The 72,089-nt window shown below is 39.6% G+C and overlaps 3 protein-coding genes, 1 non-coding gene and 1 pseudogene across 5 annotated transcripts in view; 1 reads left to right on the top strand and 4 right to left on the bottom strand.

Annotated features, from left to right (window-relative positions):
• Positions 1-3,580: 3,580 nt before the first annotated feature.
• Positions 3,581-17,821, bottom strand: MYNN (myoneurin). 2 transcript variants are annotated; one of them, XM_016203013.2, is made up of 8 exons: positions 17,589-17,821; positions 16,446-16,741; positions 12,665-13,458; positions 11,769-11,928; positions 9,841-10,019; positions 8,895-8,978; positions 7,799-7,885; positions 3,581-6,451 (listed from the first exon to the last, which is right to left on the bottom strand). In XM_016203013.2, exons 2-8 carry the CDS (start codon positions 16,709-16,711, stop codon positions 6,189-6,191), a joined length of 1,833 nt encoding a protein of 610 aa, XP_016058499.2. In that variant the 5' UTR covers positions 16,712-16,741; positions 17,589-17,821; the 3' UTR covers positions 3,581-6,188. The 2 variants fall into 2 exon arrangements, with proteins under 2 accessions (XP_016058499.2, XP_087674458.1); XM_087818332.1 differs by lacking the exon at positions 17,589-17,821 and having other exon boundaries at positions 16,446-17,273.
• Positions 17,822-19,512: 1,691 nt separating this feature from the next.
• Positions 19,513-19,585, bottom strand: TRNAV-AAC (transfer RNA valine (anticodon AAC)). Its single transcript has one exon. It is a non-coding gene; the product is annotated as a tRNA-Val (tRNA).
• Positions 19,586-21,460: 1,875 nt separating this feature from the next.
• ACTRT3 (actin related protein T3) lies at positions 21,461-23,259 on the top strand. The gene is made up of 2 exons (XM_016202992.2): positions 21,461-21,660; positions 22,203-23,259. The coding sequence occupies exons 1-2, from the start codon at positions 21,461-21,463 to the stop codon at positions 23,119-23,121; spliced, it is 1,119 nt and encodes a 372-aa protein (XP_016058478.2). The 3' UTR covers positions 23,122-23,259.
• A 6,747-nt stretch (positions 23,260-30,006) lies between these two features.
• Positions 30,007-30,177, bottom strand: LOC148092932 (U4 spliceosomal RNA; annotated as a pseudogene).
• Positions 30,178-63,865: 33,688 nt separating this feature from the next.
• Positions 63,866-72,089, bottom strand: part of LOC148092933 (uncharacterized) — a 22,535-nt gene continuing 14,311 nt past the window's right edge. The window contains exons 2-3 of the mRNA XM_087818334.1: positions 70,021-70,217; positions 63,866-65,110 (exon numbers count right to left, since the gene is read on the bottom strand). Of these exons, the coding sequence (XP_087674460.1) occupies positions 64,884-65,110; positions 70,021-70,217 (424 nt within the window). The 3' untranslated portion in view covers positions 63,866-64,883. The remainder of the gene's footprint in view (positions 65,111-70,020; positions 70,218-72,089) is intronic.

Genomic DNA, 72,089 nt, shown 5'->3' on the forward strand with positions numbered 1-72,089 from the left:
CACACTGGACAGCTTGAGACAGAGTGGAAGTCTCGAGTTCTCCACACCTAAGAGAACCAAGGTGAGGCCAGTGCAAGAACTACTGGGGCTCTGACCAGGCTAGGAAAAACCTGATCACATACTTTACAAGCTGTTGCCTAGTGTACCAAAGGCCATTAAGATGCCGGGAGAATGGAAGAGTTGAAGACACTGACCTTCTTGATGACACTGTCATGAAAACCCCCTCCTCCCCTTATCTGGACACCATTTTAGAGAGAAAAGACAAAGGGCAGAGATAAGCAATATTGTAAGAGTTTAAGTATTACTCCAAGATATTATAAATTATATCCCCTTTATATAAGGCTAGGTTTTAATGTGATTAGGACTAAAAGTTAATTTTTTCCAGATTTCCCACTGGTGGGAGCTCAAGAGGAAAGACATATAAGTTCTGTAGGAAAACTCCACTTCCTCTGCACCTGTGAATTGTAATGAGTAAAGCTGCAGCCATGTATGTGTTTTAAGTTTCCATTTTCCTCTTGGCAATGCTTTAAGATCCAGCTCATATACAGCCTCATATTAGTGCTGCAAATTATATTATGCTCATTTTAGTGTTTTAAATTTGAAAGCAAAACAAAGTGATTTATACATTTTTAGATATTTGATAATGATCTTGTTTGCACCACACGCCCTGCTTTTCAAACTAAATAGTATTCATTATGTCTTATCTCCTACTCAAACCACATGCACCTGGCTTCTACTCCCAATTACCCAACACAGTGTTGTCTTTCACTGGCATCCTATTTAACTTCTCTGTACCATGTGACCAGTACAAAGCCACTTTTGTCTTCGTGAAACTTGTACCACCCTGTTTTTTCCTGTTATCACTTTCCATCTCCTTTTCTGTCTTTGGCTCATTCTTTAAATGCATTTTCCCCTCATCTTTTTTCTTCTGTACCATCTCCCAGGGCTGCATTAATCAACTCTATCAAAATAGTCTTATGCTGCAAATCTGTCTCTAGTTTTAACCTCTCCTGGTTTCAGGCCCCATTTCCAACTCCTGCTAGATAGTTCCGCATGGTATCTCACCACCAATCAAATTCAGTACATGCACAAAGCCTTCTCGTTCATAAATGTTCTTGGCATCACAACCCTCAGTCACTGAGGATCAAAACTTAGATGTCTGAGTCAGGCTGTCTAACTGCAAGGAACAGAAACTGACTCAAGCCTGTTTAAGGAAGATTTACTGTATGGGTATATCGGGCAAAAATCCCTGGCATCCAAGGACCAGGAAATGAAGCATAGTTGTGCCACCTGGAAAATGGGACTGAAAAGCTAGAAACCCAAGCCACTCCTCTCACAGGGTCTCAGTTGCTTGGTTCTGCAAACATTTCATCCCTTTGCTTTGCTCTACAAAGTCAGCTTTCTTGCTTATTGTTTCCTTTAGCCCTTGGCTGGCTTCACCAACGCTGGGCCAGTTGTAAATGATCTTTTCATTTACGTGTATGTAATGGTCTCAGAATTTCATAGTTCAAATTTATGAGAAAGAACCTAACCAGCTCAGTCTGGCCGAAGAATTGTTCCTCCCTCTTAAGTTGTATGAAATCGTGTTACAAATGTGACTGTCTAACCCCTGCCCTTCAGTAGTCCACTGTGGTTTGGTGTGTGAGAACATGGGCTACAAACTGGGCTGTCTAATCCCATTCCTTCAGCACAGGCTAGGGGTAGAGGGCTATTGCAAGATGGTATAGGTACAGAGCTGGACGTGTTGGCCTTCTGTCTCCTCCCCATTGCATGCTCTCTCCAGCCTGCCTATCTCAGGCAGCGGTGTGCGAACAGCTCCCATCAACCATCTCGTTCACAGATCAGGGGAGCAAGGGCCTTTTCTGTCCCTTTGACTGCTCAGCGTTTCCTTTCTTGCCTTCCTCTCCTGTAGCATTCGACACTCTTGTTTTATTGCTATATTCAGGACTGTCTTTCCCGTTTGACTGCAAACTTAAGGGTGTAATTATCTTTGTAGCTTTATATATTCTGATTTTGATACTGTTGTAATTAGCCAGTTACTAATAACAGAAAAGGAGCAAAAGGGAGGCCAGGCATTATAGGTATGTCACCTGGGAAGCTTCACCAGGAAACTGCAATTTCACACTCCCCAGGGAGCCACCTTCCCATCCCCTGCAGATTGCTGGCGGAAGGGACTGGACAAAGCAGAGGGTGGACCCATGTGCAGTGAAGTTGGGGTGACCTATAGAAGGTACTTGTCAAATCTGGGAACAGAAATCATTGGCTAGAAAAGGTGGAGCCAATGCAAGCCTGGGAAAATTTTGGGATACATAATCCCCCAAAGGAGTGTGCTCTTTTGACTCTCTTGGCTTGTGGCTCTTGGCTCTCTGGTTCCTTTGGCTTTGCACCAGCCTGTGTTCCCTCCGCAGCCACATGGCCCACATGCAATAGACTGATGGGCTGAAGCTGGGAACACAAACTAAACTAGCCTGATGCAAGCCTGTACTATGCCTTAATATGGAATGGAGACTCTGGACACAGGCTTTTATTTTAGCCCTATTGAAGCCACAGCTACACTTCTTCCTTGGTGGGACAAAGGGAAATGGGACCTTGGAAACTCAGGGGTGTAATTCCACGAAAATAAAGCTTTCTACAGTATTTCATCTGCCTGTGCGAGTCTCAGAAAATTCCTTTTCTCGGGATATCTTGAGAATTCCACTCCCAAGAGCAACATGTGGGGACAAGAACCTCTCCCTGCTGGTAATTTCATTAATTTTCCAGCATTTCTACCCAGATTATTTTAATCCAAATATCTGTTCACATCAGTGTGTAATTTAATCTATTCTTCTTGAAACTGAATACCCTATTTCTGAATGGTTACTAGTTATATAATTATTTAATTCCCTTAACAAATCAACCAAATTTCTCTGAATGAAAGGGGGCAGGGGTTGCAGAAGACAGAAGAGTAAACCATATTACTGTCTCAAGAAATTAATGCCCCGCCCAGCCGGGTGTGGCTTAGGCACTGAGCATTGACCTAGGATCCAGGAGATAGCAGTTCAATTCCTGGTCAGGGGTACATGCCCAGGTTGTGGGCTTGATCCCTGGTTGGGGCATGAGAAGTGTGCAGGAGGCAGCTGATCAATGACTCTCTCGTCTCGTCATTGATGTTTCTCTCTCTCTCTCCCTTCCTCTCTGAAATCAATAGATATATTTTTAAAACCTTAATATTGTTCATAAATAATGAGTAAAAATGTAGAATTTATAGACAATGCAACAAAATACAATTTCTTTTTACTTGGTGGTATTTCTAGCTAAGGTCTACCAACTCAAAATCTCTGAGTAAAAGATAGAAAGTTGTATCAAGAGCTTCATTTATAAATGCCTCCCAAATGAACATAAAGAAATATTTAGGATAATAGTTCTCAATGTGCAGCATACATTAAAATAAACTGTGAGGCTTTGCCAGCACATATTATGTCCCGAAGACTGTCTGATTCAGTAGGCCTAGGTGGGGTGGGGCTTGGATAGCATTATTCTATAAATGTTTTTGATACGCATCAAATGTTAGAATATTTTTCTTGGATATTTAAAACACAAGTACACATATATTGTCTTTATATGAGTATGTTTCAACTACTCATTTGCACAATTTCTGTAGAATACATACAGAAAAATTATAAACTATTGTAGCAATATAACTGATAAACTTTTTAGAAAAAAAATAAAACAATTTTTAAAAGTTCTCTAACAAAATCCTCCTATGAAATTAAACATAAGACATGTGCCATTTAAAACAGCAAAAAATCATTGATATATAACCTATGGTTTCTCTTAAAAAGTCTAATCTCTAACAATACAGTAGGAAAAATCTAATACAAATATAAAACAAAATTCAGAAAATAATTTGTTTTCTAGTAAGATCTTCAGCATCCTAAACACTTTAAAAAAACTTAGTAATACTTAAATAAGAACAGACCTTTCTCAGACACTGCATTATATTTAAAACTGAGTGCAACTAAAATGATAATTATGAGTGTTAGAATGATAGCAGATACAACTAAAAAATATATATGTTATGATAAAGAACAGGATGGCATTATGAGAAGAACGACAAGACAGGATATTGTCTTCAATCTTTCTTTACCTGTCATTCTAGAAAAGCATCAAGCCATCCCAATTTAAAATAAATTTATTTAAGAAGCAGGTGTGATTAAAAAAAAAAAAAAAAAAAAAGCACAGTAAATCAACTATAACCACTCCAATCCAATAATACTAAAAATAAAAAATTTGAAGGCTAATCTATGCAAAGGCAAAAATACTAATTACCATATTAAAGGAAATTTGGTAACTAATGCCCTCATAGAATTATGACATCACTGTAGTGTTTTTAAAAAGAAATTTTGTTCATTAGATGCTTGGATTAATGAAGATGTGAATTAAACCACCTCTCCATTTCAGCAGACTTCTTAAAGAGGCTGAATCTTTTAATTTTCTTTAAAATCTTCACATTTCAATAAATCCCTATTGAATTTAAGCCAGAATAGACTAGTTGAACATTTTATAACTCTATCAATTGGATTTAAGCCCAGTACAATAAGTTAATACACATGCATAACGAGATTTCTAAGATAAATAATTAAATACTGTTTGATGGAAATATAAGGCAGTATTTCAAACTGTTCAATTAAGTCAATCCCACTGGTGGCAATTTATTATAAAAATGCTGAGTGTGCTGTGAAAAGGTGACAATTTCTACAGTTCACAAGAACGAAGTAGTTTTATTATGTCCTCTAGTTGGTTCCTATAACCAGGACCCCAGAGAAAATACAATTAAAGAAATCAATACCAATAGAAAATACATTAACTTTATTAAAGGTGTAGTTTAAAACCAAAAACAAGCCACAACTAATGCATGGCAGAAATAAAATATAATGTCACCATGGTGTTTGATCAGCAGTATAGGAATTGACTGTGAAACTGATAATTTAATGTCCAAAGATCAGGCAGTAAAATAAATCAGTATGTGGGAAAAGTAGGACGGGGAAGAGTGGTAGCAAATATCAGAATACTGAATTTTCTACGTTCATTAGTTAGGAAAAGGGCTACTGTGAAGTTACAAACAACCACCAAATGTTGTGGTTTGTTATAAAATTTTAAAACTCAAAACTTATAGAGCACTCAAATATAAAATGTTTAATAAACTGGCTTTCTGGTAACTCAAATGTTTACTTAAATTGAAGTTAATTTCTTAAATCTATGTAATATAATGTATCAATCAGAAGCCAAGAATTTATAGTATGCATTAAGTTTATATTTAGAAAATTCTTTTTAGAATTTAATATTTTAAAAAGTGCATAACAGGTATAAAAGAGGCTTATTAACATTTTTAAAAACTCAGTATATTTTCCTCATCTTCAGTAATCTAGAAACCTATTAAAACATAACCTGAATCAAATTTTGAACCTGTCCTGTAACAAGGTAAAAATACCAAATAGCTATTTAAATTTATTTTGATAATGTAGTCTCAGGTAACTCAAATAAAAAATACTGACCACTGGTTTTCTCCAGAAGACTGAGTTCTAAAATGAACAAAAATTTATGTACAATTTTTCCAGCTTTTCTTTTTGTTTCATTAGAAAAGTTACCTCCAATGGAATATATTAATAGAGAAATAGCATAATTCTTATGCAGTACCTAAATTTCCTTAGGCAGAAATAATGAAATTTTATTTTTTCCCTCATAGTTTATGTATTGGCCTATGGAGCTTAGTAACAGCAACATTCTTGGGCTGACACCATCATTGATTTTGCTTAAATGTTGAGGGAAGAAAAATTTAAATGCCACAGGTCAAAACTGAATCATATAAACTGACAGATTCCACTTCAATAAATGAAAGACAATTCTAAAACGCAAAATAAAAATGGAACTTAGGCAGCTCTAAAAGAAAATGAAACTTAACCACCCCAAATAGTGCTACTGTAGTACAATTAATTTCTTAAAAAGCTGCATGTATAATCTAGACATAAAAGCCAAAACTCAAAAAGGCATTGCAGGTATGGCGCAGCATCAGGTGCCTTTACTTCAGTGAAGGAAAAACGGCCACAACTCAAATGAATGGTAATTTACGATGAATATATATGCACCTTACTAGAGGTGCTTGTTAACTACCAGAGATGTCTTAGCGATTCCATATTCCTCTCACAAAGTCAGTATAATTGTTGTAAAAAAATCAATTGTGGTTCTGAATACCCATTCACAGTTGACCTCAACAATGTATCTGATGTGGGAGACTGATTATCTGTGACAGGCAGAAGCATGTGGTGGTCCTCAGTCCCAAGTGGAAGGGCTAGTGGCAAAGTCATATCAGAAGGCTTCACATCCAAAGTTTCTGACAAAGGGCTTTTTTGTATGGAATCTTGTTCACTTAAGGGATGATCCTCTATACTAGAATCTAGAATTTTATCTGTCCCTGAAATGGAAGGGGAAAAAAATTATACTATTTTTAAAAACAAAAACCCTTACCATTCCCAGAACTTGCATTCCAACCACCACACCTTTACTGAAGCTATTTCTCTTTTGCTGAACTGCGCTCATTATCTATACAAGCCCGATATGGGCTTCAAGACTAGGTTCGCACACCGACTCCACGACAAAAATGGACTTATTATTCTAGTCCAGGGTGAGTTCTTTCGTATCTATTTTATCACTCATTTGTCAATGTTTCATATATTGTCTTGTGACACATTTCAAATTTTCCTCCAGCTTTACCATGCGGCTGACAATCCAAAGTATTGACATGATTTCAATCTCACTATCTTCATTAGATAAAACTGTGTATTTGCTTTTATAAAATTATACCTCAGTTCTTGCAGAATACTCTTCAGTTCAACCAGCCAAGAATACAGCCTACACTTTCCTGTCCCAGTGACTCTCTTCGCAATATTGCCTGGAATGAACCCTTCCTTTCTATTTCCATCCTCTGAACTCTTCTCCGTCCTTCAAGTTCCCCAGGATTAAGCTTTTGCGATGCCTCAGAAGTACTTACTCTCTTCTTTAGCACTTCTGTGTGTCTAGTATAGCCTACATTTTGTCTTGTAATCATATTACTTAGATTTCTGGTCTCCCGCCTCAGATTATAAGTTCTCTGAAGATCTCCTTGTTCAACTTCATATACCCTGCAGTTATGTGTACTTTAGAGGTTTTTAATAACTTTTTGTTGAATTAATGACTCAATGTAGTCTTCAGATGTTACTAACTAAATCCTTATGTCTTTACTATCAAAGACTCACTATCATTTTTACACACTGAAGTCTGGTGGTTTGTTTTGTTTCTAATCATGACAGAAGAAAATGGTAAGCACAGTGAAACTTTTTCAAGGATTCATTTTAAGCAATGGACTTAAAATTTTGTATTCTGACTTTCTATTTTTATATATTATAACAGTTTGGGACTTCCCACTTCCTTTTATATATATCTGGATTAGTGTTCATGATAGCCCTCTCTTCATATAACTACACTAAACTAGGCAACGCAGATGCTAGAACAGGAAATAGTGATACACAAGTTTGCTTCTATAGTCCTTCATTTTTGAAACTGTTCATAAAACAGACTTTTAAAGGAGAAAATATTTCAATATTTATTAGAAGGTCAGTATGAAAGAAATTCAGAGTGAACTTATGTGCAAATTATAAAGCTACCTTCCAAATATGTATCTAGTTAAAAAAAAAATCCAAACTGTTATAATGTGCATCTCAACATTTTAAGAGGTAGTACCAATATGAGAGCACCAAATTTTTAAAAAACATAAAGCATTTACCAGAATGAACTTTTGTTTTGTGCTTCTTTAAATTTTTAATATCCGTGTAAGAATTTCCACATAATTCGCAGATAAACGGTCTTTCTCCTGAAAAATAAGTTAAAAGTTTAAAACCTCAATATTTTAGAAGCTAAGACAAAAATATCAATGTTTATGAACACAAGGCAAACATTATTACACTGTTTAAATTTAGTTTCAAATTAGCATTTTAATCACTTGGTTCTAATATAGTAAAATAAAAACTTCTATATACATAGGCACTCCTTTACCTTATGTAAAGCACCCCCATTTTAGGGAACATTGAGCATTTTCATTAACAGAAATTTTAAACTAAAAAACCCCCACAAACTCTCTCTTTTATGTCTATCAGACATTTAGTGAATGCAATTATAGGCCAGAACCTGGCTAAGAGACATAGTGGGGAGAAAAGCATAATTATGGTTTCTGCTCTTAGGTAGCTTACAAATTAGAAAACCCTTAAACAAAACCTGACAAAATAAAATGCTACAAAATTGTAATTCTTTTGAAATAAGAACTGTTCGATGTCTTAAGTTGCCAATAAATTTATTATGTTTCCCAGGTGCTCACACAATTCTAGACAAGAATTATGAAGGATAATTTTTAAAAAGAAAATGTTGGAACAGCACATTTCTGAAGTGGCCTTTTCCTTTGTTTGTTTTTACATTCAATTTTTCCTTCATATTACTTACATATAACTTTTACAATAAACATGCCAATACTAAAATTTATTCCTGAAACTTGCATACTGAAGTTTAATAATAAAATCTAATATTTTATTACTAATTCCTTTTCATTTCTTTGTATATCTTCGCAATTAAATCCAAATCATTTAAAAAACTATTGATTATCTGGCATATGTCTTAGTAACTCTACACAATTCTTAACCAAATTTAATTCATACTCCAAACAACCAAAAAAATTAAATAAGCATATAAAAAGGTGATATTTATGCATTAAAATATTACTGTAAAGTATAAGTAGATACCACATAGTCCATAATGGTTTAAAAGTCAAAGGTTTACATAAAAAGATATTAGAGAGAACAAAAAATAATACGTTCTCCCTAAACACAGACCTGTATGGGATCGAAAGTGTTTGTTGAGCTCTCCTGAGGAAATAAAACTTTTCCCACAAATACCACATATGTATGGTTTTTCACCTAGATGGAAAATAAAAGTGAAGTGGTGTACTATACCAATATAATATTTATCAATTACAATAATCTAAATAAGCTGTTCTAAAATATTATTTAAATTAAAACCTCTTTATATTGTATTAGAGGTATTTTCAGTGTGATCCAACTGAAATGAGTATTAGTAATTATATTATACCGTTCATGTAACCTGTTGCTTTTCATATAATAAAACTTTATTTCTGCAACTGTCCTTCCAGTAGACTAGAGCTGGGAAAGAAATTAGATTTTTATATAATTAAAAACATGTAAATTCATCAATCCATATTTCAATTCTTGCTATCTACTATATTATTAAAAAGGAATAAAATTTAGGAAAAAATCTATTAAAAATGTACCCAATAAAAAATGAAAACCTTTGAACAATAAAATTTCTTTCAAAACTGATACTTTGCATTTAAAGTATCTGTTTAATTTACATATATTAGAATGTCTATGTAAGAAAAGGCCTAAGAAGTTATAAAATCAACATTCTACCCAAACTCACCCCTACCCCTTAATTTCACTCTACAAGGGAAATGAAACATCAAGAGACTAAGGAGTTTTTCTAAGGTCATAAAATATGTCTCAAGTTTACATACTGTCAAAATCACCCGATTTTAATGGGTATGTTACATGATAAAAATTTTACCTACCGTGTATTATTCTAGAAAATTAAGTGTTTTTATGTCTAACATTTATCTAGAAATCATAAACATAAAAAGCTTCAAAAAGCACAAACACAACAGATATGTAACTACAAAGTCTATAATCTATTTTCTGTAAAGGCTCAGCTTCCCCTTTTATTTACAACTTTCCTTACTTTAAGCTGTCCACATCAAATTCTTACCTGTATGTTTTCGAGAATGAGTGATAAGAGAACTAGAGACAGCAAATGCTTTCCCACAAGTATCACACACGTAAGGCTTTTCTCCAGTATGCCTACGAACATGATAGGTCAGTGTGCTGGCTTGGGCAAATCTCTGTCCACATCTATCACAGACATATGGCTTCTCTCCACTATGCTTCCTATTAATAAATAAATATAAAGTAATATGCTAAAATAAGTAAAACAATTTGGAGGTCAATTTACATAGCAAGCACTTTTCATACAGTATTTTATTTCATCTTAACAGATCAATTATATGTATTTAAAACCAATAGTTTCAATGGTTTGGCAATTATTTTTACTTGTCCATTCACTCACTCTTCAAAACTCTTTCCTCAAACCTTCAGCATCCTCACTCTTAGCTGATTTCTTTGCTTCCTATTTCACTGAGAAAATTTTAAACAATGAAAATATCCACCATCACAACTCTGCACCTATAGGCATCTATGCCTATATAGTTTGCTTTCCTTCTTGTTAATGCTGAGGGTGACAGGTCATCCCATCCAAACCCAGATACTCCCATTTGTATACTGAAGCCAATACCCGCCTTGCGGCTCAGTGGCATCACTCCTGCGCTCTCCTCCACCTCCTCTCCCCACCCCTGCACTGCAGCCTGCGCATATACTGAGGTTGCCCATCTTAGAAAAGACCCTTGACCTCGCTTGCTGCTCCTCTTCTCTGCTCCCACTTACCAAGAATGTCTCCAAATGTTCTACTTTTCCTTTCCTCCATACTAATCTCTTTACTAGCCGCTACTAATAGTGCTTCTGACAGAAGCACTGCTGACCTCTCACTTTGCTAAATCCAAGTCAATTCTGTCTTCATCTCCCTATCAGAATTTGACAAAAGCTGAACACTCTCTTCTGGAATCATTTCTTCACTTGGATTCTGGGACAGCCCACTCTTCCGGTTTTTCTCCTGTTGACTGCTCCTTCCCAGTCACCTTTGCTGGTTCATGTCCATCTCCCAGACTAAGAGTATCTCATGACTTCAGTCCTTTGATCCCTTTCCTATCCACATTCATTCTCTTAGAGACCTCACCCAGTATTATGGTTTTAACTACTAGTTACATGGTGATGACTCCCAAATTTGTATCTTCAGATCAAACCAGTCCCCTGAATTCCAGACTTAGATAACAAGTTGTGTGTACTGTATGTATATCTCCATTCAGATATCTAATAGTCATCTAAAATTTAACATGTTCAGAGCTCCACTCCAGCAACTCCTTTACTCCTGCTTAAAATGCTCTATCCACAAATTTTCTCTATTTCATCTAATGGTAATTCCATCTTTTCAGGTGTCAGGTTCAAAATGTCAAAATCATCTTTGATCTTCCTTCTTTCCTTCCTCCCTCCCCTACTCTCAACTTTCCTTCCTTCCTTTCATACCCCACGTCCAATCTGCAGCAAATTCTGTTTGTTTTACATTTATAAATATATCCAGAATGTCAATGCTACTTTTCCACTGACACCACTCTAGCTGAACCAACATCACTCTCACTTGGGTTTTACCTAGAGCTTCCTAACTGGTAAATTTGCTTCTACTCTTGCAATCCTATCATCTTTTCATAGCGGCCAGAGTGATCCTCTTAAAAAGCAAGAAACATCACATCACTTATTTCTCAATCTCAAGAATAAAAGTTTTATAAAGGCCTATAAAACCATATACCACCTGGACACCTATTACCATTCTGATCCTATTTCCCTCCCTCACTTATTTTCCTCCAGCCACCACAGCTTCATTGTGGTTCCTTAATTGTGTTAAGAATATTATATGGGGGAACCACAATTAGAACTCAACTGTCCTGAATTCTAATATAGTAGTCAATTAATAAGACTATGGTGAATGACAGACTCAAAGATCAAATAACTTTTTTTGGTTTTTTTTACCTTGCATGAATCTTGAGATTGCTAGAAGTTGCAAACTGTAAATTGCATACATCACATTTATAGGGTTTTTCCTCACCATGATGCATTCGACTATGGAAGACTAGCTGACATTTCTGAGCAAATCCTTTATCACACAATTCACATTTGTATGGCTTCTCACCTAAAAGAAATAAATAAAATAAATATTTAGAAAGAAATATTTTGTTGCAGCTGCTTAAGTCATATAAGCTTTCAAGAGTCCATCAACAGTACTAGTTTCGGTATTAAGAAAATGTTAATTGCTAGACATAAAAGAGAAAATAGGATCTCTTCTTCCAGATTCATTGAAAACAGAGTTAAAAGAAATTAGTGTTTCCTAATTCATAATAGTGAAAGGTGGTCAATAAGAGAACTATATATTGCATCTTAAAAAGTACAAATTTAAGTGTACCATTAAAGGTAAACATTGAACCTGAGGAAAGAATATTGTGTAATGCTAATAAATGTTCAGAAGTTGACAAAAGTCTAGGAAGCAGGTGGTGAGATGTTTTGGCAAAATCTGAGAATTGGCTTGAGTTGTAATTACTTTTTTCTCTTTATCAGTTTTAGTATCTTTGTGTTAAACACTTAGTAAGCTAGACCCAAATTTATGCTTTTTTTAACTATGAGGGAAAATGGTATAAAGAGCTCAACTATTAGGACTACAGAGTATCAATTACAATAAGACAAATAGCCATTAATCACTTGCTCACAATTACAAAGAAATTTTCAACAGTTTAACATCCTAAATACTTTTATGAAGTATATATCAAATTTTGCTCAGAAACAGTAAACATTGTATATTAATACATTCTTTAGAAAAGTATTACTTCAGTCACAGTATACAAATAATTTTATCTCCCACAAATCAGTCTTACCTGTATGAGTTCTTACATGGGTTTTCAGCTGATTACACTGGGTAAATGCCTTTCCACACAAGTGGCAAACATAAGGTTTGACTCCTTTATGTATTCTCATGTGCCTTCTTAAGCTGCTGGCTTCTGAAAACACTTTCCCACATGTGTTACACATTGGCTTGGCCTTGGAATACCTCTGATCCAGCTCTTCCCCAGAGCTCTCCAGCTCATAAGAGTTCTTGACACTGGCTATATTAGACATAGAGTGTTCTTTCAGAGCACAATTTGGCTGTGATTTTCCACGTTTCCGTTTCACTGTAACAGTCTGCACAATATCTTGTGCTGGAAAAGTATTTTCCACGACTGATGTCAGCTCGAGTTCTGAATGATCATTTCTCTGTGCAACCTGTTCTATTACAGGTGTGGACAATTTATTTGCATCTAGGAATAATTCCACAGATGCATTCTCTAAAACGTCGCTGGGATATTGCACTGTTTTATTCGGCCCTGTTTTCTGGGAGTTGAAGGCCTTCTTCTTCTTTTTAGTTTGAGACGGCTTCTTTGCTAAAGCCCCTTGTTTAGGATTTGCCTGAACTAAATTTGCAGACACTTCTGATTTATCCCGACTGTTATAATCTCGTAAAGTAAGAAGACAAGTCTGTTGATTCAATTCAATGTTTCCAGTAATACTAGATATCTCTGTAGAAGAGGGATTAGCAATAAAAGCAAAATCTTCCATCTTTATTTTACATTTAGTGACCACCTCTTCCACTTTGAGATAGTCAGCAGCCTGATGAATTTCTTTAACATTCCAACTGTAAGGAAACAAGGCTAAATGACAACATTCTGATCAAAGAAAAACTGTTTTTGAAACAAAGCTGCACATATATTTCAATGTCTTTTAAAGACCTAATGAAATAGAATGATGAGAAAGACATAATTAAAAGAACAAATCTACAAAATGCATTCGCTCACTCACAGTAATATTTAGGCAAAAATCTCCAGCCGTACAGAACTGGAAAAGATGAAAAATTTTGGTTATTCTTAACTATCTATGTACCACTACAGAAAAATAAAATGTTAAAATTTCTACCTGTTTAAAAATTTTTTAATTGATTTTAGAGAGAGAGAGAGAGGGAGAGAGAAACATCGATTGGCTGCCTCCTGCACACTCTGTAATGGGGATTGAGCCCACAACCTGGGAATCAAATAGCAATCCCTTGGTGCACAAAACGATGCGCTCAACCAACTGAGCCACACCAGCCAGGGCAAAATTTCTACCTGTTTTAAAAAAATACCTGGAACATAAAAGTAGCTGTTGGCAACTTACTGCCTCCTCCCATACATCCTGAGGCCTCCTCAGATAGCAACCAACTTTTCTGGATTGACAATAGGAAGAGTCTAAAAAAAATTGTTTCCTATTATCTTCCTCTGTTCTCCTCCTCCTGTGAAGGACTTTAACAGTGCTTTTCAAATTTTCCTATGCAAGTGAATCACCAAGGGATCATGTTAATGCAGATTCAGATTCAGTAAGTCTGCGGTGGAGCCTGAGTGTGTGCAATTCTCACACACTCCCTGGTGATGCCAGTGCTGCTGGTCCATCATGCACACTTGGAGAAACAGGTTTTAGAATGTGCCCCTCTTGTAACCCTTCTACTGTGTGTGTGTGTGTGTGTGTGTGACATCACCCCAAGTTAGCTAGCAAGTTTATCCTATTAGAATTATATAGAAAAACTTAACAAATAAGTCACCTTGTTCAAATTCCAGTCAATATTTACCGAGCATCCACCATGTGTGGTACAAAGAGGGATATTAAGAAATATCAGCCCAGCTGGCATGGCTAAGTGGTTGAGCTTCAACCCATGAACCAGGAGATTACGGTTCGATTCCTGGGAAGGGCACATGCCTGGCTTGTGTGCTTGAACCCCAGCAGAGGACAGGCAGGAGGCAGCCGATTGATGACTCTCTCATCACTGATGTTTCCAGCTCGCACTCTCTCCCTTCCTCTCTCTGAAATCAATAAAGACATTAAAAAAGACAATAAAGACTTAAAAAAAAAAAGTTACACAGACTTCCCATTTTTGGTAAAGTCTTCTCTCACATTTGCTGCTGGGCTCAAACAACTAACTCCTCAGGAAAGATATGTACCAAAAAAGACTGAGCAAAACATCTGGCTTTTCTTTATATTGGTTCTTTGCATGAAAGTGCAAAGTCAGATGCTCTTCAGTGTGTTCAGATTAACTCAAGATTTTCCCCACTAAGTTAACTGAGAAAGGGAAAACACTAAATTGAAGAGCAACCAAAATGCACTGTTTTTGTGGTTATTGTATATTAAATATTCTGAATTTTTAATAAGAGGCACTTCTGTAGTCAACTACTCAGTACATTTAAATAATTTATCATGAGATTAACCTATGACACTGCTCTGTTCCTTTATTCAACTTATACAGAACTGACTCAAAGATTCCATTACACCAACATTTTAAAAACAATCCCAAAATAGCATGAATGTTTCTTTTTCAAAAGTATTAATGAACATCGTAATTCTAGCTTTTTTAAAAGAAGTGTATTTCCATGATAAGCTGCAACTTTGCTTAATGTTAATGTGTATATATCTATAAAGATCATCTGGAAAAGCACGAAAAAATATTTTTCGACATATTAAAAGTGGTTATCAGTGGGTGGCAGAACTTCAGATGTTTCATGGTTTTTTTCCTAATTTTTCTCCAAGAAATGTGGAATTAAATGGAAAGAAGGTAGAGGAGAGAAAACCAGGGAAATTAATGTTCATTGGGAGGTGGGCCTTCAAGTAAATCCTTAATCTTCACAGTAACACCAAGGTAGTTATTACCATCTCATTTTTACAGATGGAAAAACTGAGGCCCAGAGAGGTTGCATCTTGCTCAGAGACATAGTTACTGACAGGCAAGATCTAATCCTAAAGGCAATAATCTTTCTATGTTAGAAGATTATCATCTATTTATGTTCATACTTTCATAAGAGATGGAGGAAAGACAAGGGTAATTTGTATTCTCCTTCCTTTAATCCACTCCACCTTTTCTGCTATGAACTAATAAATGCATTGGTATTAAGCTAATTATATAGATCATTATATATGAGAGACACACAGTGCCTTCTTATCAAAGTACCAACTTCTTGTTAGTGCAGTGACAGTATTCAGCATATCAGAACCATTTGAGCACCTTGGACCCAACTTAAGCATTAGTGTTGATAACTTTACAGAGATAGCAGGAGTCATTGCCATTTATACTCCAATGAAGTTATTTTCCTGACTCAAGATTAGGAAGAGACACCGCACACTGCTATTTATACTTGGAAATGGGAGCACTATCAAATGAACACAAGTTCTTCCTTCTTTCTCCATCTACACTCCTTCACCCCAAACAACCTAAGAGGTAGCAGATAGAAAGCGAGGGAGAGAGAAGACCAGAGGAACATAAAAACCAAAAAGCAACCAGACCTCACTTAAAATTCATTGTGTTTTATCTTTAAGTTTACATAACTGAAATCACAGGCTTTGTTTCAGTAGGTAAATCAAATGTGTAAGAAACAAGACTTTAATCACATTAACATCTGTGCTTTTTGTGCTTAAAAAAAGTAGTCTGTTCATCAAACTATGGGATACTTACTTCTTTAAAAAAACAAACAGAAAACAATAACACTGTGCATATCAATATTTGAAGACTCTGAGTTCAGGGACTGAATGTAAAAAATACAAATCTACTTTTGCTCTTAAGACTATTGATTAGCTTTTAGAAGTGAAATAAAATGTGTACTTTACCTGTCAAGGTTTAAAGTTCCTGTGTATATAAACTCCAACAGTTTCTTAAATCCATCTGCCTTCACCTGACTCTGATCAAGAAAGACATTGTTCTCAGAAGTGCTTCTGTAGATGGCACCAAAATACTCACTAAATGAAGCAAGCACATTCCTATGAGCTTTAAACTGGAATTCCCCAATCACTATGGTGCAGTCACAAAGAAAACCTGCTTCCCGTTGTTTGTTCAGTCTCTCTAAAAGGTGCTCACAGTGATGTGAATACTGCATTTTGATATCAGAATGGAATTTACCCTTGTTCTAAAAAACAAAAAGAAACAGTAAATCAGTAATCCTAAGTTTTCATCAAACGTTTCACCCAAGCAATTGATAAGGGGAGAAGTGACATAGGACATAACATGAACAGGAATAAAGTTAGTTTTCATTTTATCCCCCCACCAGAAAATTCTTATCAAACAGATATGGTCAAAAACGCTGAAGGGATAAGCCCTTTCTAGCTTTGTTTCATCTTGGCCAACTAACACAATCCTTTGGACACATTAATAAATGACAATGAACGAAAACACTTCCACAAGCTGGAAAAAAAAGCACCACAAAATTTCTCGCTTTTGCATTAGCTGAACCTTCAGACTTTTAAGCTCAGTAGAAATACATAAGTTACGAAAAAAGTTAACCATTAAGAAATGATTCCTTGGGACAGAGGAGGAAAAGACACTGTACGAGTTCTTTAAAACTGCTTTCAAATCCCGGAAACCTGTTAGCTTCCGCGGTGCACACAGTGCTCCAAAAGGCGAGGCGCGTGCCCGGGGGGTGGAGAATGAGCGGGGCCCGGAGCTGTCAAAGCTTCCGTCCCTCCCCGGGAAGAGGCCCCCTCCTCACTTACCCCTTCTCCACTCCAGGTGGCATCGAGAGTAATGACCAAAGCCCGGCTCTCCCGGCTTTGGCCGCCCTGCCCTTCGCCCAGCTCCCACTCCTCCAAATTCCCACAGCAGAGGTAGCCAAGGCCAACACCGGGCTGCCTCGACCAGGCTTTCCACGTCAACAACTGCGTCCCGACTTGAGCTCGACCTCCAAGGTGCCTGCCCCTCAGCGACCCAGGGTCTGGAAAGAGCGGGGGTAGTAGGCTGGGAGTGAAGACAGAACTCACCTATAGCAACCCAACCGGGGACACTGTTTCTTCACTCTCTCTCCGCCATCTTGGGAGGACGTCACCACGCCACGCTCCGCCTCTCCCTTCTTCCTCCGCCGCAACGTCACATCCGGCTCCAGAGTTCCTTGGCAACGCGGGAGGCTCTAGGACCGCGGAGGTCCAATGCCGGTCTGGGCTGAACTGGCTGGCCCGCAAAGACCCGTTACACACACCCCCCCCTTACATGCTAGCCCCCTGTTCCCCAAATAGCGAGCGTCAAAGATAGGAGACCTCAGGGGTCGCTCACAGCGCCCCGCCTGTCTTCTTCATTCTTAGCATCTGGTCGGCCGACAGTCGGCGTCTCCCGCTCGGCCCACATTTGGGCCGAGGCTGGGCAGAGCTGCACCGCGGGCCTCTTTCCAGGAGCCAGACTGCGCACTGCATGCTGGGGCTTGTAGTTGCTGGTCTTCTCCCATCATCCTTCCCTTCCTCGGGAACCACTGCTGTGTGTGCTGGGCTCTGGGCCGTGGGGAATTTTTGAGCTGATACTGATCACCCCTTTCCAGTTTACATACCCGAAAGCTCTTGGGACCTCCTGGGTTTTGTTTGCATCAGCCAACTGTAGCCCAGTTTCCAGGACACCCTTACCTGGAGACAGAAGTGTGGTGCGTGAACGCGGAGCGAAGCCATGGGGCACACTGGGCATGCGCAACATTGGAGGAAGGTGGGCGTTATACCGGAAAAGGTTCTGAGTGTAGGCTAAAAATATTTTAATACAATTATTAAGCCAAGTTCAGATTTTGTATGGTGCAGGAAAGGGATGCCAGTTTGCATAATATACAAAAAGCGCAGAAACAGAAAGATAGGTCATGTTATGTTAGGGTGGATTCTGTCCTAGTATCCGCAGACGTCATAAATCTTAGAAAACCAAAACTTCAACATATTTTACTGTTAAAAGTTGTATCAGGACCATAGGAAATTTACTCAAAACTTTAAAGGATAGACTCAACTGAATTTCTTCGTTTCTCCTCTCCTAAGATTTTTCCAAACAGATTCTGTTTGCTGTTTTTGTAACTTAGTTCTCAGTAAGAATCATATTTGAGCGTAAAACCACAACCGTTATAAGGGAAAAAATTTAGGCTGGTTCTTTCTTGATTTTGTTACTGAACTCAAGAGGCTCGCTGCTTGGGGTGCTGTATTAAAAAATGAGAGGTGATTGTTTTAAGGTAGCTTTATTTACTCGCAGCAAGTAAAGAGAGGGGATTCCTCTCCAAAGGTCTTTCTCTCAGAAGGGAGGCTTAGCTGTTGCTTATATACACTGTGTGGTCCTGTACGCGCTGATTTCTTCTTTGCAGCGAAGCTCATCCTGTTTACAGCTGGTATGTAAAATACTGTGCTACATTTTAACATTTAGCAAGAATAACATTTAGTAAGAATGACCCAGATCTTGAGACCCTTGTCCTGTATCTTTATGAGTATACTTTTCTTTCCGATTTCACTTTTTTTCTGTCAGAACCCTTTTTGATTTATTAATTCAGAAATACTTATGAGTCTCTCCTTGATGCCAGGTATGACACTAAGTATATAGAATAAGAATAAAGCGTGATCTCTGGCGTTTAGAAAAATCTACAGTCTTAAGGAGAAAACTAATGGAAAACCAAATGACTAATAATATGAAGAGGCAAAAGGTCTAAGAGTTTTCACAATTATCTCCCCTTCTAGGCTGTACAGTACATATTTGTCCAGTATCAGGTTGTGAGTTGAACTAAAAAAATTTTAAAGTTTGGGCCTCTTATTGCACGTGGCATGCCATCAACAAAAACACCTGGCAAATAGAATAACGCAAAGTGAAAGTTTAATTTCCCAAGGTTACACACAAGACATTGTCTTTAAAAGAGCCCGGGAAATAATCAAAGAGCCAGAGAAATAATCAGCGAAAAGTTGTTTCCGCCCGGTTTCGAACCGGGGACCTTTCGCGTGTTAGGCGAACGTGATAACCACTACACTACGGAAACTCAGATGGCAAGGAGGGTTCACAGAGTCCTAGATATAGAGGTTGTAGGTTGCAGTTCACTTGTTCTTAAAGTTAACTAAACAAGATTAATGTAACCTTTAACAGAAAGAAGACAATAAAACCGGAAAAGAGAAAATAGACCATATGCCCACTTACACAGTTGCCACTATTTCAAAAATTGGAATTTGCGTGCACTTTTAAAACAGCGCCCCCCTCCTCCCCTGCACCCGCCAGTTGCCCTCCATTTGGGTACAACTTCTCCAAAGGGAAAGTGGTGTTTATTATGTATCCATTCCCAGCGCCGCGTTGCTGAGAGTGCCGGGGAGATCCCGGGCTCGGCTGGCCTGGATCGGCGCGCCCTCGTGGATCCCAGGGCCCCTGATCCCCCGCGGCGCGCAGCACCGAACCGCAACGCTGGGATCTAGCCCTCGAGAAAGCGACTCTTCCAAGCCCCTAGTGGAGGGACGAGTAATAGCAGGGAATTTCCTTCCCTGCTTCTGTAGACCACAGCTGCTAAATTGCGTATTTATTTTAAAATTCTCTAAACGGTATGCAAAATTGAGGTGGGAAATCACACACCAAGATGCACTTTTTGGCACGCAAGGCACTTAAATGTTTCTAAGCCTGAGTTTCATATGGCTGAAGGAATATCACTTTTCCTGCAAAAAGGCAGACACATCCTTAGACCTAAAAATCCAGGTTTTTTTCAGAATAAGAATTAGCTTCCATATTGCCCCGGGAGACAACCTGATGAGATTGCCTAAATAAATAAATAAATAAATAAATAAATAAATAAATAAATAAATAAATAAATAAATAAATAAATAAATAAATAAATAAATGTGAGATTCTACCATTTTGGTTTTGAGTACATTATGCTTACAAACCACATGAAAGAAACACAACCAACTATTGCCCAGTATATAGAAACAATAATAAAAGATTAAAAAAACCACTTTCTTTTTTTTCTTTCTTTTTTTGCTCCATCTCTCCACCCCAGCTCCCCTCCTGACAGCTGCCAGCCTGACTCTGTCTCAATTTTGCTTGTTAGTTCATTTTGTTCATCAGATTCCACTTATGAGTGAAATCATATGTTAAACCCCACTTTAAATTTTTATTTATTGATTTTAGGGGTGGGGAGGGGGAGAGAGAAACAGTGATTTGTTGTTCCGCTTATTTATGCATTTATTGGTTGATTTTTATATGTGCCCTGATGGGGAACCTAACCCGCAGCCTTGGAGTATCAGGTGAACGCTATAACCAACTAAGAGCTGCCCAGCCAGGGCTTGTTAAAACCCGCTTTAAATCGTAGCATTTCCCCCCCCTCTCTCTTTTCTGAAGTTGATTAGGTTTTAAAAGCTGGGACCGTGTGGCCCCAGCTGGGACAACTTTCCCAGTCTAATCTCTCCACCTTTTTCCAGTTTCAACAGTGTATTCCAGAGTTTTCCACAGGCCCCTGGAGGGCCGCTTATCAACCAGAATTCAATGGTTTTGGGAAATGAAACTTTTTTATAGCTCATTGAGGTATTAAAGAAAGCCACTTGTGACTGTATCTTCCGGGAGGAAAATCGGGTTTTCCCGATAACGGTACCCCGGGGTTCCAGGGATTGGAGAGAGAAACCGCGGCGAGCGCCCTGCGGGTCAGGAGAGTCTGCGGACCTGGGGATGGCGCTGCTCCCGGCGGTGTGGGCCTCGGGCGCCGCAGGGCCTTGGCGGGCCTCTGTGACGCGGCGTTCCAGGCCTTCGGCTCCCCCGCGTCCCTGGAACCCCGCCAGGCCGGCAGGGGGTGCGCTCGGCGCTTTCCGCTCTCCGGGCGCGGGCGGCAGCCAGGGCAGCGGGAGCCGCCGGGGCGGGAGGCGTCGGCCGCCTCGGCAGCATGAGCAGCTACCAGGTCCCGGTAGTGATCGACAACGGCTCGGGAGTGATCAAGGCGGGCCTGGCTGGGTCCCTGGGGCCCGACTTTATCTACCCGAACATTATCGGCCGTGCCAAAGGCCGGAGCAGCGCGGCCAAGGGCGCGCAGGAGCTGTGCGTGGGTGACCAAGCGCAGGACCAGAGAAGCTCCCTGTCCATCAGGTGTCGCCTTTTTCTAGCTGGCAGGACACGCGGGGCGGGGAAGGAGGGAGAGCCCAGATGAGGCCCGCAAGGGTGAGAGAAAAGGGCTGGAAGCCAGGAGAGTCTCAGCTAGCCGGCGTTATTGCAAATGCATGGGCCGCAAATCCCCAAGGATAACTAGCATTTAAGGGTATTACTTGCTCTCTGGACCTATACAAATGTACTCAGATATATAAAGTTATTCATAAAATGCAAGTTCATTTAAGAATGTTACTTAATTCATGGTACCTTTGCCATTTGGGATGCCTTAAATTAATTGATAGTAAAAGTGTACTATTATGTGAAGATACACCCCCCTCCCAACTTAGGGCCTTCCAAAGTGGGTGAGGGGAATGGAAAGGAAGAGAAATTGCAAAGGAAGGTAGTTCTACTTTTGCTGGTAGTTACCTTCTCTGAGGAGCTCTGGCAGTCACTGCCCATAAAGGGATACTGGTGATAACTATGGGGATTAACCCAGGTTTGAAGGGTAGAGACAGCCACTTATGATATTCTTCTTTTTACAGCTACCCAGTGGAGCGTGGTCTCATTACTTCCTGGGGGGACATGGAGATCATGTGGAAGCATATCTATGACCATAACCTAAAGCTAAAGTGCAGTGATCACCCAGTTTTGATTACTGAGCCAGCACTGAACCCACTAACCAACCGACAACAGATCACTGAAGTGTTTTTTGAGCATCTGGGTGTTCCAGCCTTCTATATGTCCATCCAGGGAGTGCTGGCTCTCTTTGCTGCTGGCTTTACAACTGGTTTTGTGATGAATTCAGGCGCTGGGGTTACTGAGTGTGTGCCCATTCTTGAAGGTTACTGCCTGCCTCATGGTGTCCAGCAGCTACATCTGGCTGGCCTTGACCTCACCAACTACCTCATGATGCTCTTGAAGGATGGGGGCATCATGCTGCTTAGTGCTGCAGACAGAAATATTGTCACAGACATTAAGGAAACCTCTTGTTATGTGGCAATGAACTATGAAGAGGAAATGGCCAAGAAAGTTGATAGTATAGAGAAAGTTTACCAACTACCCAATGGGCAGAAGGTCGAGCTCCATGACCAGCTCTTTAAATGTCCAGAGGCCCTTTTCTGTCCATCTCTCATGAACCTTGAGACTCCTGGCATTGATAAGATGTGCTTCAGCAGCATAATGAAATGTGATATAGATTTGAGGAGCTCCTTTTTCTCCAATATTATCCTTGCTGGGGGATCAACCTTGTTTCCTGGTTTAGAGAAGCGGCTAGTTAAAGATTTAGCAAATGTGGCGCCTGCCAATATGCCTGTGCAGGTTATAGCTCCCCCAGAAAGGAAAAATTCAGTGTGGATGGGAGGCTCTATTCTTGCATCCCTATCTGCCTTCCAGGATGTGTGGATCACTGCTGCAGAATTTAAAGAAGTCGGTCCCAACATAGTACACCAGAGATGCTTCTGAAGACAGATAAAATGCTTACAAGAAAATGTTTCGGTGTGTGAGACAGAAAACTTTGGATATTATGTTTCTGGGAGAACAGAAAATATTTCAATTATTGTAATGTTCATGTCTCTGTTGCATTTCTATAATGAGGGGAAATAATGGTGATGCAGTCAAAAATAGATGTGTGTTGAGTAGGACCAAATTAAATGCCAGAAGAAACATTATTCTTGACTTTGGAGATCTTACATTTCCCTTGAAGAGAGAACAATTTGTGGTGCAACATGCTATGTGCCAAATGAGTGATATAGATTTAAGTTCGATGAAGTTTAAGGAAAGGTTTTTATGAGAAAATATTTCATAGCAGAGGTATGCTATCATGGATGAGGTAGCACTAGGATGGGGGGGGGGGGGGGGAGAGGGAAAGAAGGCAGATATCCAGAAAAGCATAATGGAAATGAGCAAGGGGCTAGAGATGAAAATGAACAAAGCATATTCAAGGCATGTTCAGTAGAATGGTTTTGTTAAAATGAAGAAAGCTCATATGGAGCAGGCTAAAAGCAACACCAGGAAGGTAAAGAAAGACCAGGAACTGGAAGGCTTTGTGTTAAATGTCACACAAGCAAAGGGGAATAATTAAAGATTTAAAAGCAGAGGACACAGGGAATTAAGGTGAATGTGGCAACAATTTGGAGGATAAGTTGCACTGGGGAGGCCCTGTATATTTGATGATCAGTTAAAAGCTAGATATAAAATAGTTACTCAAGATTATAGGCAATAGGAGTTAAAAAGAAATTATGAAAAACAGACATGTCTTGGTGACTAATTAGATAGGTGTGAAGGGGAAAGAAAGGTCTGAAATGACCTGTGTAGCGGGAGGAATGATAGCAGTATTGACATAACTCAAAATATTTACTATCTGCTCTATGCAAATCACTGTACTAAATCAGGAGTCAGACCCTGTCCCAAGGATACCATCAGTCTAGTAGGAGAATCCATACCTGAATTATAATAATAAAAGGTAGAAAGTGATTTGGTGTCCTAAGAGAAGTATAAGATGCTCTGGGGTTTCATAGGAGGGAAAATGCCTTGAGGGCTCAAGGAAGACTTTCTGGTAGATTTAACTTTGAAACTGGGCTTGAAGGACAGCTGGAATTTAAACCTAATGGAGTGCCCTTCCCTCTGAATTTAGGGGCAGGATATGTGGGTTGGGGTCCAGGCCCTGCCACCTACCAGCTATGCTAATTAAGCAAATTGTTTAAACACCTTGAAGATCAAGTTCCCCACTGGCTCATTGTGAGGTTCAAATGAGATAATGTCCCTAAAGGAACTTTTTGCTCATAGCAATAGAGAACGTACAGGTCCAGTTCAGATGCTGCTTGCTTTATGGAGTCTAAATTGATTGTGTCCTCCAGCACATATCACATGTAAGTCTAACCATTTTATTTAAGCAGTCTTATCATTTGGTTTGCTTGTCTGTCTTCCTCACTAGATATGTTCTTAGAAGACAGGGATTAAGGACTTCCCCTTTTCCTCTGTCCCCTTCCCTAATGCTGTCTATGGTGGACTCCAAGTAGGTATATAGATATAGAAAATTGACCAGGAGTGTGTTCCTGGCAGAGGGAACATTAAGGCAAAGGCTCCAAGGTATAACAATGGTAGGCATGTACAAGTAGCAGTAACTCACTCAGTTTGGCTAGAGTCAAGCATTTATGAAGAGGTGCATTTCAATTTTTGGCATATGCCTCCCATTTTAGTAACTGTAAGCAAGACTAGATAGGATAAAGTGTAGAAACTGAGCACAATTTGAATCTAATGCTGCATTCAATAGATTCACTGGAGATTGATCGCAACTGCTCACTTTAGAATTCTTAAAGTGCTTTTTTTCACCAAAGAAAACAAAGCTAATCATACATTTACCTAATTTAAACTTCAACATCCCAGAAAGAGAAGTATTATTCTCATTTTACAAATTAAGAAATTGAGATTTAAACAGGTTAAGAAATTTAAGTTTAAAGCGATCCTGAAGTAGCTTGCCAGGTTAGGCGGGCACACAGTCCTTAATCCTGGTCTCTTAGGTAGTTAACCCAACAGCCAGTCTGGAATATTCTATAGAGTTCTAACATGAGGTCATAAATGATCCTTATCAGGTAATCTAGGAATAGGGAATAAAATGTGAAAAGTTCATTTATATTTTCCCTGCCCTTACAATCATTTGGAACTGACCCCCCCTAACATTTTACTTTTTTCTCAGATTGAGGCACCGGTAGCAACTCCAGCGAATTCACCCAACTGAACACAGTTCAACAATTAAGATCAACCAGTTACATTAAAAAAAACACAACTCAGCCAGTTGCATGGAAAACATCATTATATTGGCCATTGTAAACCCCCACTACGCCAGGCCGGTGTGGCTCAGAGGTTGGTTGTACCTGGTCCCCTGCCCCAGGAGATCACTGGTTCAGTCCAGGGTTTCAGGCTCGCTCCCCAGTAGGGGGCGTGCAGGAGGCAGCCAAAGGATGTCTCTCTTTCCCTTCCTCTCTGAAATCAACAGGAAATAAAAACATATTAAAATAAAAACAAAAAACCCACTACTATGTATAGTGGATAGTTCCTTTTCCCCCCCAGCCTAATCACGACACATTAACGCAAAATCAATGCCTGAAAGCCCTTCCTAACAAAAGGTAGATCCAGTCCTTACTGTTAAGCTTAAGACTGAAGTGGTTCTACTAAGACCCATCCTCTGCTCAAGATGCAGTGGAAAATTCATTCAACGGAGAAGGGAGCAGGGCAGGAAGTCGGAGGCGGCCCAGCGGCGCCCCGGCTAGACTCTGACGGCGCAGCCTGAGAATCAAAGTTCTCTGAATGTGACGATCAGAGCTGAGAATCACTGTTCGCGTGTCTCCTGCCCTGAATTTCTTCTGTGAACTCTCACTTTTTTAAAGTAGTCGAGTGCACCGCGCCTGGTCTGCAGCAGATGGAAAACAGCACTCTGATGCACAAGTTAATTTTCACCTTTAAAGTAAGTTTGAAGAAAAGACCCCAATCTTCCCCTAAAGGGACGTGGGGGGGGGGGGGGGGGGCGGCGCCTGATCTCAAGGCGGGAAAAGAGAACGTTTGAGAAAAAAAATTTTTCACGCGGCCGGCTCTCGCGAGAGCTGAGGCGAGCGGGCCTCGGCCAATCCGCGCGGGCGTAGGCCGGCCCTTTATAAGGCGAGGCGGCGCGCGGCGCGGCGGGTTGCGGAGGGTGGGCCTGGGCCGGGTGATGGCCGACTTCTTCTAACCCTAATTCTGTAGGGCGTAGGCGCTGTGCTTTTGCTCCCCGCACGCTGTTTTTCTCGCTGGCTTTCAGCGTGCGGAAAAGCCTCGGCCTACCGCCGTCCACCATCCAGTTTAGAAAAAAAAAAAAAAATGTCAGCGGCTGGCTATCTCACCCCTCCCGGGAGCCTGCGGTGCTCGCCCGCCTAGCCCCCGCGTCCCGCCTGGAGGCCGCGGCCGGCCTGGGGCTTCTTCGGAGGTGCCCGTTGCCGCCGCGAAGAGTTGGGCTCTGTCAGCCGCGGGTGTCTCGGGGGCCGAGGGCTTAGGCTCGACGCAGGGAGAGAAACGGAGCGGGTCCCCGCGCGCGGTGCACCTCCCTGAGCCGTGGGACTTGCATCCGGGGCTGAGCTCGGACACACGCAGCCGGCGGAGGGGCTGCGGGGGGAGGGGAGGCTTCGGCGGTGCGCGTCGGTCCTCCTTCGCCGTCCCTGTTGGGCCTGCAGACCTGCCTGCTGGACCAGGGTGCTTGCAGATGGCCCAAGGACGCGTGAAGGCACCTCCAAAGTTGGCCCAAGTGAATGGGCAGTGAGCTGAGCAGCCAGCCAGCCAGCCGGTCCTGAGTGGGGCGCTTCGGCCGAAGCCCCCCCTCTGGTTTTGTTGCTCTTTCTCGTAGCACCGCGCAGTTCCTGCTTGGGGATTTTGTTGAGGTTTTTGCTGCGCCCAAAGTAGATGTTGACCAGTCCCCTCAATGGGGTATGGAAGAGCAGTGATTGTGTGTGTGTTTATTAAACATTTCATAAGTATTTAACTAGAAGAGCTAGTATGTTTGTTCTCAAGACAATGAAAACTATGTTCTTTAGTGGACGTAGCTTTTCATCTTTGCTTCTGCCTCTGGATGCAAAATATTAAGTGGTGTCAGACAAAAGCTTACAAGGAAATGTATTACCCCCCCCCCCACCTCCATGCCGCAAAGAATTGGCTCTGGTTTCCTTTTAGAAAAGAAAATAACCTGATGACCCACTAAGTTAAAGGAAACAACCCACAGGCTCTTCTGCCCACTCATCACAAAAACCTCGCTCTAAGCTTATGTGTGGATTCATCCCAAGTCAGGGTCTTCATGTCCTTAAGGCAGCTATTCTGGGGGCGGTTGCTGAGAGCGCGCCAGTGGCCTGTATTAAAAAGGCGAATTACCCAGCCTGAATCCTGACATCCAAAGGAGGACCATGTCAGTAAGTTTATGAATGTGTAGGTCTGTAGCCTCTCAGCCTGTTACCTAAAACAGGTCCCTAAGTGTTATCTAATACAGTTCTTAGCTTTATACAGTTAAGAAATTGAGAAAACTGGAAGGTGCAGTTGCTGGTAACGTTCTCTAAGAAGGAAAAAGAATGTTCCCCAGTCAGCATGGTTTTGTGGAAAGAACTCAGTATAAGTAGCTAAATAAAGCTTTAGTTCTGATTTTCTAGATTTTTGAAAGTAACTCAGCTAGTGTCACTAAGCTTCCTTTTTCTCAGAAGGGGATCTTTTAAGATCTCTTTTAAGATTGCCCAGGTTCCCTGAACTACAAATAAATAGATGTCTTTTGTTCCTGCTCCATCTAGTGGTACTTTTGCTTCTTCACATTTACAAAGTTGGTGGTGCTGTTGGGCCTGAGGCAAAGGATGACCATCTACTGGGAATACGTTTCTCTTTGTCATTTAAAAAAAGAAAAGACTGATTTAATCAATACAAAAATGAGCCCACAGCTGTTGTCTAGTTCTTATATTTGAAATCCTCCCTCTGTTTTGTAAGCATTACAAGGGAAAATTTTTAGTAGGATTATAAACATTTAATATATTTTTTGTTTTGGCAAAATAATTCTCTTAAAATTTCATAATTTTTGGAGTAAGAAAGAGCCATCAAGGTCACCTAATGAGATAATTTACATGACAACTTTTTGCAGGTAATAAATATGGCAAATATGACTTCTTATTGTTACAGGATTTAAGTCCCTCTAGCAGATGAAGATATTGATGCTTAGAGGGGTTTAAATTACTTACTTAAATTAATTTGCAGAATTGGGACCAGCAACAAGGCCTCCCAACTTTAAGTCTAGTGTTCTGTTTACTATGTGGCACCTTACTGCTGCTTTGGTTTGCTTGGTAAAGATGACTAACATTAACTCCACCATCACTTTCTGGTTTAAAATAACATCCCTAATGGTTACTTGCCTGTGAGCCTAGTTTCAATTTCCCACCTCTCTCTTCTCCCTCTACAACCTTCTTTGATGTGATTTTGTGCTGAAAGTCCAATGTGTGTTTCACTATTTTGCAAGGACAGTTGATCCTTGTTGTTTGTGGTAGTTATGTTCGGTAAAGTCACCATAAACACTGAATTAAAGAATACCAAACCATTTCTCCTAGGGGAAATACAGAATGAGGTTCCTGTGAGCCTCTGGTCACATTTTCATCAACTGATCAGTTCATAATGTTGTTTTATTTGTGTGTCTGTTTAAAGACACTTTATGTAATATATATTATTGATTCATTAACAATGAACTCATATCCAACATCACTATAACTCATGCTGTACAAAGCTTATCTAACACAGGTATTTCCTCTGTAAGGTATATCAACCTTTTTGCACTTAGGAACATCAGACAGCATTTCAACATTATGTTGGGGGCAGAATCACCAACACAACACATACACACATGCAGTGTCCCTATAAACACCACAAAAGGGGCACTTATTTATAGTGTTCTTTTTGGAATAAGAAGGTGGAGTGTCACCTTGTTTGACCTTAGCTGGAAACCTTTGTATTAGGTGATTAAAATTTTTCACTGCTCTGTACATGTCCGTGAATGACTGTGAAAACATTGCAGATATTGATTTTGGGGTTATAAATTTTAGCAGATGAATTCACAGATATGGAATCCATGAATATTGAAGATCTGTACTTCAAGGTCTATGTGACACCTGTACCCAAAGGAGTCTATAGGTGTTCACATGATCCCTGAAATACTTGGGGCTGCTTTCATGCCTTTTATATTACTTACATAAGTGATTTGCAAAGGGATGTAATGTGAGAGAGTATATGCAGTTTGAAAATAACAATATTTGTCCCATTTATTTTCCTTATTTTGAATTTCAAAGGAGCGAATGTGAGGATTTTAGCTTCATGAAGGAAGCTATAGCTTTAAAAATGACAAATGTAGGTTTTGTTTTGTCTTTAGAATGACAGGCTTCTCTTCTAGAGAGCTGGGTTGGCTGTAGTTCCTGACTCTGAATATGACGTGAGTTTTAATTCAGCTTGTCCTGGTTCTGCAGTCAAAAATCCCAGGTTAGCCTGGCTCAAGACTTAAGAGACAAATAGATGGCACAAGCACACCTAGGTGCCCACTTGCACCCCCACTCACACAAAGTGTAGAGGAAGAGGGGTTTTAAACTAAGATGAGATTGAAATGACAAAAGGTAATTGTCTTTCTTCCCCCATTTGTTCTTTTAAGGTAATAAGTAGTTTGTGATGGAAGTAAAAACAGCAAAAATACCCAAAGCTTGGGCCAGAGTTTATAAATTTAAATGTCTGCAATGAACATGAAGGGGACAAAAGAGTGAGTCATGTCAAGAATACAGAAACAGAGACTGTGGAGATGGTGGGGAGAACGAGTGTCCCTCTAAGGGGGAAGCAGCCTTGGGGGAAGGGAGGCCCAAAATTGCCAATACTTCAGTGGAGGACAAGAAATTTAGATTTGTATGCAAGCATGATTTGTATTTTCTTAATTAGCAATTATCATGCCTGGGATAAACCTCACTGGCTACGATACTGCCACTGTGAAAAGCTAAACACTGATTTTTAAATGTTGGTAGCTTGTATAATAAAGAATTTGGCTGGCCCTTGTTCCTGCATCCTGGGAAGTAGCTTCTACTCCCTTGCTACTCCCTTGGAATTTCCCAAGTGGTAGGAGTGCCTTTCATGGTCGTGGTGGGCTCCCTCAGACCACATCAGATAGTTTATGAGATGACTTGCAATGGGGCTGGTCACACCAGAAAGACCAAACATGGAATTATCAGTCTGACCTCCTGGAAGGAGAAGGGGGCCTAAGACTGAGTTGAGTGATTCAACCAGTCATGCCAATGTAATGAAGCCCCAATAAAAATTCTAGATGTAGTGAAGCTTGGATGAGCTTCCCTGGCTGGCAATACTGTATATTGTCACATATCTGTTCATTGGGAGGGTTATGTGTCCCTGAGGACACAGGAGAGGACAATAGAAGCTTCACATTTGAGACCCTCCCAGAGCTCACCCTATGCATCTATCTCTTGTTCTGGCTGGTTCTGATTTTAATCCTTTTGCTATAATAAAACTATAATCCTCAGTATTACACTTTCCCGAGTTATTTGAGTCATTCTAGCAAATTATCAAACTTGAGGGGGCCCTGGCCAAGTAGCTCAGTTGGTTAGAGTATCATCCTGATATGCCCAGGTAGTGGGTTCAGTCCCCAGTCAGGGCACATACAAGAATCAACCAATAAATGCATAAATAAGTGGAGCAACAAATTAATGTCTCCCCCCGAAAAATAACAATAATTTAAAAAAGCAAAAAACCTGAGGGGGTAGCGGGAACCTCTGAATTTGTATCCAGCTGATCAGAACCAAAGGTGGCCTGGGGGGGTCCCTGAACTTATGACTGGTGCCTGAAGTAAGGGCAGTCTTGTGGAGGACTGTGCTCTTAACCTGTGAAGTTTGACCTACCTGGGTTTGTTGGTGTTACAGTCAAAAACCATTTGAGATAAAATGTGGCCCTTATAGACTGCTAATTTATGACCTATGGCCTATGCAAATTCAATGATACCAGAAGTCAGGAATGCCTTCCTCAGAAGTGTGGGAGTTTGGACCATCCAACCAGTTCAAGGCCTACCCAAAATAATTTTACTTGAGAAGAGGCTATGCGGTTGGAATCTTTTATAGGCCCCTGGGAATATCACTAAACTTTAATAATATTCTGAAATAGTAGTGTTACGTTCTCCTTCCCCACATATAGGACTTAGGAAATTTGTTCCAGTGGTTCCGGCAGGGGGACAAACCTGTCCTCCAGTGTCCATTCTGTCAGATCCTGGTGGGCCTGTGAGGAGGCTCCTACCATCACTTGGTCGCACTGAGACCTTCCTCTACCCTGGTTTAGATCTCCTCTCCTAGAAAATCATCAAAGCGTGCAGTGTTTTCATTTGTGTGGTCTCCATTCTCATTTCTTCCCTAAGAGAAAAAGGGAAACAGGAAGAAATGGGAATGAGGGTATCCTTGTGGGCAAGCACTGTTAGCCTGATTCTGACCTAGCCGGGGATCTACCGTAAGCCACCCAACTTCAGATTCCACATCTGTCAGATGAATATCCTAAGACTTACCTGGAAGTGTGTTATTAAAGAGGAGAAGTAGATCTTATTCTCTCACTTTGCAAGGAAGGCATTTACGGCACTCTGATGGGAATACCGTGGCTGCCCCAGAGTTTTAATTTATGTTGGGTCTATGGATAAGGGACGTGTGGATGAGCGTGGAAGTGCTAAAGGTTTGTGAGTTTTTTATATAACACTAATTATGAACTTGATGCACATCTTCAGTAAGAAATGCTCTAGATGATGTTTGCTGGTTTTTATTTTGCCTTGAGGGCTGTGTTTACTTTGGTGATATTTATTTATTTATTAATCCTCAAGGATATGCTTATTGATTTTAAAGAGAGAAGAAGGAGGAGAGAGAGAGAGAGGGAGGGAGAGATATCAATGTAAGAGAGAACATCAATCGGTTGCCTTCTGTTTGTGCCCCGACCAGAGATCGAACCCACCACCTAGGTATGTGCCCTGACTGGGAATTGAACCTACAACCTTTAGCTATATGGGTCAACACTCCAATCAATTGAGCCACCTGGCCAGGATTACTTTGGTGATATTTATATGTGTACCATGGCTATCTATATCAGAAATATTAAAATGCATAATTATAACTATTAAAAGCAATTTTAGGAAAACCCATTAGAAAAAATACATCAATGAAGAAATAAAAATATTGAACTTTTATATCAATTTTTGAATGAGGTTATTATGGCTAAAATGGAAAACATTATTTATACATATCATTTGCAGAAAATAGTTATATTTACCTAGCAATCATTTTTTTAGAATGCAAGTAGTTTACTAACATAAGTAAGTGGCTTATTTTCAACCTTAGAAGAAAAACTCAATTAAAGTAGCAATTGAACTATAATGGCACCAAGGAGTTCAACCTGACCTCATGTGCCATATGATAATCATCTTTCAAGTGTACAAACAAGGAAGCATAGTTATCAAAGAATGAGAAATACATTTGTTCAAAGACCATTTACTGCTTCAACAAGAGGTGAAAGCTTGCCAGAAATGTATAAACACCTAACACAGTGCTACTCACAGGCTTAACGTGTTCAAAGACTTGGGGGGGGGGGGGGGAGCAGTTAAAAAATATCTTTGAAGTTGTGGGTATTTATCATCATATATAATAAAGCTTACTTTCTAGAGTCCCTCTTCAAGGAGGGCAAAGCAATTTATCTGACTTGTTTTCATGACATCCTTGTGAGATAAGGCAACTACCATTATCTTCCTTCTGCAAATGGAGAAGCTGAAACTCTGGGAGGTAAAATCACTTGAACAAGGTCAGTAGCAGGCCCAAGAATTTAAACACACACATTAAAGCTTTTAACTTCCATTTTAGTTTACAGAAAACTAAACAAACAAAGAATTTAAAAATAAAGAATCTCATACTTTTTCCTTTTAAGTTAAAGAATAATTAATGGTCAATCAAGTTTTCCTTGTCTGCCCTGGCAAGGAAAACTGTCTAAAATCAGGCTTTTCACAATACCTAAAATCTTATTACACTGGCATGAAGAGATGTTTGCAAAGCTGTGATATTCATTTAACAAACATTAAGTTCCTACTTAGTCTGTAACATGTGCATTGCTCAGTATGTTGAGACTTCAAAGGTGAAAAACTGACTCCCTATCCTTAAAGGTCTCCTTGGAGAGAAGAATTGTATAAGCAGATTATATATTGCAGTTCAATGTTATTTAAATTTAACTGAATTCTTCATTTTAACCCCAAAATCTATTTCTTCCTCACTTTTTCCATGTCTATAAATGCCACTGCCACACACCCAGTTGCTCAAACGAGTAATCTGGGCGTCGTCCTTGACTCACTCTCCCCTCACCCCACCACATCCTGTGGTCTTTCTTGAAAACATGCCCTGAAACCTTTCAGTATAACTCGTCTCCATTGCCGCCACCCTAGTCCAGTTCACCGTCTCTCGCACAGACCTTCCCACTAGTCTCTTTGCGTCTTATCTCGTCCCCTACTCACCACCAAATCATTCCTCACAGTGCAGCCTGAGTGATCCTATTAAGATGCAAACAGAACATTGTTTCTTCTCTACATAACCTTTCAATGGTTTCACATTGCACTTTGAATAAAATACAAAATTCTTATCAAGGTTTTGTATGAACTGGTCCCTGCTTACCTTTCCAACCTCATTTTAACCCCTCTTCTCTTGCATTGTGCTCTAGCCACATGGTCTCCTTTCAGTGCTCAGGACTTGCCAAGCTCTTTCTCACCTTAGGGTCCTCTGCTTAAATTACTCTTTCCTGGCACTTGCAGTTCCTGGCACCTTCTCATTCTCATTCTCATCTCAACTTAAATACCACCTGCTAAAACACCTCTCTGACCCCCTTTCAAAATAGATTCCCTCTCCTATTATGATATTGTGTTGGTTACCTTTATACCATGTTTTCCTGATTTGCAATAAATTATTTGCTTATTGCCTTTCTTCTTTACTGGGCTGTAAGGATAGCGGCAGGGACCAAGTCATTTACCTTACTGATATATCCCTGGTGCCTAGTGTGTAATAGATGCTCAGTAGTTATTTGTTGAATAAATGAATGAGTGCTGATGGGATAGAAGACAGACTACATAATTGTAATGCTGTTTTACCAGCACAGAGGCAAACTGCTAGGTGGATATCTGCCAAGTAGTCGTGCTCTCTAATTTTTTCAGTTATAAAAATGTAACAGTATCACAAAATAGGTTGAGAAGTTGAAAACAAACATGCCAGTAAAATCCAAATATCATTTGGTACATTTCTTTCCAGTCTCCTTTTACATGTATATTTTACATAATTGTCTGATATGTACATTTTACATAATTATTTTTCAAATTCTGCTTTTTTTCACTTAGTAGTAAATCATAAGCATTTTTTTGTGATATTATAGAGCCTTCAGAATCATTATTTAATATTGTTGCCTAATGTTCCATTGAATGGGCATACCACAATCAATATCACACTTTGCCTGCTGATGGATACTTATGCTGTTTTCAATTTTTTCCTGGCAATTATAAATGCACAACATATTTTAACTATATTTATTTATTTACCATATTTTAATTTCTTTTCTTTTTTTAACCCTCACCCAAGGATATTTTTTCCATTGCTTTTCAGAGAGAGTGGAAGGGAGAGAGAGAGAGAGCGAGCGAGAGAGAGAAACATCAATGTGGGAGAGACACATCAATTGTTTGCCTCCTCCATGTGTCTCATCCAGGGATGGAGCCTGCAACAGAGGTATGTGCCCTTGGCCGGAATCAAACCCGGGACCGTTTAGTCCATGGGCCGATGCTCTAACCACTGAACAAAACCAGCTAGGGCCCATATTTTTTTTAATTTTAATTTAAAAAAAAAATATATCTTTATTGATTTCAGAGAGAGGAAGGGAGAGGGAGAAAGAGAGATAGAAACATCAATGATGAGAGAGTCATCATTGATCGGCTGCCTCCTACATGCCCCTGACTGGGCATGTGCCGTGACCAGGAATCAAACTATGATCCCCTGGATCCTAGGTCAATGCTCAACCACTGAGCCACGCCCAGCCAGGCTAGGGCCCATATTTTTATTTTTTTTTACTTAATTACTAAGAGTTCATGACTAACACAAGGGGTAGTGCAGTCGTCTTTCAGCATCTTTGAGGGGTTTGTCCCTTGGGGACTTGGTATCCCTCAGATACCAAAATCCTGAGGTGTTCAAGTCCCTCATATAAAGTAGTATAGTATTTATATATAACCTATATTTGCATATAAGCTACAACAGGGTATGCCTATACATCACTTCATTCCTGTGGATTCAGCATAGTGCTTGGCATGTGGCAAATTCAAGTTTTGCTTTTAGGAACTTCCTGAGATTTTTGTTTTGAATACTTCTGACCTGTGGTTAGTTGAATCTGTGGATGTGAAACCTGAAGATACAGAGGGCTGACTGTAGTTGGTTTGAACAATTGTCCAGACTTGTATAGTACCTCTGGGTAATCAACCTATTTTTTCTTCTCTAAAATTTCCCCAAATAGAGATTTTCTTGATCACCACATACATCTACTCATCTAAAGCACTAGATCTGGCCACAGCCGCAGACCTTGGGTAACTGTGCAGATTGAATCACTGAATCTTACCAAGATTCCTTCAACTAAAATGCAAGACATCATATCTTTTCTGCCTTATCTTTCCTCACCCTCTTTCCTACCTTGCTTTCACTGCCAATTGGTTTTAACAAAGCTGGAGGTAAAGATGGCAGGGAGAATGAGAGAGAGAGGGAGAGAGGGAGGAAGAAGGAAAGGAGAAGAAAAAGGGGGGAAGGGAGAGAGGAAGAAAGGCTAAGAATACTTAGTCTATTTCTCAGCTTTTGTTCGTGGTCCTAAGTTACAGGGACCAAGGAAATCAATACAGAGGCTGGTTATGGACATGAAGACGCCTCTGCTACATCACACCCTCCTACATTCAGTTACAGCTGTGCATGGTAGGTGGGACAGATTGACTTTTGCCTATATCCAGGATGGTTCTAGTCCCATCTCCCTTGCCATCATGATCTGTTCTGGGTCGTCCAGTTGGAACAAGTCTAGCACTTCAGGTTAATGGTGGAGCAAAGGTAAGTGTCTCTCTCCTTGAACTTGATGAAGAAGCAAGAAGCCACTGCTGCTACTATGAGCAACTGAAAGGGAAGCCAGTCTGAGGACAGAGTCAATGCATAAAGGCAGAATCCAGAGAAGCAGAGAAAGAGAGGTGGAGCCCCCAACGGACCATATTTAAAAACTTTCTCTGCTCTGGGCTTTTCAATACATGAGCTGATAAATTACCTTGACTGTTTAAGCTAATTGGACTTGGGGTTTTTGTTGCCTCCACTCAAAATTACCTTAACAGATGCAGGAGGACTGGCACGTCAGCAATATGATTGCTCTCTTTCCAAGTAATCGTATTGTAACTCCATCCTAGAAGAGAAGTTAAAGTGGCTTCTGTCCTAGAAGGAAATGTTCTCTATAGCACAGGAGGCCTGCCTCAAAGACTTCTGGGATCTACCCTTCTCCCACTTTGTATTCCTAGGCCCTGGACACAATGATAGGTGACACTGCCATTTCTAAAAACAGGACATGCAACTTTCAGATATCTACCCTTCTCCCACTTTGTATTCCTAGGCCCTGGACACAATGATAGGTGACACTGCCATTTCTAAAAACAGGACATGCAACTTTCAGATATTTGCAGGTAAGTTTTCTCCTATTAGAGACATTTTGTAACTGCAACTACCATGGCTGTAATTTGTGATTATTTATAGTATCAAATAGGAGAGGTCCAGAAACTGAAATTTTGAGGCAGAACCAATCTTGACAAGAGCACTGTACCTTGCAGGGATGTAGGCCCAAAAGCTAGGAAGTTGGAACCACTTCCTTGGAATGTTTAGCCTTAGAAGTGAGAGGTTCTTCTCTTGTGTGTGTTTGTGTTGTCGTGTATTTTTTCAATAATGAAAACTGCCAGTTCTCCTGCCCTTCTCCATCTCCTGCTCCCATATTTTACTTTTCCCCTGCACTAGCTCTCACCTTATTTGGTTGGTTTATTACAGAGAGATTCATACAAATGCTGTTATAACTGAAGTGAGAATATCTCTCTAGTTTAATTTTTGGCTTAAAGTTAATGTTTAAAAAGAGTTGATACTTTTGGATGTTGGATGACTGTCTAACATGTTATTCCTGTTGTGGAATAAGTCTTCCTTTGGTATTTATTGCAACAACCTGACTATAGTGCTTGTATATTCTTAATATAAAAACCTACTTTTGTGTTTTAACAATTAAGATTGTAGTAATGGGAGACTGACTGCACATGTGAAATCTGGACTTAGGCCAGAGAAATCAGACTTATTGTCCTTGAAAGTAGAAAAGGCACTGAGTTGAGAGATAAAATATCTGGGTTTAAATCTCAATTTTGCCATGTAGTTTCTCAGTGACCTTGGGAAATTCACTTAAACTTGAGCCTGTTTCCGCATATCAAAATGAGGTTATTAATATCTGCTCTTTCTAACTCACGAGAATGTATAAAGATTAGATTAGACAGACACAGCATGTGAAAGTACACTGCTATGCAAATTTAAATGTACAACTTCCTTCCTTAAAAGTTTGAGTCATCTCTCCACGTCCTAAGAATGAGAATAAAGAAGATTCATCTAAACCCATGAAAGTGGCCTGATCCTGATGTTAGAAAGAAATCTTGGGCAAGGTATAAAATATAAAGAATGTTCTAAAGAAGAATATCAGTCAATTAGAATTCAAATAACTGAAGCCTTTAATTAATCAGGATTAGCTTTTAAATTTTCTGATTCTAAACCTCTAAAAGAAATGTCTTGGATTTATCCTGGGATTAGTATATTGTTCACCATCTACATTCTGTGGCCACCAGGGGTAAGTGTGAAGATGGTGGCAGAAGGAACTATGGAATGGATGGGGTCCTTCATGCCACTGTTGTGCTGCTATTTTGACTTGCTCTGGAATCGCCTGCCCTTGGACTTTGTTATGTGAGGTTAAGATTTTCTTTATTGTTTGAGGCTCCTTCACTTGGGTTTAACTGTTATTTGCAACCAAAAGCATCCTAATACATTTACCTCTACTAATCTTACCTGAGGTAATCTCAATCCTTTATTCTCATCAAAGATAGGCAAGTAGTTGATCTCTTCCTGGTTAGAACTAATGCCCAAAGGCACAGGGCTTCACAGAAGCAGCACGGAGCAGAAAACAAATAAAAAGCAAAAGTTTATATTCTAGCCCTGGCCGGTGTGGGTGAGTTGTTTGGGCATCATCCTGTGCACCAAAAGTTTGCTGGTTCGGTTCTCGGTCAGGGCACATGACTGGGTTGCAGACTCAATTCCCAGTAGGGGGCGTGCCAGAGGCAGTTGATCCATGCTTTCTTTTTTTTTAACCAATTGATGTGTTTTTTTAAAAATATATCTTTATTGATTTCAGAGAGAGGGAGAGAGAGAGTTGAAACATCAATGATGAGAGAGTCATTGATCAGCTGCCTCCTGCACGCCCTTGACTGGGGAATGAACCTGCAGCCCGGGCATGTGCCCTGACCGGGAATTGAACTGCGATCTCCTGGATCCTAGGTTGGTGTTCAACCGCTGAGCCATGCCCGGCCAGGCTGATCCATGTTTTTTTCACATCAATGTTTCTCCTTCTCCCTTCCTCTCTCTCTAAAAATCAATTTAAAAAATTATTTAAAAAAGCAAAACTTATGTTCTAGAATCAAATTCATTCACTCGATGTCCTTCATCTGTTCTGCTGAACTCCTGATAGCTGACTCTGGTTGCCTGGACTTGGGTATGTTTCTGCCTTTTATTGCCCCTGCTGGCCTCCTTGAACTTGGCCATACATAGTCTAAACCTCTGCTTTCATTTGATCTTTCCTGCTTATCTAGACTTCCACCTAGAGCTGGCCTCTTAAACCACCTATAATGCCATCCCCACCCCAACATGATACATCATTATTTTTGAACTTAAAACCACATATGGAGCGTGAGTCATAATATTTGTTGACTTGATCATATAAATGTTTTATCTTTCTCTGATTCTACTCCTGAATTCCTCACAACACGTGTAGCTTGGAAAACCACCAGCAACCAGAACCCTGCTAGACTGAGAATCTTTTTTTTTTTTTAATCAAATCACACTTCCCATTTTTTCCCCCCTGTGAGAGCAGTGGGACTGGCATATTCTAGATTTTCATTTAGCTGCCCAGTTATAAACCTTCATCAAGTCCTCCAGTACACTCCCTGACAGTCTTAACCTAAGTATAAACTGTCTCATCTCTATATTCTCAGTTCTATTCAGCCAGCTTCTCTTTTCCTTAGTCGATAACACGGATAATTATACATTTCATACCTAGGAATCCTACCTGTCCTGCATTCAAGGAAAGCAGGAAATTATCATTCTGGTGCTAATCTGATGCCATTGACAGATCACAGAAATTTACACATGAGAAAAAATGATGTATAAGTATAGCAAGTTTAATTAAACAAGTCTCACAGTTGATGATGGCAATACCAGATTCAAACCCAAGTCTATTCGTCTCCAAAGCCTGGGCAGCTAATCACCATGCTTCTTATTTCTTACTTTTAAAACAGAAGTAAAATCATAGTTGAAAGATAAGCCTTACTCAATTCCTAAACATACATGAAACTAAACATACACTTACCATATGGCCCAGCAATCATACTCCTGGACTTTTATCCCAGAGAAATGAAGCTTACATTTCTACAAAAACCTGTACGTAAGTGTGCACAGCAGCTATTTATTTATTTCTAATCCTCACCTGAGGATATGTTTTTCATTGATTTTGAGAGAGAGAAAGGGAGAGAGAGAGAGAGAAAGAGAGAGAGAGAGAGAGAGAGAGAGAGAGAGAGAAACAGTGTGAGAGAGGAACATCTATTAGTTGCCTCCCATATGCCCCCAACTGGGGATTGAACCCACAACCTTTTTTGGTGTACAGGATGATGCTCTAACCAACTGAGCCACTCAGCCAGGGCACCAGCTTTATTTTTAATAGCCCAAACCTGTAAATAACCAAAATGTCTTTCATTGGGTGAATGATTAAACAAACTGTGGTACACTCATATCATGGAATATTACTCAGCTATAAAGAAGAACAAACTATCAATATATGTAACAACTTGGGTGCGTTTCCAGCATTATGCTTAGTGAAACAAGCCAGTCTCACAAGGTCATATACTGTATGATCCTATTTACATAACGTTCTCTAAATGACAAAATTATGGAGGCAAAGAACAGATTAGTGGTTGCCAGAGTAGGGATAGTGAAAGGAAAGGGAGGGTGGGAAGTATCTATGAAGGGTAGCACGAGGGAGATCTTTGAAAAAACATTTCATCTTTTGATTGCATTGGTGGATACACAAATCACATTTAATAAGCTGACAAAGAACTATACACATACATTGTACCAACGTCATTTTCCTGGTTTTGATGTTGTGTTATAGCTATGTAAGATAATCCCATTAGGGAAAACCGAGTGAGGGGTAAATGGGACCTATCTATACTATATTTGGCTATTCAGGGTGTTTTGTAGATTCACCTTGTGGTTCCATCAGATTTGTATGGAACCACAAAACACCCTGAATAGCCAAAGCTTTTTTCCCTGAGAAAAAAAGAACAAAGCTGGAGGTATCACACTACCTGACTTCAAGTTATACCACAGAGCTACGATAATCAAAACAGCATGGTACTGGCAGAAACACAGACACACAGACCAACGGATCAGAATTCAGAGCCCAGAAATAAAACCACATGTATATGGGCAAATAATTTTTGACAAAGGAACCAAAAACACACAGTGGAAAGAAAAGCCTCTTCAATGAATGGTGCTAGGAGAACTGGAAAGCCACAAGGAAAAGAATGAAACTAGATTACGGCTTGTCCCCATGAACAAACATTAATTCAAAATGGATCAAAGACCTAATTATAAGATCTGAAACAATAAATTACATAGAAGGAAACATAGGTACTAAATGTACGGACCTGGGTCAGAGAGAACATTTTATGAATTTGACCCCAAAGGGAAGGGAAGTAAAGGCAAAAATAAATGAATGGGACTACAGTATAGTCATCTAAAAAACGTCACAGCAAAAGAAACTGACAACAGAACAAAAAGACAGCCTACATAGTGGGAGATACTATTTGCAAACAACAACTCCGACAAAGGGTTAATATCCAAACTGTATAAAGAACTCATAAAACTCAACACCAAACAAACAACTCCAATTAAAAAATGGGTAGAGGAGCTGAACAGGGAACTCTCCCAAGAAGACATACAAACGGCCAACAGATATATGAAAAGATGTTCAACTTCACTATAGAGAAATGCGAATCAAAACTACAAATCAAAACCACCTCACACTGCAGTTTCCTTTCCTTTCTTTCCTTTCTCTTCTTAGACATCCACTTTGGGGGCTTGCTCTGCACCATCCACACGTCACAGTTCACATCCGCTTCCCTGGACTGCAAGACAGCTGAGACAGGACGTGGCTGTTGACAGAGTTAAATAAATATTCTTTAAAGGGGCAAATGCTTTTTCTATGTGCGAAAACAACTGAATTTTCGCCACCAAATAATTTCCTCCAGCTCAACACCAGCCACTGGAAAACAGAGAGGCCATTCCTCACACTGATGGATCTGGAAGCACAGAACTCTGTCTCCCCCTACTAGCAGGAGAGTTTTAATGTGGCTGGATCCTCTGACTCAGAGGCATTGTTTTTGTGGTAGTTTTTTGCCTACATGGGCTTTCTCTAAATTTGAGCTTAAGTATGTCCTATTAGAGGCCTAAAGGAGGCTAAGTGTTAACTACTCTATCTTTCTAAAGAAAATTTATAACTAAATCTAAAATTAAAACTGGCTTTGTCTTATGCACTCCTAGTGGCTTTGTAAGAAAGCAAAGAAAATAAATTATATCTTAGGTTTAATTTTGAAATGAAATTAAGAATTAAAAAGGGATACTTTATACTTCTTCATTGTAGTGCCTAAAATGATGCGGGGAAAGGTAACTGATGAAACAATGATTTGCTTTCAACCTTTAATCAAAAGTAAAAATAATCACACATAGCGATTTTTCTGATTTTAGGGAAGAAAGTTTCCTGGTTTGTTACATTTTCTATTCTCTCTAGCTTTCAAACTATTTTATGGATACTAAATAGCTATATAAGCGAGGAGAAACTGACTACTTTCATAAGGTTCCCCCCCCCTTTTTGAATTTATGCTCTGTCAAAACCTTAATAAGGCTGAAAACTTTTGGCTTAACCATTTTATTTTTTCTCAACAGTAGGTGGCAATATCTGTTCATCTGTAGCAAAGACCTCCATCACAGTAATGACTATAGACGTAGATTTTTTTCCCCTCCCACCCTGTAGAGTGAAATCAGTCTATTTAAAATTGTAAAACTGAAGACAGAAACAGTTTGATGTCAGTGTAATCTTACTTTTAAAATTTTGGTTGAAGGGGTACAAAAGTACATGAGTAGATGAAAACTATGCCTTCTTTCACTGCAGGGCAGAGGGGCTGGCGGCTCTCGAAAAGGCTGCTGGCCGCTATGAACAAAGAGAACTTAGAGGTAGACAGTCTGAGGTAAGAAAGAGAGAGGTTAAGCTAACAATTTTTAGCTAGTCCTGTTAAAATTTATGCTCAGATCTTGTTACATACCCAGAGAGGTTTTTTGCTTATTTTTTTAAAATTCCAAAGGATGTTTTGCCTAGAAATTTTAAACTTCACACATTTTTATTTTTGAGAAATAAAATAAGAAACAAAGAAAGAAAACAATGTCAGTTTTGTACCCAAGGCTCACATTTACTCTTCTGTTCTCAAGGAAGTAAAGGGGATGGGGTCTAGACTCAGATTTGGGATCCTTCTGATCCCTTCTACCAGAGCAGTTAACACTTCTTATAGAGTGGATTTCTAGTGTCTGTTTGAAGAAATAGCTCCACGGCTTCAAACATTTCAAAAATCACAGCTGATGGTCTAACAAAGTAGCTGCTATATAGGTTAAACAGCTTTACTTTGCTGATAAACCAATAAACAAGCTTTTTTTTTTTTTTTTTTTTTAAGGGATCATATGGAGTAGTATCTCCCTTAACATCTAACAACTGTGCCTTTGAAAATGCTAATGTCTAGTATAGTGCACTGTGATGAGAGAAACATATTGACAGACCATAACTCTCTAGTTTTTACTTAGGAATTTCCATGAGTATGGTCATCTGCATTAAAATCTGTCTTTAAGATGTAACTTTTGCTACTAATTTGATTGCTTATTGGCTATAACCTTCTGTTTTGTATTTTAAAGCGAATTGCCCTTTTGTCAAAATAGTTCCACTGATAATTTGCTCTTTGGAGGACTGGATGGAAAAACAGCTGTTTTCAGACAGAACTGCCGGGAAGTAGACAAGAGTCTGCTACTGCACCACCAAGCATCAGGTCACATACAAAATACAAAGGAAAAAGAAAAAGTGAGTTACACCTGGTGGTAGCAAATAGCTCTAGCTTCCATTACATCATACTGATTAAGATTTCAAATATTTTTATGGCCCACATTAATATTGGCATTTTCATTTAAAAAAATCACTGTTTCCTTGTTTCTGTAGTTGATTAGCTTTTCAGAATCAGTATATCTGATTATAGTCTTGGATTCTTTAAAAAATTTTTTTTATTGATGAGAGAGAGAGAGATTTGTTGTTCCACTCATTTATGCACTTATTGGTTGTTTCTTGTATGTGCCCTGATCAGGGATCAAACCCATAACCTTGGATGATGCTCCAACCAACTGAGCTACATTGCCAGGGCTGGATTCTTTTTTAAAGTAGTTCACTTTAAGTAGCTAGATTTTTTAAATAAATGTTAGGAGACCTCAAAGAGGAATAAGACATAATCTATTTTTAGGTCAGTCTGTGTTGGCAACTATTGGGTTCAGTAGGCAATTCTTGATTCTTGATTCTTGATTCTGGAGATTTACATCGATACTTGAATTCCTTTTAAAGAACAGGTCCCATGGCAGTCTGTCTGTCGGTCTCTTCCATTATTTAAGAAGGCTCTGGCATGTGTGGTTAACTGAACACAGTTACTGCATAAATAAAGTAACCACATTCCATGAAGTTTTGATGGGTTTATGGTCAAATGAAGGAAATTATCTTGGCTATTCCTTGGTGGATCTTTTCCATAAACTGCGGCTGTGTTTCTCTCATTACTCCCTATGAAGTGATAGGTTTCACAGCAGAAACTTACCTAGTTTTAGGATCATTGGACATCTGGCCAGTTTTACCGTTTATAATAAGTCTTCCTTCAGGCAAAAAACCAAATTTCATCATTTTTTTAAATCATATTAATATGTCTGTAAACTACTGCACTACAGGGTCTACTATCCTTAGCTGAGGCATATCTACAATGTATACGTATTTTCATCAAAGGAGGCAGCTTGAATTTCTTTATAACAAATGGAACTCTCATTTATCTGGTTTCACAACAGCCTTTTCCCATTCACTTGGTTTTATGGCCCGTACCATGTACAAAGAGAAGTGTGAACCTAAGAACAGGCCTTATGATTGTAAGCTCCCCCACATTAGGATACATTAAAGGTTCAATTTAATATTATGCATCTGTAGGCAGCTTTGAACAAACAGAGTGTGATGGTTTTGAATGTGAACTGGTAAAGCCTGCTAATTTCTCTTCCTTTCCATTCACTCTTATCTTAAATTCTCCAAGGTGGGACTTTTATCTGCATGTTTCCAAGAAGGTGTTCAATTAATAACAGAGAAGAATAAATGCTGATATGATTGCTTCATGTCTTAATTTAACTCCTTTAAACAGGCTGTTGGGAAGAAAACGTACCATTTTCATGTTGTTTTTTTATTCTAGATTTTTCCCCCCATTGTATTTGTCATGGAATTTAATATTTTTCATTCAGTAACTTATCAGAGGTAATCTGGTATTTGATCACTTACCCACATAGCATATACCAAATTTAACTTTAGGTGAATAATATTTAAAATGTTAACTTGTAATCTGTGCAGAACAACTGTCTCTTGTGAAGGTGTCCCCCCCCATTCAATGCCCATTATTTATCATTCCTCCTAAGCTTTCTCCTCTAAATTGTGTTACCCTTTTCCTGTCAGCCCTGGGTTCTAGGCCCTCTGAGTCCTGCTTTGAGATTTCCCTCAGCTGTTAGAGAGTTGGGATGAAAGAGATCTAGTGCAGTCAACACAAGGTTCTCCATCCTTCGAGACTTAATTCAGTGGACTGAACCCTTCATCCCACATGTGGTGGGACAGGAGGCATCCCTTGCCCCACTCCTGTTCCTATTGTGTCTGAGGATTCTTGGGGGAGCCTATGCTTGAGACCAAAGCCCTTTGATTCTGCCTTTCGACATCTGCAAGGCTTCTCCATTGTGCATTTATTCTCCTCTCTGTGTTTGCTGCCTGCTTTGGCATGTGTCTTCTTGGTCATCATTTCACTGTCCAAAGTCTTGATCTTGGGGCCATGAAGCCATGCATACCACTTACAATTGAATTTCATATATTTCTGTTTTCAAAAGCCCTTGGACATTCCTGCCACTGGCAGCTGTACTCTTCTGGATTGGGAAGAGGACCACAGCTCCCTTTCTCCCTACTTCAAAGTCTGTTCTTTTTCTATGAGGAAATGTGCTTCCAACCCCCACAAATTTCTGTTCTTTACTTGTGCAGAATACTTTTGTTCCCTTTTTCTAATTCCTGCCTCATTTAAGCAGGGTCCATCCCAAGTACTCTTTGCACAGCCGAAATGGCACATCAGGATTCTGTATCTCCCCAGAGACTGTTCTCTAAGATACATTTCTGCTAGCAATTATAGTAACATTTGTTTAATGCGCTATGCCTAAATATTAATAGTTAGTGGAGTAATCTCCTTCCAGAGATATCTGCATGTCCTAGGGGGGGTTAGCCTGAGGACTGACTTAAATAGAGTTTCCAGACTACTTATGGGCCTCTTTGGTGAGATGTGTCTGAGTAAGAGAGCCCTTTTCACACCCCACAAATTGTATCACAGAAGTCACTTATTTCTCCATTTTTCTACCTGTTTTGTATTCTTTTTATTTATTTTTTTCTCTGCAAGCATGTATATCTTCAGGAATGTGGAAACAATTAAAGAACAGAGGGTCCATAATGGAGATGGAGTTTAAGTAGATGTTTGTGCTAAACTATTTATATGCATTCTTTTATTTAATAAATAACCCTATAAGGAGTCTACTGTGTGATCGGAAACAGTCCCCTATGAAGTAACTCACCCAAGGTCACATAGGCAGTGGATTCAATCTAGATGGGTCGTACTCCAAAATCATGTGCCCTTCACAACTACGCGCCATGGAACTTTTCTCCACAGATAAGTTCATTACATTTCTTCAAGGGCAAAGTCCTTTGGCTTCAGTGTGATATTATTTTTCCTAGTTAGTGAATGTAACATTGTTTAAACATACACCATTTCTTTATTTGTGAACAAGAATCAATTTGTTGTGGGATATGTTGGTTGTGTGACAAGGTTAAACCAATGATAAGGGATTGATATAGCACTATATTGTCTAAAAATTAACCTCAGTTCCTTTATAAATATGTATTGTGTATGTATACATATAATATAAATGAATACAATAAATATATGATACATAAATATATTTAAACAAATATAAGCATGTATAAATATATTATAATAAATATAAGAAAGTCTATTTTCTCCTTTACCTTCCTGTATCTGACTCAATATAAAGAAAGATTGGTATATTCAAGATATTTGGAAATTTCTTGTTTGTTAAATTATAGTAATGTTATAGTTAACTATGAGAAAATAATTACTATTCCTTTTTTTAATTTTTTAAATTTTAAATTTATCTTTATTGTTGAAAGTATTACAGATGTCCCCTTTTTCCCCCCTTTGATCCCCTCCACCCTGCATCCACCCCACTCCCAGGCCTTTCCCATAACAGTGTCTGTGTTCATGGGTTATGCTTATAGACATGTAAGTTCTTTGATTAATCTCTCCCCACTCACTGCCCCACCCCCACCTTCCCGCTGAGATCTCTCAGTCTGTTCCATGCTTCTATGTCTTTGGATCTAATATGTATTAGGTAGATCTGCTAGGACTCTCAATCTTTTTGGAGGGTCCCTGGTGCAGGCCAATGTCAGATGCAGTTTGTGACTAGCCCTGAGTACCCTGTTTGGAGCTGTTAACAACCCTCGGCTTGAGGTCTCCTCTGTTGGGGCTGGGTGTGGTTGGACAAGCCAAGATGCACACCAAAGCCTGCTTTTCCAAGGTTCAGGTCCAGAAGCAGATCAGGCAAAGACTCAAAGCACTCTGAAATCTGCCTCTGCCTATAAGCTGATTAATCTGATTTTCTTAATAAGCCTCAGGCTATAGAAACTCCACAGGGTGGGGCAGCTGGTTGTTTTCAGTTTCTTAATGAGCCTCAGGCTGTAGAAACTCCTCAGGGTAGGGCGAGAGGTTTTCCAGCAGGGTGCAGCAACTGCTTTTCCCCTCAGGCAAAAGCAGCAAATTATCTGCCTGAGAAAGATGTCCTCTGCAGTCTGGGGGAATGACTTGGCACAGGAATCCAGAGGGGCACGCTCTAAGCTCTATCTCCAGAGCCCACAACCCTAGATTCTCCTCACACAGTTCCAGTCCACTCTGCCCGCCCTCTCCTGGAGCCCAAGGTGAGTAGCTGTACACAAAACTTTGTGCCTTGGCCCTCTAATAGTGTGCCTGCATTCCCAGCCATCTCTCCCTAGCAGACAGAAAATTGACTGCTTTTCACAGCCAGATGTGATGTGTGTACCTTTCTCAGTTCTGTTGCTCTTGGCTGGGAAGTCCAGCCTGGGGTTTAGGCCCCAGAGTTCTCAGTGGGAACCCCCCACAGCTGAGCTCTCCCTATGGGCCTTCAGCTGCTGCCTGTGGGGGCCCAGCAGCCCTCTCGCCTCCACACTTCCTACCAGTCTCTATGTCATCTCCATTTTTCCTCCTTGGTTATGAGGGTGCTCTCCAGCTCGTCTTCAGTTACAGTTGATTATTCAGGGTAGTTTTTCTATATTTTAGTTGTAATTCCAGTTTGGTCCAGGGAGAATGTCAGTGTAGCTTCCACTCAGTCTGTTGCCATCTTTAATTTCAAAACAATTACTATTTCTAATTGAAGTATAATTGCTTTTACAATGGTTCTACTAAAAAATAGAGATTGACACCAAATACGCTTACAAAGTCATTTCATGATGTAAAAAGGTTAATTTTAAAATAATTCAGAGGGAAAAATTGTCCAATTAAAATTTGGTTAAAAAATTTTTAGTAGGATATGCATTCACATTGTTCAAAAATCCAAAGTTATTGAAAGGTATATAGTGAAAATTCTCCTTTCCACATCTGGTCTTCCCTTGTATTTGTGCAAACCACCCTTTCTTTTCCCAAGTAACCATTGTTATATTCTTATGCATTTGAATATATGTTCATATTTCCCCCTTATACATAAATATTTGCATATATAAATGCTCTCATGTACTTTGCTTTCCTTACTTAATATATCATGGAATTTTTTCTATATTAGTGCATAAAGATTTTTTCCACCTTTTCAGCTGAATAATATTCAGCTGTGTGGCTGAACCATACTTTATTTAATCAGTCTTCAGTCAAAGGATATTTGGCTGTTTTCAGTCTTTTACCATTTTAAATAGTGTTTCAAAAATTAGCTTTGTGTCATTTTGCATGTATGTGAGTATATCTGAAGGAAGTGGAATCGTTGGATCAAAGAACACATGCATTTATAATTTCGGTAGATACTATGCAAATGCCCTCCATAAAATGTAACTATATAATATATAAGCAATATAATAATATTTAACCAAAGTGGAGGAATTCCTATTTACCAACAAGCATGCCAATAGGGTGCTAGGGAAGCTTTGTTCTTGCCAGTTTGGTAAGTGAAAAATGATATTTTAGATGCGTATTATTTTACATTTTTCCTGTTATGAATGAAGCTAAGCTTCTTTTCATATGTTTAAGACCAACTTGTATTTCTTCCTCTATGATCTGTTTTTCACATATTTTGTCCATATTTCTCTGTCGAGTTACTGTCTTTTTCTTATCAGTTGCTACTTGGGAGATTTGTCTGTCATATGTATTGCAAATATTTTTCCCAGGTTCACTCCTCAGAGGTAATCACTATTAACAGTTTGAAATGGAATGAATGTATAGACTGGTTTAGTATCAATTAAAATTTTTTCAGAATTGCTTTTTCCTATCCAGGAATAAGGACTGTCTCAGGTTTTTCAAATCTCATTTATTGTTTTCACTTGCTTGTTTTATTGTGTTTACAGTGGTCCTGAACATTCTTATTATGTTTATTTCTAAGTAATTTATAGATTTTTGTTGTGTCTATTTCTTTTTTTGGTCCAGAAATATCCTATCTTTCCTATTTCAATGCCCTAGTGTTCTGGTGTGTAGGTCCATCACTCTGTAATTGTTCTGAACTTTTTTGAGGGAGGAATGTACTGATGTCCCACATAGCCATTGGTAATGGAAGAAAAACAAAGAGAAAGGCCAGCATGGTTCTTATTTATTTCTGTCAAATTGAGGAATCTCATTCCCTTGTACATTCTATGATTAGGAAGGAAAGTTTCTAATTCTAAAAGTATCATTCCTTAATATGAAAGGACTAATAAAGGCCTAAAATGAAAATGCAGTATAGATATTGCTGTTTACTTCAAATGGGTGAAAATGTAGGTAGTGGTTTTAAATTTTTTCCTTGGACTAATATAGATTGTAAAATATAATGATTTTAATGAAATAAAATTTTTTTCCAATAATCACATTTCTAAAATGTCTACCCCTCACTCAAATACCCACTGTTTTGGACAGCAAAAACCTATATTAAGTTAGTTCTGTGCACAGGGATATTCTCCATTCTCTGAACTAGTAAAAAACCATGACATTAAGATTAATTGGTCAGATGATGACAGGTAAGGCAATTTCTAATTCCCATGCATTAAAAACATAACAACACGCCTTAGGGGACTATCTCAACTCCTTTGGATATAGCACAGTCTTATATTTTGTAGTACCTATTCACTCTAATTTATCAATTTATAACAAACAACATTTATATTTATACAGCAGATAAGGATTTTTAAGGATCTGCCATATCTTTTAGCTTATATTAAATAGTATTTTCCAAAAAATGCTTTTATTTTTCATTTTAAAAAATCCCCCTGATAGTGTGAATTATGAATAAGCTGTCCCTTTATTGTTACCTTTTCCTACTTCTTTTGAAATTCTTTACACTGGGGATTTGCAGTCAACCTCAGCTTTCCATGTGGTCGTTGGGCATGCCCCTTTGCTTATCATGTTGAGACTGCGTTTTTCTGCAAGTGAATGATCGGGCGTCGCATCAGGGAGTGGCGTCGGTGCTTTAGAACATGGTAGCTGGTTTAGTGATTTATCTGATGGGAAATTTTCTCTGGAGAAGCAATGTTGATGATGCCCTCCTAATTCAGCTACCTCTGCTTCATTGAACACAGCTAAAGCAGATCTGAAAGCAAGTGGAGACAATGTGGTAAACCATGGCAGAGAGCTCTTGAGTATTCCTGACCAAATAAAGGCCTGACAACGAAGAATATGTGTTGACAGCGTTTCTTAGGACATGCTTCAAGGATCACATTAAAACATTTCCACAGGGTACAGGCTTCAATCAGCAGAAGATGTTCTTGTATCCCAGTACCACAGGGTCGAGTTTTCTAATGACCCCGGCACCGCAGCCAATATAGGGGCTGCTGGAGTAATTAAACAGATTTCATTGTCAGCAAAAGCTCATGGCCAGCTTTTAGACAAACTTTTATGCATTATTAATGTCAGGTCTTTCCAAAAACATCCAGGCTAATCTAATTGAATTGAATATTGCAGTAAAGGTATATGTATTAATCGGGGGAATATTTGTTCTTCTGCCTTAGGTGACAATGTTTTAAGAAATCCTTCTGCTTTATTCAATTTATAAAATATATACTTGGCTGGGATAGATTCTTGCAAGGACCCTTTTCAGATAGATGCATGTACTTTCCTCTGGAAGTTTCACTGACTTTGGATTCATATTCGCCTAATACTAATGACTGCCTGTGTTAGGCATTGATTCTAACAAAATGTAACATAGTTACTGTCCTGCCTAATTGTTTTAGCTGAAAAATACTCACCGTGTATATTTTTACTTTTATTTTTTTGTTCTCTCAATTTTATAGGTGAGAAAGGAGGACTCAGAGAGGTTAAGTAACTTATCCAAGATCACACAGCCAATAAATGGGAATAAACCCAGGTTGAATCATGCAAGCTAATTATATTCCCTTCTTATATCACTTTTATTATATATTTTTAAAAAGCAGTTGGCATTACAGCAGATAGTAATCTAATCTCATTAGTGAGGCCTTGTTCTACTTGGTATGAAAAAGTTTATGCTAATTATACTTACTAAGAATTTGTTCATAGGCCAATAACATTATTTTCCTATTCCAGTCGGCTCACTATATATTTTCCAATTGATCTTACTGGTGTGGAAAAAATGGGAACAATCTGAATATGAAGCATTTCTGCAAAGACAGTAAGATGAGATATTTGAACTGTGACCACTAGCTTACAGCACTTCTCAGGAGCCTTTAGTCTCCCTTCAAAACTTGTGGGGCTCCAGGGAGAAGCAATAGAAGTAGGAACACGTATAACTGCAATGATATGGAAGGGCTATAATTTGAGAGGTAATAGCTTATAAACAATTCGAATTCTCTTAGAGATGTTTTGGGCTTGTTTGATGGTGTCTCCTTGTTATTTCTGTCTTGAAAATTCAGTGAACTCAGAATATTGAAAGGAGACTGTCCATTCCCCACCTTAAGCCATCCTCTAGCTAATAATCTTGAATAGGTAAGTGATTATATTAAAACTGCAGAAAAATAAATTCTCTAAGTTCTTTGGTAGCCTATGCATTCCAGTGTCAGGTAGTTATTTTTTTAATTCAACAGTGTCTAGAACAGTATCTAGCACATGACAGGCACTAAATACTTGGTTAGTGAAAGAATATAACATAAATTCATTTGTTACCCTCAGAAGGATAGAAAGGCAAGAAGGCTCTTTGCAAAAGTGAGATAAATTGAGACTAAAGGGGAAAATTGGTTTAAAATTAGACTAAAGTGGGGGAAAGAATGCCCTTCATCTGTATTGGCTTTTGGTATTAAAAAAACAAAAATTTAAAACAAAATTCTTCTAACAACAGTGAGAAGAAATCAATTTTAGTAGTTTTGTGATTCAAATATAAATCACTGTTAAGTTGACAGGGCAGGAGAGTAACAACAAATGGCATAAAGAACAGTCATGGAAAAAAATACGTTATGACTGTATTATAACATCCATATAATACTTAGACTTGATGGAAGGAAATGCCATTTTGGCATCTTATACCTCAAGCCTGAGCTTTGTATGTACAAAAAAGGTCTAAAGCTGCATAATAAAGGTATTGAAAAGTGATCTATGACATAAATTAGTGCGCAATTTGGAGACAAATCCCTAAGAAGCACATGTGTGATATAGAACAAAGCAGCATAGCAAAAGATTTGAAAACAGAACTGACAATGAAACTAATTGACCAAAGAAGGAGAGACAGAATTTAAGGTCTAAACCTAACCATGTTATTTGCCTGTTAAAAAGTAAACATTCTATAGAAGATTTTAATAGAACCTGGAGTTTTACAATGTAATAAATATTCAAAATGCCCAAAATACAATTCAAAATTACTCAACATATAAAGGAGCAGGAAAATATGAGACTCAAGTGAAAATATAATCAACAGATGCCAACTCTGAGATGATCCAGATGTTGGAATTATTAGACAGACTTTAAAGCAGCTATTGTAATCATCCTACACGAAAGAAAAGTGAACACATTTGAAATGAATGAAAGATAGAAATTTTGAGGAGAGAAACAGAAATTGTAAATGAAAGATCCAAATGGAGATTTTAGACCTGAAAAATGCAATGTGTGAAATAATAAAAAAAAAATTCACCAGATGGGCTTAATAGCAGAACTGAGATGATAGAGAAAGGAGTCAGTGAATTTGGAGATTGACCAATAGAAATCAATTAAAATAAAGAACGGAGAGAGAAAATATAAAAAAAAACAAACAAAAAAACGATCATTAGGTATGTATGGGACAATATTTTAACATATATCTGTCATTGCAGTTCCAGAAAGAGAAGGAAAGAGTTTGGTGCAGAAAAAAATATTTGAAGAAATAATGGCTGAAAACTTTCTATTCCAGTGAAACACATAAGGTTACCAAATAAAGAGAAAACCATACCAGATACATTATAAACAAACTGCTGGAAACCAAAAGTAAAGAAAAAATCTTGAAAGCAGACAGAGAAAAATAATACATTTTTGTAGAGAGCCTAGAAGACAGTGGAACAACATCTTTACAGTGCTTCAAGAAAGGAACAATTAAGCGAGAATTCTACATCCTTCTGGAATGATAGAGAAATAAAGATATGCTCAGAGAAAGAAAACTAAGACAATTCATTGCCAGCAGGCCTTCTCTAAAACAAATGATAAAGGAAGTTCTTTAAGCTAGAGGGAAATGATACAAGAGGGGGAGTGGGAACACTAGGAATGAAGGAAGAACAAACACATATTTGAGTAAATGTAATACAATATTTTTTCCTTATAAATCTTTAAAATATGTCTGACTGTTGACAGCAAAATATAAGACTGCTGGGGGTTTCACTGTATGTAGGTGAAATTAAAATGACAACTACAGCATAAGAAGAGGGGGAGGAAAAAAGAGATTTAAGTAATTATAAGGCTTTTACATTTTACTTGAAGTGCTAATATTAACTCTAAATAGATGATTAAAGGTTATGTAGGTTTTTTGTACTCTCTAGAGATTGTACACCAAAAAGAGTAAATTTTACTGTATATAAATTCAAAACCCAGAGCACTTTAAGGGCGTTTATAAATAATTAAATATGAAAGAAAAAAAATAAGATTGAGTTTTTGAAGTTTTGTAGCATTTGTTGAGAAGGGGAAGATCCATCAACTTGAGCACAGTTCTGCTCCGTCCTCTTAAGTTCTCCGAACTCTTGAAGAACCTATAACACGGGATGATACAGCTCATATTTCGCACAACTTTGTGTGCCACAGAACAATTCCTCAGGAAGAACAGGTGTACCCACTGCCAGAGAAAGGTCGAATGTGGAGCTGACGCCTTAGCACCCTTGAGGAACATATAGAAGAGGACATGGAGGGATAAAGATTATACCATTGAGGAAACATCTTTCTTCATTCTTTGGAATGAGCCTCCCCAGCCTACCTGCGTGTTCTTCTACCCTCAGAAATGCCTTTTGAAATAGTTTGGTAATATTTATTCAGCCAATACCAGTTATGAATAAGGACAATTGGAAAGAAGTCAATGGAGAAAGAGAAAGTGATAAAACAAGGTCCAAAAGAAAAATATGGCATGGGTGGGAAACTAAACAAACAAGAATCACGCCTTTGTCAGAGATAGATGAAGCCAGAATAGGTAAACATATAAACAAATCTGGAGATCTAGAGGAGGCTATATAGGTCAAGATTGTTGGTTGCAAGGAATTATATAATTGAAAAGACCTGCGGTATGAAGACTTCAAGATTGGTGGATCTAGGAGCTCTGGGATGCCATCAGGAACAGATCTGCTTTCCTCGGGCTTTATCTTAGGCAGGCTTTTCCCTTGTGGGACATGATGGGAGTTTACGACACCAGGCTTATTTCTATATAGATTAGCAATCCCCAAAGCAGAAGAGTTATTTCCCCCCAAAAGAGTTCAGACAAAGGTTTCATTGGTCTGGCTTGGTTCTCATGACCATCCTTGATTTGTTTACTGTGCACTGGCTGGCCAGGCCTGAGTCACACACCCAGTTTTGGAGGAGATGGGAGCCAGTCTACTGGAGCTGCATGGACTAGGGGTGGGGATGGGAATGGGGGTCATTTCTTCAAGGACATCAGAGTGAATGGATTTGGGTAGGTAAAAGCAACAGACTCCCATCCTAAGGGGAAAGTTCAGGGACTACAAATTTGCTTAACATGTAAAGAAGAAGGTTAAAAATTTATCCTCAGGGTTTGAGGAGAAATTGGGAGAAAGGAATGTTAGGAAGGAAAGAGAGAAGAAAACACTGGGCATCAATGCGGTGGGAGTCTACAGAGATTAGTAAAATAATCACAGAGCAGCCCCTGAGGGCCCAATTAAAGTTAGATAATGTGGATTTGTCATTAACTCATTAAACCCAGTTTTCGGGACATTTTACTGCAGCTTTCCCAGGACTGGGGATTGGCCTAAGGGTGGGGAGAAATCAGGTGCTAACAAAGTCATGGTTAAGGTGGGGTCCAGGCTGAAGTGTGACAAAAGAGAAACTAGAGGGTGGCTGGTGGAGTAAGAATGGGGAGGGTCAAAAGACTCAAGGTCATAGGCACATGAAAAGCAGTTTTAGCAGGAGCAGTGGAGTGTAGATAATGAAAGACAGGTTCTCTGGAGGTACAAGATGTGTGGGTAGAGACAGAAGGTGTAGAGAGTCATGGCTAACCATCAGGGTGCAGTTGCACGTTGGCTTCTCTGGGGAGCAGGTGCTGAAATGGAGTTGGGCTTGGGGCTGTGCAGAAAAGAGCATGAACTCCCCTTGAAAACTGAGGCAGACTCTGAAGAAGCTAACGGTTGGAGGCTGTCAGCTAATTGTACTCCTCACAGCTGATAGCCAGCCAGTCCTTTCCTGAAGAGGAATCTAGCGTGCCCACCACAAGTACCTTTGTGCAAATTAGCAAAAGGCACTTCCTCTAAGTTTTTAGCACTGTGGATACATGGTTTGGTGAACATAAGGAGACTGATTGTCTTGGAGGCAAACAGAGACACCCCTGCCTTGGCAGACACAACTCTGCCTCAGGGTGTGCAGCTTGGTGAGCAGAACAGCCCTCATTCACTCTTCTATCTAGGCCCTTTGGACAATGCATAAACTGCAAAACATAGGCAGTGAACCAAGGGATAAACTGTGAAGTTGGTGGTAGCAGCTATCCCCCTTTCCATCTCAGCAGAACCCAGAAGACGTCCTCCTTCTCCCCAGGCAGGGGAAAGTGACCTCCCCAGGTCTTGAATAGCCAAGCCAGTCAAAATAATCCCATCCTCTTTGCTAGGGATTAGCTCTGGAATTTGGGTTTACACCAATCACTTTTTGCATTTCCCTTTGATTGGTCCACGGGTAGGCGTATGACCTAAATTTGTCAAATCAAACATGATTGGAGGAGAGTTCCAACCCCACCCCTCGTTCACACTGGGACGACAGCAAGGGGCTTGTGGTGCCAACTCCCAAGGGGAGCTAGACTTTGGATTGAATTTACAGAGTGGGGAGATGGAAAGAGCCTTGATCCTTGGATCCTTGATGGCATTGTCAAGCTGCTCAGTCATGGAGCCCTGAAGTCTGATCTAAACAATTCCTATCATGTAAGACCAATATCTATTAGTTAAGGCAGCCTGGGTTTGGCATTTAGATTCTTGCAACCCAACATATCCTAAAACTGACACAGAGTATAACAGGAGCTCACTGAGCAATCAACCTGGGAGGAGCCCCAAAGTGATGACAGAAGGAAAGGTGGAGAGGTGGCTTTTGGTTAACACCATGGAGCAAGGTGGCCAACTTTTGTTGTAGTTGGTAAATAATAGTGACCGAGACATGGGGTAAAGAGAGGGCAAGACATTTTTAAGAGGGGTTGATGCTAGGGCTGGGAAACAATATTCAGTGTGATTGAAAACATGGGCTCTGGATTCAGAATGCTTAAGTTCACACTCCGACTCTACCATTTAACAGCTATAGCACCATTGGCAACTGAATGTCATTGGACCACAATTTTTTCACCCTCAACAGGATGGCTATAAGGATCTAATAGGATAATATTTATCAGGCACCAAGCACATAGTAAAGCTCAGTAATTATTACTTTAAAACTATCAGATGAATGGAGACTGTTTCTCAACTAAAATCATACTGTTGACCAAAAACTCTAAACTGTGTTTTGTATCCAGGAAAAAGGCAGAGGTAATGAGGCAGAACAGCTGGAAATGTTGCTCCTGTGGAGGTGAGAACTGAGAAAGAGTGAATTTATGGGGTTTGTTTGGTCTCGCCTGTCTGTAGGTTGGAGGCTGAGAGCAGCACCCGGTGCGGGAGGGGGTGGAACTGAGGTGAGGTGCGTGGGGGTGGAGCATGGGAGGGGCCGCTGTGGCAGGGGCAGGAGGCAGCCTTGAAAGGGGATTGTGCAAACGGAGACAGAGAGGGGCTGATGATACTCGCAGAGCCCGAGTCCTGGAAGTTTACAGACTGACCACATCCAGAGTTCCACAGGGGTCAAAATGACAGCCAGGGCCTTGGCTCAGCCACTGGTGGAGAACACCCAGCCTAATGTTAGGGACCAACAATAACTTAATGAAGGGGATCACATCTCTCATTGAAGGGAAAGTATTTTGTTTTTCTAATTTTGCTCGGGCTGTGCGGATTTGCATGGCAGAAACATTTAGCATCTGAAGTAGACTGACTCTAGGGCATCTACCTCTGGAATCTGTGGGGCCCTGGGGTCAGCTGCCAGGGAAAGAAGGCTTGCTCTCCTTTCCCCTCATGGGGCCTGTGGTTAATGTGCTGCCAGGTCACTAGCAGTTTGTAATCATGTTTGTGTCCACTGTGGTGAGTTCCCGAGGGAGTTACCGGGAACTCGGAGACAGTGTTGCTGCTGAGCTGTGTGTGTCCAGAGGTCACCCCGCTGCCCTGCTTGGGGTCAGAGAAACAGGGAGAAGAGTCAGGGGGACATGGAGTGCCGGCACGAGACCCTTTGCCAAGATCAGAATGTTCCCCATCGCTGTGAGCAGATGAGATCTTGGAACCTGGAATCGCACAGTCTCAGCTCCAGCAGGGCCTCTGGCAACAGCCCCAGTGTCTTCAGCTACAGACACCACCTCTGTGAGTGCCAAGAAAAGCAAACACAGGCCCCAGATCTCCTGTTGCACCAACTGGAAAGAAGCCCACAGTAGAGGAGCTGAGCTGTGAGGACAGTCTTCCCATAGCTCTTGATTTTCTGCCATCCTTCCCTGACCCGAATCGAACAAACAAACAACCTGCTTGTAATAAAATTTGCAGGTGTGGCTAGTTTATATTCTGGGATTCTCTTTTGATCAAATTCCCTATAGGACACTGGGGTAAATGGTAAATAGAGCTGGATAATGCAGTATGTCGCAGACCTTTGAGACTGAATAGGAGAGGAGGAATCCTGGAAAAGCAGAGACTTCATTCTGCCCCTGGGAGCTGGTTCTTTTTAGTGGCCTGGGGTGGTGTCACTCAAATGCCCTCCAGCCAGCCCTTGAGAAAGTGTTCCAAGTTTCTCTTCTTAGGGGCGGGGGAGGGGGTTTTCCTGTAAAGCTTAAAGAGCAAGGCAATAAAGTGGCATCTGAAAACCCTGGCTGTCCAAGACTGGCAATAGGATCAGAAATCCATTGGGGGAAAAAGCTTTAGGAGAAGGAAAGTAGAATTAATAGCGTCAAGTGTGACAATAGCTCCCAAGGCGAGGAAAATAATCCATAGTTTACCAAGAAAATCATGAACCACTGGTGGCACAGCAGTGAGTGAGGAGTCTGAGATCTGAGGGTCTGAATTTCTAGAAGACAAACTGAGGCTGTTGGTGACTCAAGTCTTCAGATATTCCTAATGCTTTAGTTTTCTGATTAAACAAAGTTTAGTTTCTTTTCCAGTCGGTTGCCAGGTTTCTAGATTAAGGTTGATCAACAAGTGAGTGTTGGTCATATTTAAGGTGCAGGCATTGGGTTTCCTTTGGATTCCTGAGTTGTCCCTTCTTCATTGGTGTGCTGGGGGCCCATCTACCCTTCCACCTCGCCTCTCCCCTCTTCTATACCCCAGAACACTGTCCAAAATACTTTTACTTTATAATTAGGGAGATTTTCAAGCATACAAAAATATAAAGGAAAGGCCACCTATCACCTTTCAGCTTCAGGGATGACCAACATTTTGTGAGTGTTCTTCACTTTTATCCCGTTTTGAAACAAAGCCCAGACATCACATCCTTCTCACCCTTGAACATAACTTCTACTTTGTTCCTTCACTTTGAAAACCATGCTTCTCTGTGTCAGAACTTTAATGTGAAATATATATACGGAAGATTGTTTAAAATGTATAGGAATGTTTAAAATAAAACGAACAAAACGTGAAACAAACACTCATGTACCTACCCAGCTTAAGAAACAGAACTCTGACCCTTTTTGAAAAAACAAAGATGGAATTTGACTTGCAGTTTCTATCTTGATGGTAAACTAGCGTTGGATTCTTGGTTCCCTCCCTTGAAGTTGCTCTAGCAGGAACGACAAAAGTGAGGACCTCCCTGCTGCCCCGGTCACCTCTAGAAGCTCTGGACTCTCAGTTTTGCTGCATGCACCCTGAATAATCAGAGAGCCCTGGTCTCCGTGCATCATCCCCTCAATATGTAAAAATCCTGGGTCTGGGCATCTGATTGTCAGGCCTCAGTCACGTGACTGTGATCTGTTCTGCTTGCTTAAGGGGGAGGCCAGGAAATCTCCCCCCTTGCTCCTTGCTCTGTTTGAAGGAGGGGGTCCTGCCTCCATTCATTTTATGTTATCCCCATATAGAAAGGTGATTCAGATACTGACCACAAAAATGCAAAATTCTTCTGCACCAAGTACATCTCTCCTGTTTAGGCCAGTCTCCCGCTGGTACAGCCACATCCTACTTCTTCCCTTTACTCGACTGTCCCTCCGGTGTCTCAGACTCAGCATATTCAACTCCAAGTCTATCGTCTGTCCCCCAATCATCCTTCTCCTCTGTTCCTTTATTTGGTGAATGGCATTGCCATCTCCAATTGCTCAAATCAGAACCCTAGAGACCACCCTGGAATTCTCTAATATTTTCCATATTTAGTTTTAACATCTTCTGAACGTATATCCAGCCCATTTCCTCTGACTCCAGCTCCATGGCCCCTGCTTGAATCAGCCCCAGAGCTAGGCGTGCCAGCCCTCCTCCGTCCCTGTTGAGGGTGTGCCCGGAGCATGAATTCTCTGACACTTCAATCCTGCCACAGGCAGCAGCAGGAGAAAACTAGAAAACTGTCAGGTGCTGAAATGCAGGTGCTGGCGGTTGGAGGACTGGTGGTGTGCGGCAAAGGCCTAAGGGTGAGGCACTGGCCTCCTATCTTCCTTGCATATATTGTACCCCTCCTGCTAAACCAATTTTCTATTTTTTGGCCAAAGTGGCATTTCTAAAATTGCAATTTGATCATTATGTCATGGCCCTGCTGATATTCCTTTTAAAGTTTTCCATAGCTTTCTGTGTAAGGCCCAAATAATTTAGCCAGGTGTACAAGGCCTTTCCTTCATTATTTGTCTCTTTCTTACTTCTTCAGCTTGGTTTCTTACTACCTCCTTTCTCTGTCCCCTCACAAATATTATATTCCATTCTGTCAAACCATTTGCAGTTCCCAGAATGTGCCCCATTCTTTCATGCTTCTGTATCTCTGCTTACGCTGGCTCCCTCCTTGGAATGCTTTTCCCTGCTCCCCTGCCTAACTCCTTCCAGACTGTGGAGTGGCCGAGCATGTAGGGCTCTGGGTAGACTATCAGAGTATCAATCAGGGCGGAGAGAGAAGGAGAGAAGCAGAGGTCTCTGTATACCTATATATCTATGTGTGTGTTCCTTGTAGGACTTTAGACTGAAAATGTGTTCTGTTGCTGATAAAAATAAAAACAGAAATAGAAAAATGATTGAATTAGACAATCAAAATCCAGTGACATCAAACATTTGAATCACACAAATAACTCCCTTAGTTCAAATTCCTCACTGCTCACCAAACAACCTTCTGAGTATAATATGATTTAAATATTAACTGCCTACAGGAAAAGTACAGACCATAGCATTTGAGCATTCTTTTGTGTGTTGTGGTCATATTTCTTATTTAAATGAATAAGTTGCATTATGATTTACATAGCAGTCCCCTGTCCCCTGTGTGTTTAGTTGTTATGTAATAGTCTCCTTGAGTACCCAGGTGCACTATGGGGATCAAATTTTTGAGTCTGTAAATCCAAGGACCTTACATACCTTTGATTGTTGTGATGTCACCCAGGTAATGCCTACCTCTCAGGTAACCAGACAGCTGATATTCTTATGGCAACACAGCCTATTGTCCTTCTTTTTAAGGTGCAATGATTTGGGCCTAACTTATTGTTGATTTATTGATTTCTTAAGCCACATTTTTAACATACCACCTTCTGTATCCAAAGGTGTTTCCAGTAAGTGTCAAGATATATATATAATTTTTAAATCCTAACTTGAAGATACTCGATGTGAGAGAGATACATTGATTGGTTCCTCCCGTACACACCCCAACCAGGGCGAGGGATCAAGCTTGCAACAGAGATATGTGCCCTTGACCAGAATCGAACCTGAAACTCTTTACTCTGTGGGCAGATGCTCTAACCACTGAACAAACAGGCTAGGGCTGTCAGGACATTTTTTGGTGACTTATTTTTCTCTGAGTGGTTACATGTGGAACTAAGCCATGAGCATCCTCTCATTCAGTTCTCCCTTTGACCTACATAATTTTGAGACTGCTGACTGTACAGGTTGCACTGTTGAAAAAAAATTATCTTTGGGCAATATGCAAACTGGTGACTCACACAGACTGACTCTGGCCTTATCCGACAAGTCAGCCTAGATGAGATAATTGAATCTTTGATTTAAGGATGGAAAGGTTCTTAATTTCTTTTTTCCAGAGGAATCTCATATAGGAGAGGATGTTTCAGGAGAAGATTAACCTTCTATGATTAAATGGTCCCATAGGGATGTTAAACTAATAAATATCAAAACCAAGTAACACTTTTTAATCACCCAAAAGAAAATTAATTGAGTAATTGATTTTAGGTAGTAATATGTGGTTTTATTCACTCATTTCGTGCAAGCTGGAGAATGTCTAAATAAAATGTTATCCATCAACAGTTTAATTTTGGTTCTCAGTTATGCAATTAGCTCTAAATATCTGCTCTGAGAAGTTTTGTGTTCTTAAACATATTAAATAAATCCACACTAATCTCAATTTAGGAGGCAATTCTAGACAGATCATCACTTCTCATGATTAGATGTGGAACAGAAAGCATATTGATGCAAACATTTGATGTGCAGCAACCAATTTGATGTTCTATATCTTGGTTTACCAAACAAAAGGATGATACAGAATTCAATTTATAGGGTGTAGCCACCTGGCTACATTATCAGCTGGATACAGATAATGACAATGCCCTAAAAAAAAAAAATGACAGAGTCACAGTATAGAAGAAGCTTGGGTCCCTGAATTACCATGTGGAGGAGAGCCAATGCACTGGTCTACTCTTCCTACCTCAACTGTCTCAGGAGCAAGAACAAATATTCTGTTCTTGGAGCCATTACATGCATTGCTCTATTTGCCATGTCAATTAGCTCACCCTCACTGATATATTATGAGAAATACAATGTGTAAAGTTAGTGAAATCAGGGACATGTAAAGTCACCTGAACCCTGTGATGAAACAGAAAAACTAGGGGAAGGGAGCTTCAGAAAGTTTACAGAAGTGAGCGTCTGACCAAAGACAGTTAAGGTTTTGGTAAATGTAAACTAAACAGGCACCATTGCTGGTTAAGCTGAACCCCATGAAGATGAACAAGCGGTACAGGTGCGCGTGCACTTGTTCTAGCTGGATTCGCCTGGAGAAAGTCGACGGTAGAGTCTGCGGGGGATATGGAGGGTTGTGCTGAGACCGAAAATGGGGTAAAACAGGAAAGAAGTTGAGGGATATAAAAAGGGTTAAAACTGAGCCTGCTTGTGTGAGATCTTAGGAGTACCAAGGATTTGTTTTGCAATAGACTTTGGTCAAAGTCGGTGGAGGTAATTGACCATACAGTGCCACGTCCCCCTGGTCGTCATGATTCACATTGCTGCCAGGGAGGAACCTTGGGCTAGAAAAGGGTGGCTCTCCTGGTGACCTGAGTAAGCTGGCTCAGGGTTGTGGCATTTGTGGCAGCCACTGCTCAGAGGGCAATCTGATCGAGGATCAGGCCCCTCAAGAGGTAACGGAAGTAGAGCAGGGAGACAACGGTATGTTTTAGGAACAATTTAGCCACACTCCAAGGACATTTACGTGAACAACCCCTGAACATTAATATATATCTCTGCATGGGACATGAGTGTCTCTGAAGAATGCAAATTCCTAGAAATAAAATGTATTTTGTTCTTTTTTATCATGCCACTTTTTGCTGTTATTTTTCTTAACTTCTCAATATTTTAATAGTTTAAAAAAATAATAAAATTATGTATCAGGATCCTTTGTCAGAAAGTAACAAAAAATCCACCTCGCAACTATTCAAAGGAAATGCTATTCTCTCCATCTTCCCACTGCGACCTGCTCAGTGTGTTGGCTGTCTTCGGCTAGCTCACCTCCAGGCGGCAAGGTGCTTATAGGAGATAAGAGATGGTCCCTCCCTTGTGCCTCTTTTTAAGAGTGAGGAAATTCTTTCCAGTTGCTTCCCAGCAAACTTCCCCTAACATCACACAAACAAATGCCTGGGTCAATCATTGTGAGGGGAATGGTACCATCATGATGGTCTTGGACCAATCAGAATTCACCCTCTGGGGCTGAAGCAGGGCCAACCTCCCCTGATGCTAAAGCCTGGGAGGGAAAGCACATACCTGTAGACAACCAGAGTCCATAAGAAAATAGAAGAGGAAGGAGAATGGTTGTTGGCTAGACATCTAACAATGTCTATTACAGAGCATGTCTGTTATGCCTTCTTTCAGACATAATAATCTGTGTTATTAACATGCAAGAAACCGAATTTCTTATCTATTTTTAGAAATAGTTTTATCAACATGTAACGGTGGTATTATTGAGTTGCTGACAACCATGTATATCCCCAGAGAGGTATTCCAAAATACAGTTATTTCCAGTTTAAGGGATTAATACAGCTAATGTAGATTTAAGAGATATTTAAAAAAATTGTTCTTGTTCTTTTGAAATCAGGCCACTAAATCTCTGTTATAGTGGTCACAGTTAAAAGAAAGAACAAATTTATGTGCATGAAATCTTGTTTAAAGTTTGTAAATCTTTAACTATGTTATTTCAAAATAGAAATACCATTTTAATCTGCTTGTATGCTAACTCATATTGCATTGGCCGACTCATATTTTAAAATACTAATTTGGCTTTGAAGATTTATTCATAGACTTTTGGAGTAGACAAATGCAGCACATTAATTAAACTTGACTTAGGGACAACTTATTGGCTTCATGTAGGTTCAAAAATTTAGATGTTATTTTTCATTATGGCTGCGGGTTCCAATCACTATTTATCTCAAACGGTTGCAATTTAACCCCTTGTTTTGGTGTTTTAAAGACATTGATTATCTAAGAGAAAGAGGAAAGGAGACATTGGAGAATTGAAAGCATAATCAAGACAGCTGAGGTAGTAAGAGACATGTGCTGCTTTGGTCGGCTTTATGTACTCGCGGTTTTTCTTTGGAGAAGCTTCTTTCTCACTCAGGTCAAGTGGCCTGGTGATGGCTGCAGAGGGGGAAATGGAATTCAGCCTTGCCAATCAGCAGAGCCCATTCCTGTCCGCACTGATAGGTGAGAGTGATGGACACACGTCCCAAGTTCTTCCAATGAGATGCATACTCAGAGCTTTTTTGGAACTTCTGAAGCTGCTGATAGGATATAAGCCCAGAGCTGCTGATATAAGCCCAGAGCTGCTTACTGGCTGTTGCAGAATCTAAGAGCAGAAAGAGAGAGATATCAGGACAACGTTCTTAACTGATAGTCCTGTTCAAGAGTATTATATCTTAAAGATAGAGCCTAAGCCTTTACTTCTGAATCCTGAATATACCTAATGCTTGATACATAGTAAAGGTTCACCTTAATGCTAAAATGGGATTCAAGCTTCAGATCCATTTCAATCCTGAGATTTTATGGTTTTATTTCATAAACCACTTATGATACCTGATCTCACTCTAGCATCTACTCCCCTCCCCAGCCATTCTCTTGCATGTTATTTTAAAGGGAACCCCCAAACCAGGAAGCAAAGGTTGGTCTCCACTTCTCTGTAATATGGCTTGCGGCTGATATTACCTTCCTTGCTTAATAAATTTCTAACCATTTGTCCACATTTGTTCCTGTTTCCATTTCATACATGGGACCTGTAAAAATTTTTCAAACTGAGATTGAAATTTCAGATTCCTTTGAATGTGGTTTCACTCAGAAAACACTTAGAACAATAATTCTAGCTCAGGAATTCAATATATTAAAAGCTGCCAGTGACAGTCATCAAATTTGGTTCCTTGAAAGGCTACTCTGGGTCTCAGGTAAAATTTTTCATCATCCTAGATAAAAATGCATTTCTTTAGGCCCTGACTCATGCCCCAGGAGACTGATCAGACTGCTGGTGATGATTATTATAATTACTGTTGGCTGAACACTGATTCCAGATTTTCTGAATTAACCTCCCTCCAACCCAGCCTATTATTATAGCAGGGATGGGAACTTTATTTTATAATACATGTGCTGTTTGACACCCATGAGCAGTAAAGGAAAATTATCCATGGCTATTTCTCATTCATCAGTGGTAGCAACAAATTCAAAATGGATATATCTCCCAATTAGCTTCTCAAAGCACTTGTGGTGTTACCACTCAGAAGGAGGCAAATTTAGTTATGTTCTTTACCAAAAGGAAGTTTAGTGGAAAAACAATCACTTCTTAAATTAACCATGGAAGGGCTTTTACACTGTGAGAAGTAAAGACCAGAGTACTTAGATCATCACTAAACTTGTTCCAAGTCAGATGCTGATAGCTTAAACATTTGCAAGAAAGAAGAAAGAAGTCCCCTGAGTTGGTGGCTTCTTGCTGAGATAGAGGAACATAAAAGACATGTTCCAAAATTCTTTTGGCCATGTGACTTAGTCAAAGAATCTGGATGTTAGAGCTAGAGCTGAAATATTGACTATACTCACCAAATTTCAAACCTTTCCAAAGGACATTTGAGAAAGTTGATAATTCTTACCTGTGCAATCCAGGCACTGACCTTAAAGATGAGATATTGTTTTTAGACTTCCTCAGCGTTCATCTCACCCAAAGGCTTTTCCTTATTAAATGAATCCCTGGAGAATATCTTTAAAACTAGCTTTGCCTACTCTTGAGATGTCAACTAACATCACTTCATTTGTTGAACAAGTGCCATGAAAAACATATGAAGTAACATAATACAAAGTGATGGGTTATAAAAATAAAAAGTAACATAATAAAAAGTGGTGGCTACTTTAGAATGAATGGTCAGGGAGAGAAAGTGACTGTTGAGCTGAGATAAGGAGCTGGACTACAGAAGGTCTGGGAGGCATGCATCTTAGGCAGACCCAGCAGGAGTGAAGGTTTTGGGATTTTCTGGAGTTCAGAGTGATTGAGGAATGTACAGGACCTTTATGTTGAGCAAAGGTGGGAATAGCTGAGAGGAGTTATCTGAGATGAAGCTTGAGGAGCAGGCAAGAGCCAGGTCCATCAGGCCTTAGGAATGTTTGAATTTATTCTAAGTGTAATGGCAAGCTGTTGGACATGATCTTATCTGTGTTTTTAAAACACACACATGTTGCTGTGTGGAAAATCGACATTGTGAGGCAAGAGTGGAGATGGGAGACTGTCAGGAGGCTGTTGGGTAAGACTAAATGAAGAATGATGGTGATTGGGTTGGAGTGATAGGAAATGGAGAGAGGTGGATGGATCCAGGATATATTCTGGAAGAACAGCCAACAAAACAGTTTGATGAATTGCATATGGGTTATGAGAAAAAGAGATGAATCAAGGCTTGAATTAATTGGATGAGGTGCGATTGAGTGAAATGGGAGGACTGGCCAAGGACCAGATTATTTTGTGGCGTTAAAAAAAAGAAATTGTTTGTGGACATACTTAAGCTTAGGTTCCTTTTAAATATCTAAGAAAAGTTGTTTGGAAGGCAAACTTGATAATAGTGTTTTCACTGGAGTATTGAGGAAGTGGGGAGTGACACACAAAACAACTCTCTAAAGAAGTTTTAAAGAGTGAAGAGAAGCAGCGATATGGTGTGATAGCCAAGATGGATGTGGAGTTAAGGAATACTGTATGTTTTTGTTTGTTTGTTTTGTTTTTTAATCCTTGCCTGAGGATATTTTTTTTATTGATATTTAGAGAGAGTGGAAGGAGGAAGGGCAGAGAGAGGAAGAGAGAGAAACATCGATGTGAGAGAGACACACTGATTGGTTGCCTCCCGCGCCCACCTGACCAGCGCCAGGGATCGAAACTGCAACTGAGGTACATGCCCTTGATGGGGAATCAAACGTGACCCTTCGGTCCTCAGGCTGAGGCTCTAACCACTGCTCAGCCGGCCAGGGCTTGTTTTGTTTCAAGATGGAAGATACTGAAGCGTATTTGTAAAACTGAAAGAAATTGACAATGCATTCCTATGAAGGGAAGAATGAAGTCCCTCAAAAGACAGGAGGACAAAAGATCACGAGCAGAAATGGAAGGTCCATCTTTGATAGAAACAGGGACATTTTATGCATAGCCAGTGGGGGGGGAGCAAGGAGTGTGAATACAGATGTTTTGTAGATTTGGAGGTAGGAAGGCGAGGAATTTCCTCTGATATCTGTATTTTTCCTGATGAATTATGAGGCATCTGCCAAGATTGGTGGGGAGGGGAAGGGAATATAGGAGATCTGGGGAAGAAAATAGAAGATGTAGTATGGACTGAACATCTGAAAGCATTAATAGGGCTTTTGAGCTGTACTGTATGCCCAACCGTGATTTGTGATGGGTTTAAAGTTAAAACAACCAACATGGTTGGTTATGTGTTTTTCTATAAACATATGAAATCTTTGAGAGATCTGATCCAAGCATAGAGTAGTTGTAACAGTGAGTTTAATGGTGTTAGGGGATTTTACCAGGGGAATATAACAGTGGGGAAAGATTGAGTGTTTGCCCATGATTATAATTATGGGCTATGAGAATCTGTATACCATAACATGAGGAAGTGATGACTGGTGAAAAAGCAGTTGGGCCAGTGGATCAAAGATCTCTATGAGGTCAAAGACATTGCAGGGAGAGTACTTAAGTGGAAATCTTCTGGGGAGCTATTAACACACAGTGTTGTTCATGTTCCACCCCCAAAAGTGCTGATTTAGTTGGTTTGGAATGGAGCCTCAATGTCAGTGTTTTAACAGAGCTTTGTAGGTAATTATAGGTGCAACTCAGATTAAAACCACTGTATAACAGAAGATGGACAATCAATTCACGCTTGAGGACTGGTGGTTAGCTAGAAGGAGCAGGGCAACCGAACAACTAATATTTGTATGATGGCCTGGGAGACCTGGGAATGAACAAGGGTTTCTTCCTCCCCTGATCAAACAGTGTCCAAAAAGGTAAATTTGAATGAAACTACACTATATATTAACTGGGACCATAATTCCAACTGTTGACAGGAGGACATTTCCATTGTTACAAACATTGCTGTGGTGTGGCAGTCTGGGAGAGTGAAGGAAAATCTCAACAGCACAGCAAGGCTCTGGGAGGGCCCTCTCAAAGCTTGTGTCATAGGTGTTCTGAAGTCATTCATGGGGCCTCTCTCCCTTCTTTCAGTGTGGAGGAATACGTGTCACCCTGTGTGTATATCATCAAAAGTAATCAAAGAAAACCACATCAAAGTAACCCAAAGTGCAAATCCCCTATCACCCTCTTCCATCTATTTTACAGGTTATAAACATGACAAAGTGTTACTTATGGCTTAATGAGATAGAATTAATTTTCTTTATATTAATTAACAAAAATATTATTACAGAACAATTTCAGAAAAAGTTCCTTAAATAACAAAGTGTGTATGTGATACACAGCACTTGTTCCTAGTTTTGCTGAATTCTGCACCCAGGAATTGTCAGGGTCACCCCAGAAGCCAGCAGAAGCCTAACTCCATGTGATGTCATATCTGGATGGGCCTATCTGCACTGGCTCCCTCTAAGCCCAGGAACCAGAAAGATAATCTCCCAGGTCATAAAGTCAACCTTGGGCCTCTTACCTGCATGGCCATGAAGTAACCAAGTGGCAGAAAACAGATGTGAAATCAAAGAGAAATCAGGAAAAATGCCCTTTAGTGTTCAGCCATGGCTGGGTCTGATCGTTATGAGCACCAAGTACAGTCAAATGTGGCTGAAAAATTTACAGAACTTTCTCAAGCGGGGCTTTCCTTGCTTACTCCCTTCACTGTGCAGGCAGGAGGGGAAGCCGCAGTTAAAAAATAAAGCATAAACATTTTAAAAGAAAATAAACTTCAATGCTTTTAAAATGTCAAAGGATGCTTTCTGTTGGTTTTAATCTAAAATGGAATTTATCAATGAGATGAAAATGATCTAACAGTGTCCAAAAGGGTATATTAAAGGGTAAATTTGAATGTAACTACAGTAAATATTCACTGGGGCGATAATCCTAACTGTTAACATGACTACATTTCCATTGTTACAAACATTTGGTTTAACTTAATCCCCAGCATATATTACTGCCAAAAGGAATCTCATTGACAAGAGCTAATGCATTGGTTACTCTTCAAACTATCCCTTTTTAACTGTTGACTTACTGGTAGTGTTGGTCATGGAAAAGACTATTTTTATTACCATTGTCATCAATCTTAGTGAAGTTCAGAGATATTTGCTTGTAGTCACTATAGTTTATTCCTTTGCTGGTTAGAATCCACATGTGTGAACAAGATCCCAGAGGTTCGGGTGATGCTACATTTCTATCGGATGACAGCGTGACTGTGATTGGATCCGTTGAAAATGTTTGGCTGAGCTTCCAATCCAGATTCTTTTGACTAAAGCCAACAGGCAAGAAGAAGCAGAAACAAAATTCATAGTGAACTCATTAAAAATGTTTTTCGTCGGATCAACCTTGCTTGGAAATGCTGAGGATTGGGTAGTGGATAGAGGCTCTCCAACACTTCTCTCCAGCTTCTCAGACACTCCCTGGACTCAGACTGGCAAACACCTCTCAACATCTCAGAACCACAAAGGAAATACAAATTAGAGAGCATCACCAGACTAGCATGTCAATGAAACAATGTAATATTGTGGAAAGAACTCTAGCCAAAACGTGATTCAGGGAATGTAGGTGGAGCCCCAGTTCAGTCATCAAATAGAAAAGTCATCTTAGCCAAGTCATTTACTTTCTGGGCTTCAGTTTCCTAATCTGCAAAGTGAAAGGTTGAGAATATCAATGGTTTGCAAATAGCACTGCTCTGGACTCTTCAGGAAAAGAACAGATAAAGGATCCTACCAAATTAATTGTTTGTTTTAGGTATTGGGGCTTTCTTTAAAGAAAGATTCCTACCATCAAAATTTTTTACAAACTACTAGATTAGATGTTCTTTAAGGTCTCTTTAAGAACAACTACTTTGAATTCACAGCAGTGGTTTCCAAATTTTTTTGATCATGCATATTATTCAGTATTTTTTTATGTGTTTCCAAAATGTTCATAAATTACGTATGTGTAGTATTGTGAACTCTTATAAACCTTCCCCCAAAATAGAAATGTCAAAAAGGAGGTGAAAATAAAAATTTTTAAGTAAGCCATGAGTTTGTTTTTTAACAGCTAAAGCCTTTTATTATCAATAATACTTTTATTATGTCTGGTCATTGTTTTTAACATTAAACCTTCACTAAGAGAAAATTAGTCAAAGAGAAAACCTCAGAAACACATCAACTACACATAAATAATAATCAATACTTGATTAATCTACTTTATTAAACAAAAAAATTATTGAAGACTTATGTACCAATTACTGTGCTAAGTACGGGGGATAGAGAGCTAAGGCACAATCCTCAAAGTGTTTACAATCCACTGGAGTAGACAGATGAATATACATTATTGTAATTGGAGGTCAAATGAGGAAAGTTAGTTAAGACAGATGGTATAAAAGTGGGGCAGTAGCCTAGAAAAAACATTAATTAATATAGTAAAGAGGCTGTGTTATCTAGAGGAAAGCATATGAAGTTAGAAAGCATAGGAATTTGATTCTCCCTTCATTGTATCTTAGATTGAACTATGCGAAATTGTGTGTCTGTGTAAAAGTCAGTAGAGTGTCAGCAATTTTGTATGGTTCAACCTATTACTAGCTAGGTCACCTTGGACAAGTCATTTGACTTCTAGGAACATGAGTTTCTTCCCCTGAATAGTGAGGTTAAAAATGCCATGAGGTTATTTAGAAAATAAGGTAACATATGCAATATGTCCATATAGTGCTTAACAGAATAATTACTTAAGAAATGATTGTTGTTGTTTTGTAATCATTATTACTATCATTAAGGAAAGCATTAGAGAGAAGTCTGAACCTGAGATGACATTTGAAAGCTGAACATGATTTTGATGGCCAGATAGGGAGGTGGGATGAGAGATTTTAGACTAGTTAAAAATATGTGGTTCTACATTTGTTTTGGTACCTAAGAATTTCTTTTGAATAAAAAAAATTAAGAAAAAAATGTTAAAACTGCAATTCACTAATAGCAAACTACCACAGGTATTTTCGAATCTAGATACCCCAGTATTTTTATGAACTAAGTAATCAATAGTCCCTCCCATCTCAAATCACAGAAGCATTCTGCTTAATAGCTAATAAATGTTCTTGAAAGAAAGAAAGAAAAGTCCTTGGGGCTGAACACAAGAAGGGATAAAAATCCTGGCAGCCTAT

This window comes from Miniopterus natalensis, chromosome 6 (genome assembly GCF_054644295.1).
Source record: "Miniopterus natalensis isolate mMinNat1 chromosome 6, mMinNat1.hap1, whole genome shotgun sequence".
Classification (NCBI taxonomy): domain Eukaryota; kingdom Metazoa; phylum Chordata; class Mammalia; order Chiroptera; family Miniopteridae; genus Miniopterus; species Miniopterus natalensis.

Excerpts from the sequence above, each read along its gene's own strand:
- MYNN (XM_016203013.2), bottom strand. The coding sequence starts at position 16,711 with ATGCAGTATTCACATCACTGTGAGCACCTTTTAGAGAGACTGAACAAA. Across the intron at positions 11,929-12,664 it reads CCATGTAAGAACTCATACAG|GTGAGAAGCCATACAAATGT; the intron begins GTAAGACTGATT and ends TATTTCTTTTAG. Across the intron at positions 6,452-7,798 it reads CAAAACAAAAGTTCATTCTG|GGACAGATAAAATTCTAGAT; the intron begins GTAAATGCTTTA and ends CTTCCATTTCAG.
- ACTRT3 (XM_016202992.2), top strand. The coding sequence starts at position 21,461 with ATGAGCAGCTACCAGGTCCCGGTAGTGATCGACAACGGCTCGGGAGTG. Across the intron at positions 21,661-22,202 it reads AGAAGCTCCCTGTCCATCAG|CTACCCAGTGGAGCGTGGTC; the intron begins GTGTCGCCTTTT and ends TTCTTTTTACAG.